Below are 72,089 nucleotides of genomic sequence, written 5' to 3'. Positions count from 1 at the left end.
CAATGCGGCCCCAACCCCAGCTCTCGCGACATAGCGAAACTAGTGCCTCGCATACATAACTACGCCCTTGAAATACCATGGGCACAGGGGAAGGGGCACAATAACGGCACACCCAAAATACGGCTTAAAATGTACTAGGGGTTGTCAGAGTTTTTTTTAATTTTTTCTTACTTTCAGGACTCCATACTTCGGATGACCTGTTCGGCAATTCGACTGCCGCACAAACGATGCAAGATCCAGGGAGGCAGACAAGCCATGCCGCATTATGGAACTCCCAGGTGGTCTCTGTTACGAGCGGTATACCTGTTTTGAATACAATTCCGCGGCCTGCCCCTGGTCAGGACATGTTAAATACTCCAATATCTTTTTGCTTATCGCACTATTTGTATCGTTCGGCTTTGATAAATAGCCTCTCTATAAACAATGCATAGCTTTTTGTCTATTTTTTGCATTATCCTCTTTTCACATATATGTTTATTAAATGACATGATTGCACCCGTACACCATGGTATGGCAAACACGCCAGGGGCCTCAGTACCCCTCATTATGGTGTGAGAAGTCCGTACACTTTCACAAGTGCGGCACCCCGAACTTATAGCACTATATGCATCGGCTCTGAATCATGATTTGGGTCAATAGTTGGGTTTGCCCGGCTCCTATGTTTTGGTGCCTTACGTTCCGCTATATCGGCTAATGTAGCACTAGGAGAACCACTGCGATTGTGCCCCGGTTCAGCTGGGTTAAGCACCTCAGTGGAGAAAGCCAAAACTGACTATCATGATGAGGCGAGAGACCGGTCGCTGTTCGAGAGGTTTTTCGAGTCCCTAAAGACTTATGCCGCTTAGAGCGAGGAGCCGGCTTTGTCCGGCCAAGGCGTGGATAGCGCCCCGAACTCGGTCTTTCGAACTAGGGGCTTCGCCGAAATTTAAAATTATAGAGTTCTATGGCTAAGTGAGAGTGTTCAAGAATTATAGTCCGATTGCCTGGTTCATTGTGCTGAGCGCCTCCCTCAAAGGACCCAACTATGGGAAAAAGAGCCCTCAGGTTTATCACGAACACCCCAGCACTAGTGGCATGGGGGCAGAAGCCGACAACTGGCCATCTCTCATTTTTTGATAAACGGCCACACAGAAAGTAATATTTTAAATTCAATAAGCATTGCTTAGCGCATATGAACAAGTTTTTAGCGCACAGGATAAAAACGAGCGAGTTCATTCAAAAATCACATCCTTGGAACATTCATCCGCCACAAGGCGGGCACCTGCAAGAACATCCTTGTAGTAGTTCTCGGGCTTGCGATGCTCCTTCCCCGGCGGCGGCCCGTCCTTCACAAGCTTCTCACCGTCCAGCTTACCCAAGTGCACCTTTGCACAGGCAAGGGCCCGACGGGCCCCTTCGATGCAGACGGAGCGCTTGATAACCTCGAGCCTCGGACAGGCCTCCACCAGCCGCCGCACCAGCCCGAAATAGCTCCCAGGCAGGGCCTCTCCGGGCCACAGCCGAACTATGAAGCCCTTCATGGCCTGTTCGGCCGCCTTGTGGAGCTCCACTAGCTGTTTCAGCTGGTCGCTCAAGGGCACAGGGTGTCTGGCCTCAGAATACTGAGACCAAAACACCTTCTCCGTCGAGCTGCCCTCTTTAGCTCAGTAGAATGCGGCGGCGCCGGATACGCTGCGGGGAAGATCTGCGAATGCCCCTGGAGAGCTCCAGATTCGGGTAAGTAACAAGTAGTTTACTTTTATATTTCTTCTTTGCATAAAGAATTCCTTACCCGCTGCTATCTTCCTCATCTCCTCCAACTCTTGGAGGGCCTTTTGGGCTTCGGCCTCGGTAGACTTGGCAGTCTCAAGGGCCGTCGCGAGCTCGGATGCTTGCGTCTTTGACTCAAGCTCCAAATTCTCATGTTTTTTCATGAGAGCCTGAAGCTCTTGCTGCACCTCGCCGACCTGAGCCCCAAGTCTGTCTCACTCGGTGCGCTCTGCGGCCGTTTTCTTTTCGGCCTCAGACAGCGCCTGCTTAAGGGTCGCCACCTCAGTCGTGGCCCCTACAATAAGGAGTACAATCTTGTTATCTTTTTGCAATCACGCCTTTTTATAGGCACTTTTTCTGTAAGGTATTTCTTACCTTCTTTCTCCTCGAGCCACCGCTTGGCAAGGCCGAGCTCTTGCTCAGTCCGCTCGAGGTCCTGCTTCAGGACACCCACCTCCACAGTCAGTGCGGCGGTGGATAGCAGCGAAGCCTGCATACGCATATTGACTCTTTTTTGTTAGACTCCTGCGATATTTAATAGATCCTCTATTTGGCTTTTCTTTCCGAACGCCAAATAGAGCATCGGGGGCTACTGTCTATGCGGTAATATTTTTACATATTTTTACTTACCTCGAAGCCTGTTAGAAGGCTAGCGCAAGCTTCAGTCAGTCCACTCTTGGCGGACTGAACCATCTGGATCACCGTACTCATAATAGTACGGTGCCCCTCGTCGATGGAGGTGGCGTCAAGCACCGCCAGCAGATTGTCTGGCACCTCCAGTTGGACGGAGGCCGCCGGCTTAGAAGGCTTGCTCCTCTTGGAAGGAGTTCGCCCACCGCGGGCCGGAACTGTGGAAGATTCCGGCGCGGAGTCCGGCACAAAGCCGGACTTGGAGCCCTGGGGGGCCTTATCCCCTTCACTCCTGGAGTCCGGGAGGTTGCCTTGCGGCTCCTCCGGGACCACCTCCTCCTACCCCGGAGCTTGTCGCGACGCCACTTCGGCGTCGTCTACAGTGCGGGGGGAGACAGCGGGCGGAACTGAGTTCACGTCCGATGAGTCCAGGGAGCCGCCCGACGATTCGTTGAATTCGGCCCAGGGCGGGCTGCATAATTACGTTCGACATTAGGGAAAGTTGTGCAACAAAGGAACATCATGAGTTACTCTGATATCCGAACTTACGATTTCGCCAGACGCTTGGCCCTGTCTGGCCACTCCTCTTCGCCCTCTTCGGCGTCTGGGAAGTAGTCCGGCGGAGGGGTCTTCCTTTTCCTGGAGCCCTTGGCCTCCCCCGTTGGGGCGGCCTTCCTCTTATCTCCTCCCTCCGCTGGGGGGGGGGAGAGTTTTCTTCTTCCTCCTCCTCGTTTTCACGGGAAGAGGGCGTCTCGGACTCGTCGGATGACGAGTCCGACACCACCACGTTACGGGCACTCTTTCGAGTCCCCGTGGTCTTCTTCTTCTTGGCCTTCTTCTCCGGCACCACATAAGGCGCCGGAACTAGCAGCTTCACTAGTAGAGCTGGGGCTGGGTCTTCGGGTAGCGGAGCCGGACAGTTAATCGGTCCGGATATCGCCCGGCAAGCCTGTCAAAGGTAAGGGAGTTTAGATCCCGCATAGAGTCAAACTATGAAAAAAGCTTAACATCATGTAAAAGGTGAAGATAGTTTACCTCGCTAGCGTGACGCCGCGAGCTGTATCTGCGGTCCTCGGAAGCGGATGTGGGAGCCTCGGCGCCCTTGAATAGCACCTTCCAGGCATCTTTGTACGTCGTGTCGAAGAGCCTGCTAAGTGTTTGGTGCTGCGCTGGGTCGAACTCCCACAGATTAAAATCCCGTTGCTGGCACGGGAGGATCCGGCGAACGAGCATAACCTAGATTACATTAACAAGCCGGATTGGCTTGTTCACCAGGGACTGGATGCATGTTTGCAATCCGGTCACCTCTTTTTCGTCGCCCCACAACAGCCTCGTCTCTTTCCAGGACATAAGCCGCGTGGGGGTCCGGATCGGAACTCGGGGGCTGCGATCCAGTTCGGATCGCGTGGCTCGGTGATGTAAAACCACCCGGATTGCCACCCCTTTAGGGTCTCCACAAAAGAGCCCTCGAACCATAGGACGTTGGCCATCTTGCCCACCATGGCGCCTCCGCACTCTGCCTGGTTACCGCGCACCACCTTGGGCTTGACGTTGAAGTTCTTGAGCCAGAGGCCGAAATGAGGGCAGACGCGGAGGAAAGCCTCGCACACGACGATAAACACCGAGATGTTGAGGATGAAGTTCGGGGCCAGATCGTGGAAATCCAGGCCGTAGTAGAACATGAGCCCCCGGACAAATGGGTGGAGTGGAAAACCCAGTCCGCGGAGGAAGTGGGGAATAAATACTACCCTCTCATGGGGCCTTGGGGTGGGGAGAAGCTGCCCCTTTTCGGGAAGCCGGTGCGCGATGTCCTTAGACAGGTATCCGGCCTTCCTTAGCTTCTTGACTTGGCCCTCCGTAGTGGAGGAGACCATCCACTTGCCTCCCGCTCCGGACATTGCTGGAGAAGGTTGAGGCGGGAAGTGCGGGCTTGGGCGCTGGAGCTCGAGCGTGCAGGAGATGGATAGGCAAAGGAGGAAGAAGGCGTAGGTAAAAAGGTGGATCCTTATCCCCTTATATGGGCGGATGCGGTTGTGCGTCCCCACCAGCCTAGTAAAACTCGCTTGCCTCCCCAGCGCCGTGATAGATGGCGCGGTTGGGTTACCCACGTCCGTATTGATTAGAATCCCGTAAAAGGGGTACACGATCTCTGCTTTGACAAGACGTGCCAAGGAAACCGCCTCGCAAAACGTGCTGAGGTGGAAAAGTAAAAACGATTCGAGTAAAGGACTTGGCCGTAGTGTGATGACGCACTGCGGAATACGTCAGCAGATTTGATTTGTGTTTATATTGTTCCCTCTATGGCAATATGTGGAAACTTATTTTGCAGAGCCGGACACTACTCTTGGTGTTTACAATCTTCTATGAAGGACTTGGAGGAGGAACCCGCCTTGCAATGCCGAAGACATTCTGCACGCCAGACTCGTCGTCATTGAAGCCTGGTTCAGGGGCTACTGAGGGAGTCCTGGATTAGGGGGTGTCCGGATGGCCGGACTATACCTTCAGCCGGACTCCTGGACTATGAAGATACAAGATTGAGGACTTCGTCCCGTGTCCGGATGGGACTTTCCTTGGCGTGGAAGGCAAGCTTGGCGATGCGGATATTCAAGATCTCCTACCATTGTAACCGACTCTGTGTAACCCTAACCCTATCCGGTGTCTATATAAAACGGAGGGTTGTAGTCCGTAGGACATCAACTCCATATAAAACAATCATACCATAGGCTAGCTTTAGGGTTTAGCCTCCTTGATCTCGTGGTAGATCTACTCTTGTACTACCCATATCATTAATATTAATCAAGAAGGAGTAGGGTATTACCTCCATCAAGAGGGCCCGAACCTGGGTAAAAACATCGTGTCCCTTGTCTCCTGTTACCATCCGGCCTTGACGCACAGTTCGGGATCCCCTACCCGAGATCCGCCGGTTTTGACACCGACACCAACCGTTCAAGAAGATCCTTTTACTGAAGAGCCCCCGCAGCCTAAGAGCACCACAGATCCGACTGAAGTCGAGGTCCCAGCAGTGGTCGACCTAATCATGGAGGTTCTGGTCATCACACCCGACTGGACAGTGTCGTACATTGCGTACATCCTCAGAAAAGAACTCCCAGAAGATGAAGAAGAGGCTCGGCAGATCGTCCGTCGATCCAAGGCCTTTACTGTGATAAGAGGACAATTGTTCAGGGAATGCGTGACTGGAATCGGTCAGAGATGCATAATGCCATAAGAAGGTCGAATGATCCTCAACGACATCCACTCAGGGACCTATGGCCACCATGCGTCCTCTCGGGCCATCGTGGCTAAAGCATACTGAGCCGGATTCTATTAGCCGCGAGCAAATGAAATGGCGAAAGATATAGTCAACATATGTGAAGGCTGCCAGTTTTACTCGGGCATGTCTCACAAGCTAGCGTCAGCCCTGAAGACCATTCCTCTCGTTTGGCCCTTTGCTGTTTGGGGTTTGGATATGGTTGGACCACTGAGAACTGGTAGGAGCGGCTTCACTCATGTGCTCGTGGCAGTCGACAAGTTTCCCAAAGGGATCGAAGCTAAACCTATCAAGAGTCTCAAAGCTAGCACCACTGTCAGTTTTATCAGAGAATTGACATTCAGATATGGAGTTCCACACAGCATCATCGCGGACAACGGGTCAAACTTCGATTCTGACGAGTTTAGAGCTTTCTGCGCTTCTCAAGGCACATGAGTCGACTATGCTTCAGTCGCTCACCCACAGTCAAATGGACAAGCAGAAAGACCCAATGGCCTAATTCTCAAAGGACTGAAACCCCGACTGATGCATGATCTCAAACACGCAGCAGGTGCTTGGGTCGATGAACTTCCGTCAGTTCTGTGGGGTTTAAGGACAACTCCCAATCGGTCGACTGGACGAACTCCTTTCTTCTTGGTCTATGGAGCCGAAGTTGTTCTGCCAAGTGACCTGCTCCACAACGCACCCCGAGTCGAGCTCTTCTCTGAAGAGGAAGCAGAGCAGGCCCGGCAAGATTCAGTCGATCTCTTAGAGGAGGAAAGAGAGATGGCCTTGATCCGGTCGACCATTTATCAGCAAGACTTGCGTCGATTCCACGCCAGAAATGTGAGGGGTTGAGCCTTTCAAGAGGGAGACCTGGTTCTTTGAGTGGATCAACAGAAACCGCACAAGCTCACCCCGGCTTGGGAAGGCCCCTTCATCATCACCAAAGTTCTCCACAATGGAGCATACCATCATTATAGTATTGAGCATCAGAAAGACGAGCCACGGGCTTGGAACGTGGAGCTGCTCCCCCCTTTTATACTTAAGCACGCATTCGAATAAAATGTAATAAGAAGTACCTTTGTAATTTGTTCGTCAAAGACAAGAGCTTTTCAGTCTTCTCGCATGATTGTTGTTGCTTTCATTTACCTCTAAAATCCCCCAGTGGATGGTCTTAGCTGCGAATCCGTTTCGCCTAAGTTCGAAAGAAAATCCTACCGAGTGATGGGTAAGCCTCTCACTCGGGAGGCTTAGCCACGAATCCGTTTCGCCTAAGTTTGTAAAATCCTACCGAGTGGTGAGCAATCCTCCCACTCGGGGGCTTAGCTGCAGTCCAGTACTCGCCTAAGTTCTCTCACTCGGAAACTTAGCTGCAGTCCGGTACTCGCCTAAGTTTGAAAAAATCCTACCGAGCGGAGAGCAACCCTCCCACTCGGGGGCTTAGCTGCAGTCCAGTACTCGCCTAAGGTCTCTCACTCAGAGGCTTAGCTGCAGTCCAGTACTCGCCTAAGTTTGAAAAAGTCCTACCGAGTGGAGAGCAACCCTCCCACTCGGGGGCTTAGCTGCAGTTCAGTACTCGCCTAAGTTCTCTCACTCGGAGGCTTAGCTGCAGTCCGGTACTCGCCTAAGTTTGAAAAAATCCTACCGGGTGGAGAGCAACCCTCCCACTCGGGGGCTCAGCTACAGTCCAGTACTCGCCTAAGTTTAAATAATCCTACCGAGTGGAGAGCAACCCTCCCACTCGGGGGCTTAGCTGCAGTCCAGTACTCGCCTAAGTTTAAAAAATCCTACCGAGTGGAGAGCAACCCTCCTACTCGGGGGCTTAGCTGCAGTCCAGTACTCACCTAAGTTTAAAAAATCCTACTGAGTGGAGAGCAACCCTCCCAGTCGGGGGCTTGGCTGCAGTCCAGTACTCGCCTAAGTTCTCTCACTCGGAGGCTTAGCTGCAGTCCGGTACTCGCCTAAGTTTGAAAAAATCCTACCGAGTGGAGAACAACCCTCCCAGTCGGGGGCTTAGCTGCAGTCCAGTACTCGCCTAAGTTCTCTCACTCGGAGGCTTAGGTGCAGTCCAGTACTCGCCTAAGTTTGAAAAAATCCTACCGAGTGGAGAGCAACCCTCCCACTCGGGGGCTTAGCTGCAGTCCAGTACTCGCCTAAGTTTAAAAAATCCTACCGAGTGGAGAGCAACCCTCCCACTCGGGGGCGTAGCTGTAGTCCAGTACTCGCCTAAGTTTAAAAAATCCTACCGAGTGGAGAGCAACCCTCCCACTCGGGGGCTTAGCTGCAGTCCAGTACTCTCCTAAGTTTAAAAAATCCTACCGAGTGGAGAGCAACCCTCCCACTCGGGGGCTTAGCTGCAGTCCAGCACTCGCCTAAGTTTAAAAAATCCTATCGAGTGGAGAGCAACCCTCCCACTCGGGGGCTTAGCTGCAGTCTAGTACTCGCCTAAGCTCTCCCACTCGGAGGCTTAGCTGCAGTCCAGTACTTGCTAAGTTTGTAAAATCCTACCGAGTGGACAGCAACCCTCCCACTCGGAAGTTCGGAGCTATGCCACAAGTACAACATGCGCTCCATCCCTATCCGCAAGGACGACGAGGTGCAGGTCGACTGCAACCTTCCCCTTCGGAGCTACGCCACAAGTACAACGTGCGCTCCATCCCTATCGACAAAGACGACGAGGTGCAAGTCGACTGCAACCTTCTCCTTCGGGACTACACCACAAATACAATGTGCGCTCCATCCCTATCCGCGAGGACGATGAAGCGCAGGTCGACTGGAGTCGCCACCTCAGAGCTGCATCTCCAGCGCAAAGATTATTCCGAGTGAAGAACAAAGTCCACTTGAAGGAAAAACACACGCATATTCAGATATGAACCAAATTCAGATAAATCCAAAAGTTCCATGCAGCGAATCAAAAATATTCGAGCATCAAGCCCAAAGGAGTTTAACGGTTACAGGAACCACTCGGCATTCCGAAGCAAATTTAAAGCAGATTCAAGTCTCATAAGTTTGTTCACTCGGCAGGTGGGGGGCTGGCAGGCTCGACGAATTCGTCCAGGTCAATCCCATCCGCGATCTGAGTGGCAGCAGCGATGAAAGTCTCCATGAAGGACCGGAAGTCATGCCTTTTAGTGTTAGCGACCTTGATCGCCGCTAGCTTTTCTTCACGAGCTTCCTTGCAGTGGAATCGCACCAAGGACAGTGCCACGTCAGCACCACACCGGGCGGAGGACTTCTTCCATTCCTACACTCGGTCAGGGATCTCATTGAGTCGAGCCATCAGGGATTCCAGGTCATTTTGAAGCATCACCCTTGGCTAGAGCAATGTGTCGACTCGTGAGACTGCCACCTTCAGGCGCGCGAGGTAGCTTGTGACGCTGGCGACAGGAGACTCCAGTCGGAGCACGTTCATTATAGTTTCATCGCAAACTGGGGAAGCGATAGGGTCCAGACCTGTCTCGACCTTTCCAGTTTCCTCGTCAAAGTCTTGACAGAATTCTACAGCCAAAAATTAGTGAGTCGAACGGACATGATCCGTTCGCAAGCATCAACACTGTCGGTTTAAAAGAAATACTTTCCAGCATAAGATAAAGCTTATTGGCGAAAGTTCTCAGATAAGCCTCCGTGTCATTCCTCTTGTGGACCGCAGACTCCACCTTTTCGTTCAGGGTAATTTTGTCCTTCTTCAGATGACTCACCTCTCGGTTAGACTCGTTGAGACAGGACTTCAGCTTGGTTACCTCCCCTTCCAGTGCTTCGACTGAAGCCAGCTTCTGGTCTGCGAGGGCAATTGTATCTTGGGCTTCCTTCTGTGCAGCGGCAAGGTCTGAGTCCTTCTTCTCCAGAGCCAACTTCATTTTCTCTGCAAAAGAAGCAATCGAATCAGACAAGAGCTCGAAGAAATGTTTTAAAAAGACAGTCGACAGGCAGTTACCTTCCATACCAGCAGCTTCGTCTTGAGCTTTCTTCAGATTCTGCTCGGCCAACTCCAAGACAAGGTTGAGTTGCCTCTGCTTCTCCTCAAGTTCAGTAAACTTGGAAATGAGAGTACAAGACTTCTGCAGAAGGCAAAAGACGTGTCAATCGACAAGATCAAAGGTTGTTCACTTCCGAGTGGATAAAACTTAAAGAAGTTCGCTTAGACCCCAGCCGACTACACACAGTCGACTACGGTCTTGGGGGCTACACCCAGCGGGTGCACTTGGTGTGCCCCCGCTGATTAAGACCCAACTCGACCGGTCCACCCGGGTCAAGTCAAAAAAACTATTCAGACCCCGGCCGACTGCCAGCAGTCGACCGTGGTCTCGGGGACTACACCCAGTGGGTGCACTTGACGTGCCCCCACTGGTTCAGATCCCATTCGACCGGTCCACCCGGGTCGAGTGGAAGAATAGAAAAGAAAAAGAAATCAGACCCCAGTTGACTGCCAGCAGTCGACTGCGGTCTCGGGGACTATGCCCAGTGGGTGCACTTAGCGTGCCCCCACCGGTTCCGATCCTACTCGCCCAGACCGAGTGGAAGTATGCAACAACCAAAGACAACAAAACACCCAGTGGGTGCATTGATTCGACGCAAACAACAGGAGATTGTATAGAAGAAAAAATTTCAGGTAGCATATCCTGATAGAGCAAGGTCGGTTGAAAGTCTACTTACCTGGACATTGGCCAAGAGAGCAGCGCTGGCGTCATAAGCAGACTGGCTATTCTCATGCACCATCTTCATCCGCTCCATCATCACGTTAGCCTGACGGATGGCTTTTGCAGCCGCTTCTGACTGGTTGTCCGGAACGGGGTAGCTGGTGAAAAAGAGAGCAAACGACCCATGTGTGGTAGTTTGGAGCTCCGTGGCGTGGAGTTGGACGACTGAAGGAATCACCGGTGCAGTCGACGGTGCGGGGTGCTCACTCGACAAGGGTGCAGCGAAGGTTACACAGGCCCTGCCCGCGTCTTCAGATTGATGGACGGGTGGTGTTGTTGTTGGCCCTTGCTGAGACATCTTTCCACCTGCTACCTTTGTGCTCTTCCTGGGCTTAAGAGCCACATCTTCATCGTCATCTGGAAGTTCGATGACGTTGGGTGGAGCAGCAAGACAGATAAGTCGACCCCAAGTGAACCACTAGAATGCAATCGACCAAGTAATTAAGAACAAGATCATAAGAGTTTCTACCTGGGTTGGAGGTAACCGCGTCTTCCATCTCCTCGTCTTGATACTGGAGGGAAGAGGTTCCCGATGTAGCAGCACTGCAAGTGTCCGTACTCAGTCGGTTATGTTCTGTTGCTCGAGTCGACAAAAAGAACAAGTCAGATGATTACCCGGAGATGGTAGGGACGGTCCCTTTGATCCTTGGCAAAGCCTTGGGCAGTTTGGAGGAGGTGGCCTTCCGTGCTTTTGGAGCTGGAGGCGGCACAACCTTGGGATGCTTTGGGGCTTTCTCAATCGGCGCTGGAGAAGATGTCCGGGGGCGCTTCGAAGACTGCCCAGTCGGCGCGGTCGCCAGGTCCGGGGTGCTCGCTGGGTGGTGTGTGTGCTTGGATCTCCTCTCTCTACGAGGAGGCGAGTCGACTTCTTCATCATCGCTCGAGTCATCGCTCTCCTCGTCCTCCTCTGCATCCGAGTGCCACTCGCCGCCCTCGCCCCCGCTCGCTCCCTCCTCGACGTCTTGCTCCTGCACTCCGTCGGGCATCGAGTACATGTCAATGAGAGCCTGAATGAACAACGAGCAAAAGGAGTATAGTCGACCATCAACAAGGTGTCACAAAGTGAATTGGAAAGATATTTGGTAAAACAGAATCATACCTGCTCCGGCTTGTGTGAGTGGTCGAATGGAATCACCCTCCTAGACCCCCGGGGTTGTCTTTGTTGCTGGTGATTCCCATCAGCCACTTCTCCAAGATGTCCTCGCTGACGTCCTCCGGGTGGATCCGAGTGGAGTCCTCGAGTCCAGAGTACGTCCACATCAGATGATCACGGGCCTGGAGCGGTTCGATGCGTCGACCGAGAAAGACCTCCAGCAAGTCCATCCCAGTCACCTCGTCGCGGATGAGTTGGACGACCCGCTCGACCAGCACCTTGACCTGCGCCTTCTCTTTGGGAACCACCTTCGAGGAGGAAGGATTCTCAACTCGAGCCAGGGAAAAGGAAGGAAGTCCAGTCGACTGACCCGGGGTCGGCTGGTCCATGTAGTAAAGCCAAGTCGACTGCTAGCCGCGGACTGAGTCGGGAAGGATCATCGTCGGGAAGGTGCTCTTGTTCCTCATCTGGATCCCCAGGCCCCGCACATCTGGATCACGTGCGTCCTCTCATCACTCGGATTGGCCTTTTTGACCGACTGGGAGCGGCAGGTGAAGATATGTTTGAAGAGGCCCCAGTGCGATCGACAGCCCAAGAAATTTTCACACATTGACACAAAAGCAGCCAGATAGACTATGGTGTTTGGAGTGAAGTGGTGGAGCTGAGCCCCAAAGAAGTTCAAAAATCCTCGAAAGAAAGGATGGGGAGGCAGAGAAAATCCACGATCGACATGGGTGGCGAGGAGAACGCACTCACCCTCCCTTGGCTGCGGCTCGGTCTTGTTCCCCGGGAGCCGCGCCAATTTGCGGGGGATCAGTCCCCCCTCCACCAGGTCGTCGAGGTAGTCCTGGCTGATCGTCGAGCGGATCCAATCGCCCTGGATCCAGCCCGGCGGCAGGCCGGATCTCGACGAGGATCCGCCCCGGCTGGTCCACTTGCCCTTCGCCTTCGCAGTCGCCTTCTTCGCACGCTCCAGCGCCACCGTCTTCTCTTTCCCATGGCGGCGGATCGTGTTCGAGCACGGGTTCGGCGATGAGAGCAGAAGCGAGCGTGGCGGAGAGGTTGGAGGAAGAAGAAAGGAGAATGGGAGCGCACGGTGCAGAGACCCTGTCCGGTGCCTTTTATAAGGTCATTCCCCGAGTGACTAACTGGTAGGCCCAGACGATCTAAACAAATCCTGCAACAGTCGCGCGTGCAGTACGTGGCGAAAAAGGTGGCGCGGAGATCGAGGAGACCTGCCTAATCCGTCTCGATTACCACGGCCTCGCCCGTCTGGCGTGCTTCCCGAAATTCGAATCCCGCGAAATCCGCAGAGAGCAGAGCAACTCGTCAGACTGAAAACATCCTCCACATTATCATTCGGAATTCTACCGTGAAAGTTCACTCGACAAAAGCTAAGAATGGACCAAGGCGATTGAAAAAGAAGTTGATGTTGTCTCCTCGGTTCATTGTTCCAGAACAAGTTATACTCATAGCACAAAGAATGAGTTGGAAGTGTTCCCAACTCCTTCCTCACTCAAACCCTGATCCATTCGGGGGGCTAATGATGAAGCTATGTACCTAGGGTAGGGTCATGGATCTGCCCAAGATACCCTCCCCAAAGATATCTCTAAAGGAACCAGAAGCGGTTGAAGCAAAATCATCATCCACTCGACCGTGAAGCTATGTTCCACTCGACAGTATAGAAGACACTCGACTATGCAACAACCACTTGATGATACAAGAAACCACTCGGAGTGTAGAAGGCCTAACGTCACTCAGGATGACAACGGTCGGTCATTCACTCTGTAACCTTAAAGATCATTTATATCTCTTTATTACTAGCGTTACCAGTAACGCCCTGCCTTAATGTACATTGAACCCTTTGTAACGTGGGCTGGCTGGGGTCCTGGCGCACTCTATATAAGCCACCCCCCTCCTCCGGGACAAGGGTTCGCACCCCCTGTAACTCACACCCATATATCCAGTCGACCGCCTCCGGGCTCCGAGACGTAGGGTTGTTACTTCCTCCGAGAAGGGCCTGAACTCGTAAAACTCGCGTGTACAACTCCTCCACAGCTAGGATCTTGCCTCTACATTCCTACCCCCCATTCTATTATCAGGCTTAGAACCACGACAATGCCCGCAATATCAATAAGAGAGGAGATGGCTGCTTGTTGTCTGTGCACGTGCGTGTGAGAGACGGGTCAGGAGGCATGCACGAATGATGAGGGGGACGATCTGGCTGTGGTAAGCAGACATAACTACATAGGAAGATCAATCGCTCTTTGTAAGAGAAAGGAGAGACATAACTTGTGAAGTACGTCGATCGATGGGGGGTAGTTAAAGTCGATCTAGGTATATGTTGGGAGATCGATCGGTATACATGCATGTGTGTGTTAGAAGCAAATGAGGGACGAGGAGAAGGATAGAGAGAGAGAGAGCGATGCATGTAGGAGGTGGTACGAGAGGCATACTATATCGAGGGGGAGGAGTGTGCGAGTATGAGAACGATGAAAAGAGTGGTGGGAGTGAGGCATGGACGGTGACAAGAGAAGAGGGGAAGCTTGTGTTTGTGCTAGGCGCACCTGGCTAGAGAGGCATATCGATCAATGTGTGTCGTAAAGAAGGAGATGGGGGGCCTACACACACCGTGGGTGAACGACCTAAAGTGAAAAGATGAATTTGCGTGATGGAGCTAGAGAATGCTGAGGGAGGGTGAGAGGGATGTGGGCGTGTGCATGCCCAAGAGAAAGTTAGCGCTAGCTGCAAAGATAAGAGGGTATTGTGGGTGTAAAAGACGAATAGAGATCATATATACTTCATTATAAAAAGCGAATTCGGATATGTGAAGAATTTATCGTAGTGTTTCAAACCGACGGATGTGTGAATATATATAACAGTGATACACATGGTGTGGTTATGAACATGGTATACTACATTTAATATATTTCATCTCTACTCTTATAAAAAACAGAGTTGTTGATGATGGTGTGCCTTCCATCCTGCATTATAGGCCATCTGATTTATATCTGGCGGATAGCAAGGAAACTATGATGGTTGAAGTTGGCAACAATCATGATTGTAGATTCTTATTGAAATAGAGAAACGAATTCAATTTAGTTCGAATTGCAGCGGTAGTATAGACATTTGGAATGCACTAAAATGTTGGTATGAGTAGGTTACATGCATTATACAACAAGCGAAAAAATTTAATCGGACATAACATGGATTCATACTCCCTCCTTCCATCTATATAGGGCGTAATGAGATTTTTGAGACCGCCTTTGGCTATTGACAAGCTTAACAGTACATGACATGCACAACGTGAAAATTATATCATTGAAAGAACCTTTCACAGACAAATTTAACAGTGTGCTTTGTGTAAGTTGCATGTCATATATCATTGCTCTAATATTTGGTCAAAGTTAGCATCGAAAAACGCATTAGGCCCTATATAGATGGAAGGAGGGAGTAGCTTTCAATAGCATTTGTATAGTAAAACGGGGCAAGACTCTCTCTTTGTATGGTGTGAATAGTTTTAGTTTTTTCGTTTTCTTTTTGGTTGAGGGAAGTGCGAATTGATTTGGTACGTACAAGTACAATATTACTACATGCTAGGCTTGTCCCTAAAATTCAACCCGCGTCTTGTTATATCCTGAAAATTCAGATATCGTGCTCCCAAAACTGGCGCCTTCACAATCCACGCCTTGCTATCCCGAAATTACAACGCGCGCGAAAACTCCCTCCAACTGCCAAATCCCGACACGTGAAATCCCCCTTCTAACCCTGAGCCGAAAGGGCCGCTAGTTCAAATCGGTGGGGGGTACTTTTGTAACACACCCTACATTTTGGACAAGTGCATTCCTAAGTCATGCTTCACCCCCTCCCATAGCCCCCTTTCCGCCATTCGAAATCCCAGGCCGCCATAACCTCTCCGTTCCAGCCGTGAAACCCCACCCTCCTCCGTCCGCCACGTCACCGCTGCCTAGCCGGAGCCTCTTCCCCGATGACGTCGTCTACCACAACAGCTCGACGTCCCTCGTCCACCTCCCCGGATGAGGATTCGTCGTCCATCTCGTCGTCTCGCCAGTTCAGCCGCCCCGTCCTCCACCTCCAAGGAGCTGCTCCGACGATCACTTCGTCTATCGCGGCTGCTCCATCCCCACTGCGCCGCCTTAACCTGCTTCAGCGGAACCGCAGCATCCTCACCGACTCCTCGGACGAAGCCGAGGCCTACTCGGCGCCACCAAAGAGGTTGTACACTCATCGCATCACACCTTCTCCTTAACTCGACCTCCCGGCGCCGACGGTGCAACATCCCGCATCCCCATGGAGCAGTTACCTTGAAGCCGGCGCCGCGGGTGACATCTCCACGGCGGCTCTCCCCCAGTGCGAGGCCCCTTCGGCGGTGGTGTCCATACCAGCCGGATCAACTGCTCCGGCTCTCGCTTGATCGCTCGCTCGCCCAGCTGCTGCTGCTACTCTCCCCCTCGCTCGTGCTGCTTCTCTGCTCCGATTAAGCCACACTTCAGTCGACTGAATCGACTTTTGGGTCAGTCGATTTTCAGGGGTTGGGGGGCTTGCCAGAGTTAAGGAAGAACCACCCGCAGCGGGGACGGGGGCTCACCGGAGAGGTACCCCACTATCTATCTTAGGGTTCAGGGTGGGGGCGGGGGGCCTAGAGGGCTTGCCGGGGCGGCGGTGGCGAGTTGTTTCGAGGCGGCGCTGGGGCCGGTGGTTCGGCCGGTGGTGGCTGGCGGCTCAGGGGGGTGCAGGTTGAAGAAGAACTGCAGGCCCTCCCTAAACTACATGTCAAGTGCCTCTCTTCTACCATTGCGTTCAGTTTCAACAGTAGCATTCAGATTCCACAGTAAATTTCAGTTTCGACAGTTAAGTTCAGAGTCAATAGTTTTTACCTCATCTGTTGTAGTCAGGTGGTTTTTGGTGATGTTAATTTTACATCCATTTTACATCATCTATTAGAATCCCACTTGAGATTGACGATGTCTCTCTTGTGCTGCTTCAGCCTTGACGTCTTACGGCTCACCGGAGCTGCTCCAACGACAGAACAATCCATCACAACAGAGCAGTGCCCAGGACACCGTCTACAGATTCCTCAGATCTTCCTCCACACCTCTGACAGCTACCTCTGCCTCAACTGCTTCAGAGACCAACCCAATGATGCTGAGGTCGACACGGCTACGACAAAGAGGTTGTACACTTGTTGCATCACTTATTACTATACATTCACATCGATCCATTAGGGATATTTTGGTTCAACGGAAAAACATCGATCCACTGGTTGTTACCATCACTCTAAATTTCTGCATGCTCTCATTACATAATCGCACCATATTTTTTTGTATGCATGTCAGATATTGTACACAGTCATGCTGAACATGTAGAGAAAAAGAGAAGAGTTTTGCGCGGCAATACAATGTCATGTAGACATCGCTCCATGGTGGGTTCAATGGCAAACCCTCCCCACCCCTCTCCAGATTGTATTCCAGAGGAAGATATCTGTTCTGAGGCGGATTTGGACGATGCTGACCACTCCTATTTACCCCTGAAGGTGTTTGCTCTACCTTGGCATGATGATGTTAGTCATATCATGCATATGTTGCCTTGCAGTGCCTACTTTTGACATCATATATGTCATCTACTTAGTTTAGACATGTTCTGTAATGCCACCTATTTAGTTTCTATATCATATATGGGAATTATGCAGTCTCATGTCTTTTAGCCAGCCATAATATATGTGAAATGTGTAATGGCATCCTGTTTAACCACACATCATATATTTGAATGATATCTTGCCCATCCTTTTCTTCATTACATTTCCATTTGTCGACAATGTTTGTACATTAAACTATTCTTCCTGTGAATCAGCCATTTGGGTGGGAGATGGAAAAATCTGGAGTGAAAACAAGGCCTTCAGAGCAGACAGTGCTACCAGTCGAAGCAAATCTCTTGTTGGGTCCCGATAGCTCCTGAGAGATGGATTCAGAGACAGATGACCAGTCCTATTCCCCCACTGGGGTGTATGCTCTAACTTGGCACGGTTATACTACTCATATCATGCATACGGTGTCTTGCATTGCATAGTTTAGACATCATATACACAATATTCAACACCATGTTCTTAGTTCAGACATCATATCAAATGCCCTCTATTTAGCATATAAATCACATATGTGAATTAAATGATGCGATCCTGATTACTTAGATAACATGTAGGTGAATTATGTCATGCGATCATGTTTAGTTGTTCATCATATCTTTGAATTATGTTATGCTATTCTATCCAGTTTAGATAGACATCATATATGTGAAATTATGTCATGCTATCCATTTTAATTAAACAATATACATGTCAACTATTTCATGCCCTCTTTTTTCCACACTATATATTGCATCTCTCTCTCATACAATGTCTGTACATTCAACTATGTTTCCTGTTTATCAGCCATTTGAATTGGAGCGGGTGATGCCAGTATCTAGCGGACTAAAAACACGGTCTTTACATAAAACAGTGCTACCTCTTGGTGGAGATAGCACCCCAGTTGTATATGCACAACAACCAGCCCTACCACACGTAACCCAAACTCTTGCAGATTGTACCCCTACTACGATGGACAGAGAACCAGCTTCACCCAATCTAACCCCAACCCCAGCCGATAGTAACCCAGTTCCTGTTGACACAGGACCATCTCCACCACAGAGCTCCCAAACAAGAGCAGTTAGTAAGGCAGCTCCAGTGCCCAAAGGGCCAGTACTATCACGGCGAACCCCAACTCCACCAGTTAGTACGCCTATTCCTGTGGAGGAAGCACAACCATCTAGTCGTAGTTTAGCATCTATCGCATTTGATGTTGTTGAATCGTATGTGCGTATATTCCCATCTTGGAAATATTATACTGAAGATGAAGTAAAATGCCAGTTGCAGGTGTTTGTCCAGGAGTTATGTGTAAGTAATGTTATTCATGGCAATTACTTTGCTTCGTCCCATACATCCTACCTCCATGATGGTTATAATACAGCAAATGTTCCCATTTTTCTCTATAGAGAAGGACCGATTTGGAATCTCAGGATGAGGTAACCTGTGCTAATACCTCTGCTATCTTCATGAATGCTTGGTGGCAGTATCGGAATTACCTGAAGAAAACGTACTTCACCGGCAAAGAAACTCATCAAGTTCCCTTACATTCTCCTAAGACACATTTACTGGACGATGACTGGGAACACCTTGTTCTGTACTGGTCCCGAACCAAGAATGTGGTAAGGTCTATGAGCTCATTTTCTATTTTTAAGTATTATATTATTGCGTCTTACTGTACTCTGTTCATGTAGAACAAGTGCCTAAACCTAAAGAACAACTGTCCTAATTTAATATTCCATTGCTACCATAGGACATAGATATATGTTTGTTTGATGCTTTTATTATGTACTAGTACTTGGCAATAGAAGACTTGGTAGTTTAATCCTGTCCACCTTACTAATGAACTGGTTCACCTAGTACATGCTAAACTTGTTATGTGTCTGCTTGTTTCTTCTTTTAGAATGCTGACAAAATATTGGGGAAGAGTGCCTTATTAAGCAACGGTAAAGGAAGTAATGCAGATAAGGTTCAGGATAGTGACACATCCTGTCTTGGTTTAGTGTTGGAGTTACTGGCCACTACCGCTTGCACAAGCTATTCAAACTCACTGTCTGAATCAGTTCGATTTCTTGAGTCTCAACTACAAGCTGAAAGACATCGATCAGCTGTGCTGCTACAAGAAGCGGAAAGACTGCGGAAGTCCCTGGAGCATTCAGATGCATACTTTCTGGTGCAACAGCAAGCGTTTGAGGATTTTAGCGCCAAACAGGACAAAGCTAATCAGCTTGCTAAGCTTATTGCCAGCATGGTGGATACCTAGGGTAATGTTTCTTGAGCTCTTCTGAAGTTGTTTCAGTTATGCTCTTGTTTTGCTGTCGCGTTTATTTGCACTGGTGGCAAATTTTGACGGCCAGTGTATATGATATGCTGCTTTGTTCCCTATATTTGCACTGGTGGCGAACTTTGATGCCCAGTGGATGTAATATGTGTAATAGCCGTGATAGCCTAGAGTTAGTTGCTTGCTTATTTATTTCCTTGTTGTCTTGTTTATTTGTTAGCTTGTAGTCATTGTAGTTCTTTTTCCGTGGTTAACTAGTGGTTGCAATAACCTATTTTTTAAAACTATGCCACAATAACCATGGGCTAATATTTATTGTAGTGACAGTGGGCCTCCTACGGGCCGTAGAAACAGTGGGCCTTCTATGGGCCGTAGAAACAGTAGGCCTTCTACGGGCCGTAGAAACAATGGGCCTTCTACGGGCCGTATCATCAATGGGCCTTATACGGGCCGTATGATCGATTGGCCAAACATGGGCCAATAACAGGCCGCATTATGGCCACAAATGGGCTAGAGTTGGAATCGTCCGTTCATGGGCCGACCGTAACGGGCCATCGTTAATAGGCCGTATTTGATGACGCTATGAAAACGGCCCAACGTATTAACGGACCAAAAACTGGCCGACTGTAACCACAGGCTGAATTTGGCCCACAAGCAGAAAATGACAGTAACGGGACGTAAGTAAAGGAATGCTGGTAATGAGCCCAAGAATAAATGGGCTCTGAGAAGGTCGAAAGATAACATGGGCTGGAAACGGCCCAACGGAATAACGAGCCGTTAATGGGTATAAAGTGATACACTGTTCATTACGGGCCAGTTTCACCAAGGGCCGTTAATGGGTGTAAAGTGATACACTGTTCATTACGGGCCAGTTTCACCACGGGCCGTTAATAGGCCAAGAGTTACATAGGGCCTCATATGGGCCGAAAGACGTCATGGGCCATACATGGGCCAGAAGTGAAAACGGGCTGGAATCATATTGGATGGCCAAGATGACGCTACTGGGCCTAATTCAGATAGGGCGTAACGGGCCTTGGGTTAGCAGGCTGTAAATGGGCTATATGCGAACAGGCCGTTAACAGGCTTTCCATGGGCCGGCCCGCCACCTTTTGACCAAGTCAAACGGGTCGGACTTTTCATAGGAATGGGCCTCTGTTGGGCCGTGCCACGTGTCGACGTATCATAGGCGCCTATCTGACCCACTGACGAGCTAACACGTGTTTCGTCCGGCCAATAAGAATTTTACACGTGGAAATTTCCCATTGGTCGGGGCTGTTAACGGGTTATCAGATCCAAATCATGACCCGATAGCTTAACGGCGTTCCATTATAGTGGATGCCACGAGTTGGTCACCCTTGACGGAAGCACTTCTGTGACGCGCGATTTATCGTCATGGAAGTGGACACTTCCGTGATGATAATTTTGGTAATGTCATGGACACTTCTACGACAGCACAGGTATGACTATCTTGATTCTGTCATAAATTTGTCATGGATGTACATGAATGATTAAAAAAACGTGACCTACTGTGACAAACACGTATCATCACGGAAGTGTATTTTTTTGTAGTGAAACATGTTTATTCATAATAGGCTGAATCAGGAACGATGAACTAATCATATTTACAAAAACAAGAGAGGTCGAGTTCGTACCAACTTTTTTATCTTAGTCAGTCCATCATATATCATCATAATTGCCTTTCACTTGCACGACCGAATAGTGTGAATAATAATAATAGTGCAGGTGCATTGCACTAAGATGGAATCTGCAAACATTCAATAAACAGGAGAAGACAAGGCAATATGGGCTCTTTTGTCAGATCAACAATAATGTATATAAGAGCCACTTCAACAATTTAATTATGGTCTTCTCCTATCGACCCCCAAAGAAAAGAAAAGAAATAAAACTATTTACATGGGAAAGCTCCCAACAAGCAAAAAGAAGAACATGAAATATTTTTGGTTTTTCTTTTTAATTACTACTACAAGCATGGAAATTAAAACTAGCTAAAAGCTACAACTAATTTTTTTGGTTTTTCTTAAGGTTTATTAAAAACACAAGAAGATAGCATAAAAAGGAAAATAAAGTAGCATGGATGATACAATGAAAAAGTATGAGCACCGACATCTAACAATGAGTGTGTGAACATAAATGTAATGTCGGTGGGAAATATGTACTCCCCCAAGCTTAGGCTTTTGGCCTAAGTTGGTCTATGGCCATGGCTGGCCTGGCGGATATCCATAATAGTAGCTAGGGTCGTACTGCGATGCAGCGGCTATCGCCTTCTGAGCTGCAGCGTGGCAACGAGTGGCCTCCGCTCTCCTCTCGTACTCATCTGCCTCCTCTCTGGTAATAGTATATCTTCCTTTTGCCTGATGTTCAAAGAAGGCAGGAGCAGGGAGAGTAATATGGACAGAACGGTGTCTGTCAAAGATTAGTCGGTACTGGGGAGGTGATTCATTCCTCTCAACAAACTGGTGGTTAACCATAGCATTAAAGTCTAGGTAAGCAGGGGTAATTCAATATCATCTTTGCGTATGGCTATACCAAGAAAATTAGCTATGCGGGTTGCATAAATTTCTCCAAAGAAATCTCCATTAAATCTATTAAGATGCAACCTACGTGCAACAATGGCTCCCAAATTATAAGATTTATCTCCTAACACAACACTCCTAAGAATACTGAGGTCAGGGACACACATGTGACATGCCTAATCTTTACCATTAATGAATCTACCTATGAAGAGAGCAAAATAATGTATAGCAGGAAAGTGAATGCTCCCTATGGTGGCTTGTGTTATATCTCTAGATTCTCCCGCAGTTATGCTAACAAGAAAATCTCTAAATTCAGATTTGCGAGGATCCCTTATACTACCCCATTGTGGAAGTTTGCAAGCTGTGGTAAATCTTCTAAGTCCATAGTATAAGAATTTTCATAGAGATCAAACAGGACAGTTGGAGAATTACGTAAAGATGAAAATTCAAACCTCCTCACAAAGGTACTAGTGAGATTTTGATATTGGCTGCACTTCCCTTCCTCGAAGCTCACAAGATCGGCGTTACGCAAATATGTGTTGAATTCTTCCTTAATTCCTGCTCGATCCATAAAATTTTCAAAAGGCCACTCACAAGGACGCACTGGAGCATCTCTTGGTGGCTCTTCATCAGTGTCACTCATTGCAAGCCTGGGTCCTTGCTTCCTTGAGGAACCACCTTGGAGCATTTTCCTAAGCATTTTTCTTCCTCTGAAAAATTCTGAAATTTTTAGAAACTTCAAAATAAAAGTAAACCAAACTCAATAATATTGATAGCAACTACTCCTACAAGTGCCTAGGGCCTATATCATGCATCAAAACTACTTTTGACCATATAAATTTGACATGCAAGCTCAAGAACAGGGTCACCTAAGCAGCAAAAATATGCAATGAATAAAGCACTAGAACAAAAACTAATTGGACCAATGGATGAGTCACATACCAAGGAACAATCTCCGCAAGCAGTTTTGTGAGAGGTGCTTTGAGCAAGGAGATCTAAAATGGCAGCAAAATGAGCTTGGACTCGGGTTTGAGCTGGATATTCGTGTTTGTGGGAGGAAGAAGAAGTGTGTGGGTGCAGGAATAAGTGGAGGCGGGCCACCATGGGCCCACGAGGGAGGGGGCGCGCCTAGGGGGTAGGGCGCGCCCTCCACCCTTGTGGGTAGGTGGTTGACCCCCCTGCTCTGTTCTCAGTGCCAAATATTCTCAAATATTCTAGAAAAAATCATATTTAAATTTCAAGGCATTTGGAGAACTTTTATTTTCGGGGTATTTTTATATTGCATGGATAATCAGATAACAGACATACAAATATTTATTTTTATTTTATTTAATATAAATAACGGAAAGTAAAAGTGGGGTACAGAAGGTTGTGCTTTCTAGTTTCATCCATCTCATGCTTATCAAAAGGAAATCACTAACAAGGTTGATCAAGTCTTGTTAAAGAACTCATTCTAAATAACATGGAACCGGACAAATTTCGAATAACACTATGTTACCTCAACGGGGATATGCACATCCCCAATAATAAGAATATCATATATCTTCTTGACAGTAGGAAGAGGAAATTCAAAACCTCCAAATATAATCGATGGAATTTTTCCAATAGAGTTGATACTGTGTACTTGAGGTTGTTTCCTCGGAAAGTGTACAGTATGCTCATTATTATTAACATGAAAAGTGACATTGCCTTTAGTGCAATCAATAACAGCCCATGCAGTATTCAAAAAGGGTCCTCCAAGAATAATAGACATACTATCATCCTCGGGAATATCAAGAATAAAAAAATCCGTTAAAATAGTAACGTTTGCAACTACAACGGGCACATCCTCACAAATACCAACAGGTATAGCAGTTGATTTATCAGCAATTTGCAAAGATATTTCAATAGGTGTCAACTTATTCAAATCAAGTCTACAATATAAATAAAGAGTCATAACACTAACACAGGCTCCAAGATCACATAAAGCAGTTTTAACATAGTTTCTTTTAATGGAGCATGGTATAGTGGGTACACCGGGATCTCCAAGTTTCTTTGGTATTCCACCCTTAAAAGTATAATTAGCAAGCATGGTGGAAATTTCAGCTTCCGGTATCTTTCTCTTATTTGTAACAATATCTTTCATATACTTAGCATAAGGATTCATTTTGAGCATATCAGTTAATCGCATACGCAAAAAGATAGGTCTAATCATTTCAGCAAAGTGCTCAATATCCTCATCATCCTTTTTCTTGGATGGTTTGGGAGGAAAAGGCATGGGTTTCTAAACCCATGGTTCTCTTTCTTTACCATGTTTCCTAGCAACAAAGTCTTTCTTATCATAATGTTGATTCTTTGATTGTGGGTTATCAAGATCAACAGCAGGTTCATTTTCTACATCATTATCATTGCTAGGTTCAGCATCATCATGAACATTATCATTAACATTATTACTAGTTTCAGGTTCATTACCAGATTGATTTTCAGCATCAGAAATAGAAATATCATTTGGATTCTCAGGTGTTTTAGTAACAGTTTCACTAGAAGCATGCAAAGTCATATCATTTTTCTTTTTCTTCCTTTTAGAAGGACTAGGTGCATCTATATTATTTCTCTGAGAATCTTGCTCAATTCTCTTAGGATGGCCTTCAGGATACAAAGGTTCCTGAGTAATTTTACCACCTCTTGTCATAACTCTAACAGCATTATCATTATCCTTACTATTCAATTCATTCAGCAAATCATTTTGAGCTTTGAGTACTTGTTCTACTTGAGTGGTAACCATAGAAGCATGTTTACTAATAAGTTTAAGTTCACCTTTGACATTAGCCGTATAATCATCCAAGTGTTCAAGCATATTTGAATTGTATTTCAATTGTATACCAAAATAAGCATTAAAATCTTCTTGCTTAGTCATAAATTTATCAAACTCATCTAAGCATGGGCTAGCAAGCTTAGTAAATGGGATTTCAGCTTTATCATATCTATAGAGGGAATTTACCTTTACTACCCGTGTCAGGTTATCAAGACCATGAGTTTCTTCAATAGGTAAAGGATTAAGATCATATGTTTCTTCAATAGGCGGTAAATTAAGACCATGTATTTCTTCAATAGGAGGTAAATTCTTAACATCTTCAGCTTTAATACCTTTTCTTTCATAGATTTCTTTGCCTCTTGCATATGTTCAGGACTGAGAAATAGAATACCCCTATTCTTCGGAGTTTGTTTGGGAATAGGCTCAGGAATTGGCTCCGGGGGTGTCCAATTATTTTCATTCGTCAACATATTATTCAATAGAATTTCAGCTTCATCCGGTGTTCTATGCCTGAAAATAGAACCAGCACAACTATCCAGGTAATCTCTGGAAGCAACGGTTAGTCCATTATAAAAGATATCAAGTATTTCATTTTTCTTAAGAGGATGATCAGGCAAAGCATTAAGTAATTGGAGAAGCCTCCCCCAAGCTTGTGGGAGACTCTCTTCTTTAATTTGCACAAAATTATATATATCCCTTAAAGCAGCTTGTTTCTTATGAGCAAGAAAATATTTAGCAGAGAAATAATAAATCATATCCTGGGGACTACGCACACAACCAGGATCAAGAGAATTAAACCATATCTTAGCATCACCCTTTAATGAGAACGGAAATATTTTAAGGATATAAAAGTAACGAGTTCTCTCATGAGTGGTGAACAAGGTGGCTATATCATTTAATTTAGTAAGATGTGCCACAACAGTTTCAGATTCATAGCCATGAAAAGGATCAGATTCAACCAAAGTAATTATATCAGGATCAATGGAGAATTCATAATCCTTATCAGTAACACAGATAGGTGAAGTAGCAAAAGCAGGGTCAAGTTTCATTCTAGCATTTAGATATTGCTTGTTCCCTTTAGCTAATAACCTCTTAAGTTTGTATCTATCTTTGCAAGCTAAAATAGTGAAAGAGGCTTCTTGATCATCACTTTCATCAGTATTATCAGATTCAATATTTTCAATCTCTCTAGCCCTAGCAAGTTGTTCATCAAGGAATTCACCAAGTGGCACAGTAGTATCAAGCATAGAAGTAGTTTCATCATAAGTATCATGTATAGCAGAAGTAGCATCATCACTAACATGCAACATATCAGAACAAATAGCAGAAGCAGTTTTTGGTGTCGCAAGCTTACTCAGAGCAGAATTATGCCGCATGCGGTTCATCATGTAACAGTCATAACCTAGGGTGACACAGAACTTGCTCCAGTTCATTGATATAATGTAGGTATGTATTCCGAACATAGTCATACGTGCTTATGGAAAAGAACTTGCATGACATCTTTTGTCCTACCCTCCAGTGGCAGCGGGGTCCTTACGGAAACTAAGGGATATTAAGGCCTCCTTTTAATGGAGTACCGGAACAAAGCATTAACACATAGTGAATACATGAACTCCTCAAACTACGGTCATCACCGGTAAGTATCCCGATTATTGTCACTTCGGGGTTAACAGATCATAACACATAATAGGTGACTATAGACTTGCAAGATAGGATCAAGAACACTCATATATTGATGAAAACATAATAGGTTCATATCTGAAATCATGGCACTCGAGCTCTAGTGACAAGCATTAAGCATAGCAAAATCATAGCAACATCAATCTTAGAACATAGTGGATACTAGGGATCAAACCCTAACAAAACTAACTCGATTACATGATAGATCCCATCCAACCCATCACCGTCCAGCAAGCCTATGATGGAATTACTCACGCACGATGGTGAGCATCATGAAATTGGTGATGGAGGATGGTTGATGATGACGATGGCGACGGATTCCCCTGTCCGGAGCCCCGAACGGACTCCAAATCAGACCTCCCGAGAGGTTTTAGGGCTTGGCGGTGGCTCCGTATCGTAAAACGCTCTCTATAAATTTTCTCCCCGAAACACAATATATAGAGTTGGAGTTGGAGTCGGAGAGGCACCAGGGGCCCACGAGGTAGGGGGCGTGCCTTAGTGGGGCAGGCGCGACCCCCTCCCTCATGGACAGGTGGTGGGCCCCCTGGCCTTCATCTTTTGCAGGTATTTTTTATATTTTCCAAAAAGTTGCTCCGTGAAGTTTCAGGTCATTCCGAGAACGTTTGTTTCTGCACATAAATAACACCATGGTAATTCTGCTGAAAACAGCATCAGTCCGGGTTAGTTCCAATCAAATCATGCAAGTTAGAGTCCAAAACAAGGGAAAAAGTGTTTGGAAAAGTAGATACGACGGAGATGTATCACCTGCCTCCGTTCTACGACGGCACCCCCGACCCCATGGAGTTCTTGCAGCTCTACGAGCTGAGCATCGAGGCAGCCAACGGAGACGAGAAGGTCATGGCGAACTGGTTTCCCATGGCGCTCAAGGATGGCGCGCGCTCGTGGCTCCTGAACTTGCCCGTAGGATCGATCTCCTCCTGGGGCGAGATGCACGAGCGTTTCGTCGCCAACTCCCAAGGCACTCGTGACCACCCGCCGGCCGCAGGCGACCTGCAGCGCATCAAGCATCAACTAGAGGAAACCCTGCAGAAGTACATCCAGCGCTTCAACAGCGTTCGCCACAAGATCCCCAAGGTGACAGACGAGGACATCATCTCTGCGTTCTCCGATGGCATCCGCGATGTCAAGATGAAGGAGGAGCTCGCCATCCACGAGGATCTATGCTCGGCCTTGGAGATGTTCAACATTGTAACCAAGTGCGCAAGGGCTGAGGAAGGGAGCCTTTCCCTCCTCGAGCTCCCAGCTGCTGACCATGAGGAAAAGAAGGCAAAGATCAAGGACGTGAAGCGCAAGGGGGATGTCGTGCTCACGGCGGAGCCAGAGATGAAACGCAGTCACGACCACCCCGAATCATCCAGGGCCAATCGCACGTTCTGCGCCTTCCACAATGTTCACAGCCACAACACCAGCGACTGTCAGGAGCTCAGGGCCATCCGAGATGCGCGCTTCAGTCGACGCCTCGAGCGCAACGACCGAGGGTACGACCAAGGAGGAGGACGAAGCAGAGGACGCTGGGATGACTACGGCCCCCACCAAGAGTGGCATGACCAGCCTCACGAGGACCACTAGCAGGACCAGCCCTACAAGGGCCCCTAGAGGGACCAGTCTCGTGAGGACTGCCCTCAGGGCAACGCTGGCCTCCCTCCACTACCGCTACCACCAAGGAGAAACGACGACCACCATCAGGACGAGGGGGCAGGGGGCTTCCAGGAGCCACGCACCATCGCCTCCATCTTGGGTGGTGCTCAAGCCCCAACCTCTCAGCGTGTCTTCAAGCAGTTTGCTCGCGAGGTGAACGTGGCCCTTCCCAGGCTCGAGGCCACACGCCCGCTCAGATGGTCCAAGTACGCTTTCACCTTCAGCTCGACGGTGTTCGAAATATGCCCTAGAGGCAATAATAAAATGGTTATTATTATATTTCCTAGTTCATGATAATTGTCTATTGTTCATGCTATAATTGTGTTATCCGGAAATCGCAATACATGTGTGAATATATAGACCACAACATGTCCCTAGTGAGCCTCTAGTTGACTAGCTCGTTGATCAATAGATGGTTACGGTTTCCCGACCATGGACATTGGATGTCGTTGATAACGGGATCACATCATTAGGAGAATGATGTGATGGACAACACCCAATCCTAAGCCTAGCAAAGATTGTGTAGTTCGTATGCTAAAGCTTTTCTAATGTCAAGTATCTTTTCCTTAGACCATGAGATTGTGCAACTCCTAGATACCGTAGGAATGCTTTGGGTGTGCCAAACATCAGAACGTAACTGGGTGGCTATAAAGGTGCACTACGGGTATCTCCGAAAGTATCTGTTGGGTTGGCACGAATCGACACTGGGATTTGTCACTCCGTATGACAGAGAGGTATCTTTGGGCCCACTCGGTAAGACATCATCGTAATGAGCTCAATGTGACTAAGGGGTTGGTCATGGGATGATGTGTTACGAAACGAGTAAAGAGACTTGCCGTAACGAGATTGAACAAGGTATCGGTATACCGACGAACGAATCTCGGGCGCAAGTGCTATACCGGTAGACAAAGGGAATCGTATACGGGATTGATTGAATCCTTGACATCGTGGTTCATCCGATGAGATCGTCATGGAACATGTGGGAGCCAACATGTGTATCCAGATCCCGCTGTTGGTTATTGGCTGGAGAGATGTCTCGGTCATGTCTGCATAGTTCCCGAACCCGTAGGGTCTACACACTTAAGGTGCGATGATGCAAGGGTTATAGGGAATAGATGTATGTGGTAACCGAATGTTGTTCGGAGTCCTGGATGAGATCCTGGATGTCACGAGGAGTTCCGGAATGGTCCGGAGGTAGGGATTTATATATGGGAAGTCCAGTTTCAGTCACCGGAAAGGTTTTGGGGTTTATCGGTATTGTACCGGAACCACCGAAGGGGTTCCGGGGGTCCACCTGGAGGGTCCACCTGCCCCGAAGGACCTAATGGGCTGTATTTGGGTGGGAACCAGCCCCATAGTGGGCTGGTGCGCCCCCCAAGGGCCCAAGACGCCTAGGGTTGGAAACCCTAGGTGGCCATTGCCCTCCCCGGGGCGGGTGCCCCTAGTTGGAAATCCTAAGGGGGGCGCTGCCCCCCCCCGCCCCCCCCCTAGATGGATCTAGGAGGCCGGCAACCCCTCCCATTCCCCTATATATAGTGGGGGTTTTGGGGCTGCCAGAGACACGAGTCTTCCTCTCTCTTGGCGCAGCCCTACCCCTCTCCCTCCTCGTCTCTCGCAGTGCTTGGCGAAGCCCTGCTGGAGTGCCACGCTCCTCCACCACCACCACGCAGTGTTTGGGGATGCGATGCTTATGTCAAGAAACTTCAACCTGAAAAGCTCGAACCCAATCGAAAAAATGCGTCTTCATAGGATACCCTAAGGAAACTATTGGGCATACCTTCTACCTCAGATCCGGAGGCAAGATCTTTGTTGCCAAGAATGGATCCTTTCTAGAGAAATAGTTTCTCTCGAAAGAAGTAAGTGGGAGGAAAGTAGAACTTGATGAAGTATTGCCTCTTGAACCGGAGAGTAGCGCAGCTCAAGAAAATGTTTCTGTGGTGACTGCACCGACTAGAGAGGAAGTTAATGATGATGATCATGAAACTTCAGATCAAGTTGCTACTGAACTTCGTAGGTCCACAAGGACACGTTCCACACCAGAGTGGTACGGCAACCTTGTCCTGGAAATCATGTTATTAGACAATGGTGAACCTTCGAACTATGAAGAAGCGATGGCGGGCCCGGATTCCGACAAATGGCTTGAAGCCATGAAATCCGAGATAGGATCCATGTATGAAAACGAAGTATGGACTTTGACTGACTTGCCCGATGATTGGCGAGCCATAGAAAATAAATGGATCATTAAGAAGAAGACATACGCGGATGGTAATGTAACCATCTATAAGGCTCGGCTTGTCACTAAGGGTTATCGACAAGTTCAAGGGGTTGACTGCGATGAGACCTTCTCACCCGTTGTGAAGCTGAAGTCTGTCCGAATCATGTTAGCAATTGCCGCATTCTATGATTATGAGATGTGGCAAATGGACGTCAAAACGGCATTCCTTAATGGTTTCCTTAAGGAAGAATTGTATATGATGCAGCCGGAAGGTTTTGTCGATCCTAAGAACGCTGACAAGGTATGCAAGCTCCAATGCTCGATCTATGGGCTAGTGCAAGCATCTCGGAGTTGGAACATTCGTTTTGATGAGATGATCAAAGCGTTTGGGTTTACGCAGATTTATGGAGAAGCCTGTGTTTACAAGAAAGTGAGTGGGAGCTCTGTAGCATTTCTCATATTATATGTGGATGACATACTATTGATGGGAAATGATATAGAACTCTTGGAAAGCATAAAGGCCTACTTGAATAAGTGTTTTTCAATGAAGGACCTTGGAGAAGCTGCTTACATATTAGGCATCAAGATCTATAGAGATAGATAAAGACACCTCATTGGTCTTTCACAAAGCACGTACCTTGACAAGATATTGAAGAAATTCAATATGGATTAGTCCAAGAAGGGGTTCTTGCCTATATTGCAAGGTGTGAGATTGAGCACGGCTCAATGCTCGACAACGGCAGAAGATAGAGAAAAGATGAGTGTCATCCCCTATGCCTCGGCCATAGGGTCTATTATGTATGCCATGCTGTGTACCAGACCTGATGTAAACCTTGCCGTAAGTTTGGTAGGAAGGTACCAAAGTAATCCCGGCATGGAACACTGGATAGCGGTCAATAATATCCTGAAGTACCTAAAAAGGACTAAGGATATGTTTCTCGTTTATGGAGGTGATGAAGAGCTCGTCGTAAAGGGTTACGTCGATGCTAGTTTCGACACAGATCTGGATGACTCCAAGTCACAAACCGGATACGTGTATATTTTGAATGTTGGGGCAGTCAGCTGGTGCAGTTGCAAACAAAGCATCGTGGCGGTATCTACATGTGAGCCAGAGTACATGGCAGCCTCGGAGGCAGCACATGAAGCAATCTGGATGAAGGAGTTCATTACCAACCTAGGAGTTATTCCTGATGCGTCGGGCCCGATGACTCTCTTCTGTGACAACACTGGAGATATTGCCCTTGCCAAGGAGCCCAGGTTTCACAAGAAGACCAGGCATATCAAGCGTCAGTTCAACTCCATTCGTGAAAATGTTCAAGATGGAGACATAGAAATTTGTAAAGTGCATACGGACCTGAATGTCGCAGATCCGTTGACTAAACCAATTCCACGAGCAAAACATGATCAACACCAGAACTCTATGGGTGTTCGATTCATCACAATGTAACTAGAATATTGACTCTAGTGTAAGTGGGAGACTATTGGAAATATGCCCTAGAGGCAATAATAAAATGGTTATTATTATATTTCCTTGTTCATGATAATTATCTATTGTTCACGCTATAACTGCGTTATCTGGAAATCATAATACATGTGTGAATACATAGACCACAACATGTCCCTAGTGAGCCTCTAGTTGACTATCTCGTTGATCAATAGATGGTTACGGTTTCTGGACCATGGACATTGGATGTCGTTGATAACGGGATCACATCATTAGGAGAATCATGTGATGGACAAGACCCAATCCTAAGCCTACCACAAGATCGTGTAGTTCGTATGCCAGAGCTTTTCTAATGTCAAGTATCTTTTCCTTAGACCATGATATTGTGCAACTCCCAGATACCGTAGGAATGCTTGGGGTGTGCCAAATGTCACAACGTAACTGGGTGGCTATAAAGGTGCACTACGGGTATCTCCGAAAGTATCTGTTGGGTTGGCACGAATCGAGACTCGGATTTGTCACTCTGTGTGACAGAGAGGTATCTCTGGGCCCACTCAGTAAGACATCATCATAATGAGTTCAATTTGACTAAGGGGTTGGTCACGGGATGATGTGTTACGGAACGAGTAAAGAGACTTGCCATAACGATATTGAACAAGGTATCAGTATACTGATGATCAAATCTCGGGCGCAAGTGCTATACCGGTAGACAAAGGGAATCGTATACGGGATTGATTGAATCCTTGACATCATGGTTCATCCGATGAGATCGTCATGGAACATGTGGGAGCCAACATGGGTATCCAGATCCCGCTGTTGGTTATTGGCCGGAGAGATGTCTCGGTCATGTCTGCATAGTTCCCGAACCCGTAGGGTCTACACACTTAAGGTTCGATGACGCTAGGGTTATAGGGAATAGATGTACGTGGTTACCGAATGTTGTTCGGAGTCCCAGATGATATCCTGGACGTCACGAGGAGTTCCGGAACAGTCTAGAGGTAAAGATTTATATATGGGAAGTCCAGTTTCAGTCACCGGAAAGGTTTCGGGGTTTATCGGTATTGTACCGGAACCACCGAAGGGGTTCCGGCGGTCCACCGGGAGGGTCCACCTGCCCCGAAGGACCTAATGGGCTGTAGTTGGGTGGGAACCAGCCCCTTAGTGGGCTGGTGCGCCCCCAAGGGCCCAATTCACCTAGGGTTGGAAACCCTGGGGGGCCGCTGCCCCCCCCCCGTGGGGGGGGGGGGGGCGGGGGGGCGCCCCCTAGTTGGAAACCCTAAGAGGGTCGCTGCCCCCCGAGGGGCCGTCGCCCCCCCCCCCCCCTCTAGATGGATCTAGGGGGCTGACGCCCCATCCCCTTCCCTATATATAATGGGGGTTTTGGGGCTACCGGAGACACGAGTCTTCCTCTCTCTTCGCGCAGCCCTACCCCTCTCCCTCCTCGTCTCTCGCAGTGCTTGGCGAAGCCCTGCTGGAGTGCCACGCTCTTCCACCACCACCACGCCGTCGTGCTGCTGCTGGACGGAGTCTTCCCAAACCTCTCCCTCTCTCCTTGCTGGATCAAGGCGCGGGAGACGTCACCGGGCTGCACGTGTGTTGAACGCGGAGGCACCGTTGTTCGGTGCTTAGATCGGATTCGGTCGCGATTTGAATCGCTTCGTGTATGACTCCACCAACCGCATTCTTGCAACGCTTCCGCATCGCGATCTTCAAAGGTATGAAGATGCACTCCCCTCTCGTTGCTAGTAAGCTCCATAGATTGATCTTGGTGATGCGTAGAAATTTTTTAATTTCTGCGATGATCCCCAACAGACGGACCAGCTCAAGTGCGCGGCGACTGTCGGCGCCCTCTCGATGCTCTGCTCACCTGTCATCAGCAATGTTCAAGTCACCAAGATCCTCATCGATGGCGGCGCAGGGCTCAATGTCCTGTCCGTCGGGACATTCGACAGCCTTCAGGTGCCATACGATCAGCTACAGCCTACCAAGCCATTCTCAGGAGTGACCGACGGCTCCACCACCCCGATAGGGAAGGTCCGCATCCCTGTCACCTTCTTCCAGCGTCACAACTACCACACCGAGCTCATCGACTTCAACGTCGCCCACATCCGCCTGCCGTACAATGCCATCCTTGGGTACCAGCCTTGGCCAAGTTTATGGCAGTTACTCACCATGGCTACAACGTCCTCAAGATGATAGGGAGTGGCGGCGTCATCTCGGCTACCTGCGAGGAAAGAGATGCGGTGTGCTCCCTCGAGCGCGCTTACCAAGCTGCAGCGGCCAACGACCCCGACAACGAAGGCATCCTGAACCCTCCTGAGGCCAACCCCAAGAATAAGAAGCAGCTCCTCCGTCAAGGGCCTCAGGAGGGCGGTGTCTCTAGCGGCACCACCTCAGGACCTGCGCCTGCTGATGGGGCGCCTCCTTCCTTCACATAGGAAGGCGCGCTCGGCGCCCTCCTCGGGCTGGGCTCGGGGGCTCTCTTCTGGAGGGCCTCAGACCTAGCCATCGTCACGAGGGAGGCGCCCAGACACCATGTGGAGGCATGCTTCACCGCACGTTTCCCTCAAGAGGGCACAAGGCATGGAACACCTTGTGCTCAGGAGTTCATCACCAAGGCGATCTAGGAGTTTCAAGAGGTGAGGACCATACGCGGCGACCGTCGCTCACAACCCATCGCAGCTCCCCACCCTGGCGAGGGCAGCGGGCTGCGCGTCTGCGTCTACATTCCAGGGCTCAATAGGGCCGCATCTCAAGGATGTTTCTGGCCTTCACACGTTGGGCGGTGCTAGGGTCATCCTCACAGCTACATTCACATGCCTATCGACCTGGCAAACGCGGCTGTCACCTTCCAGCGCCTCCTACGGAGCATCTTGGCGGCTCATCAGGCTAGGCATCATGTTGTCCTGGCGGAGATCACGATAGTTCCTTTGGAGCCACCTGGGCATGCGGAGCCTCTTGAGGCTCAGGATCCTGGCGGCTCATGGGGAGCAACTTCTCCGGCGCGCATCTTAAGCTACCCCGACACCACTCCAGCTACGGTATCAGGGGACTCTTTCCAGTTTATTCAGCTAGGGGCGCCCTTCGGGCAGCATTATCCCCAAGTCGCATGGGCCTGTCCCTGCAGCGTGTATCCTTTTGCATCTTTAGCTTACTCTGTTGGGAGCGCCTCACGGGCTGCATCATCCCCAGGCCGCTCGGGTCCATCCCAGTGGCATGTATCGTTCTAGCATCTATTTGAACTAATTTTCCTCCTCGCATGAATTTCTCTATAATCACTACTCACCCAGTGCTTTGCTCATCATGGCCTCCCGCACTGCTGATCGGTCACTTGCTTATCCCGCAACGAGAGACTCACATGTTGGCATGGTGCTTGTGCTCGGGTCCGTCCCTGCAACACTGATAAACCTGTGTGATCGAGCTCTGGCTCGCGGCCTGCTCCGTGTACGCCACCTCAACAGATCCTCGGTGCCTTCATCTTCTCGCGGAAGGAGCAATGGCAGGCTGGCAAGCGCAGCGATGGTCTACTCTCTCTCACACTAACCCGCAGGAACCTTTGGAGCCTAGCTATAGGAGGTCCCACCAGCTGCTCCCTTTCATGCTTCTCGCTTGGGCATTAAAGGGAGGGCTCTTGAGCATCGCGCCTCCTGAGCTCTTGCTGGCTCTCCAGCCCTCACCCCCTGGCCTTGACCACAGCATCGCGACCTGGCATACCAGCGGTGGCTGAGCTCGCTCGAGGGCAGGGACCCAAGGACGGAGAGCACTCAAGGGAGTATGAAGGGTGGGAGCTAGCATGGACACATCCTGGAAGCATTGCCATCAGCGGCCCATGAACCGGGCGCCACACAAGGAAATGATCCATGATCGCTAAGATAAGTCACGTACCCAAGGCAGCCCAGCTCGCGACTTAGGATTTTCGGCTCTAGTAGCCTTGCTCTGGCAATGTCACCTTCCTTTTCTACCTTTAGGGAGCTGCTTGCACGCTAAGGGGGACCTCTTGAGCATCGCGCCTCAGGAGCTCTTACCGGACCTCGGGCCGCTCACCTACTGGCCTTGACCACGGCATCGCGACCTGGCATACCAGCGACGGCTGAAGCCTGACTAGGGACTTGGACCCATTGGCATAGTGCACTAAGCTACCGCGAGGACGAAAATGGGACAATGTCAGAGCAAGACATGCAATCACGAACTCCGCAATGAAAATGATATTGATGCGAAAGCGTTATAGAATCCTTACACACCCCCATGGGGTTCATCTCGATTCCTCGCAGGGAACAGAAGAAGGAAGTTTCGAGGAGCCCTATCTACAAGTATCGCCTTCGGCGCCGTCATCAACAATGGGACACGAGGGGCCGGTGCCAACCCCATCCAGATCAGTGGCGACGATGAGCGGACGCCGCTGCTGCGCTCCGGGCATGGCATGAGCTCGGGAGCACGTAGATGTCGTCGCTCATCTTCGGAGTCTCGTCAGGCTCGGGAGAGTCGCTGGACTCCCAGGCACCATCACTGCTGCTGGAGGAGTCGGCAGGACCATGGGTGGGCCCGGCACCTGCCCTTGCGCTGTCCTGGCGATCCCCTTCAGGAAAACACTCCAGGCGACGGCATTCCTCATCGAAGACTTTGAATAACATCGTGGAGTGCAGGCTATTCTTCTCCATAAGTGCCTGATTATACAATGATCCTTAAATCAGTTGTATCAACTGCTTTAAGTCTCAGGGGCTACTGGTATATGATTATTAAATCTACACTTACGTGCATATCTTTTAGATGCTAGTCCGTCGCTCTGGCAAGTCCATCCTGAGCAGCTCGGATGTACGCATCGGCCGAGCTGAAGGCATCGAATGCCTCCTTTGAAAAGCCGGGGTCACAGGGAGCGGCCCTCCGACGATGATGATTCATGGCGCTCTCCACTTCAGAGTTCGTGAAGGACATATCGTCTGAATCCTCTGCCAAAGGACAGTCCGGTGCCACTCCTGTGTCAGCCCTCGTCCTTAGGGAAGCGTCTGGAACCTGACTAGTGGAGGCACGACCGGAAGGATCCCCGGACATAGTCCGGCGGACACATTTCTTGATAGAATGCGGCGGATGACATCACGATTTGATGTGGCAACCAGGAGGCATATTTTTAAAAGAAAGCCTTACCTCTTTGATGAAGGTTCTGCCGTATTATCATTTGCCTTTCTCTTCAAAGATCTGCTCGGCGCGGGCACCGCTCTCCTCGGAGATGCTTCTGGTGCGCGTTGCAGCGTCGAGCGCCTCCGCTTTGGAGCACGAAATAGTGCGATGGGTGAGGCATAATAAGGAAGCTCTTTCAAAGAAGGTGTCTCTTAAAATTACTTACATGCGAAGCAGGAAGGAGGTCGGGATAATCGGCAATCATGGGCACTACCGAACCATCATAGCTCGTCTGGTAGAATACTCCATTATCAAGCTCCACAAATATGTCCGGATCTTCTTCCAATCCGGGGTCAAGGTCCTGGTTGTGACCCTCCAGTTGGGGGCAGCGCTATAGATCCCCTCAGTAGCCTTCCACCATTCCTGTTGCGAGTGGATAGGTTAATATCCATTAGAAATTATTCAGGGAGAGGATTCAGTAAAATGGTGGGATTGGAACTTACCCAGCTAGGAGGATTATACATGGAAAGTCCATCTGAACATTGGAGATGAGTTAATTCCTCCTTCTCCCCTTTGTACAGTTCGGCCAATATTTTGGCCAAAGCGGCGGGGGTTTTCGGACCCTTTCGATCGCGGCGTGAGGCGTCATCTTCCCCATTAGAGTGCCACAGGGGAAGCCCTCTGTATTGGAGTGGTTGGACCCCCCGCACTATAGAAATCGCCATTACCTTAATTATTGATAATCCGGACTGGGCAAGCATCTTAATCTTGCCCATCAACTGACTGACTTCCGTGCTATCCTCCTCCTCGAGGCTCCGAGGGCGCCAACTGTGATGTTTATTGAACAGAGCGCTTGAAAATTTGGGGAGACCCATTTGGACTGGGTCAACAAGAGCGACTTCATCAATATAGAACCATTCGGAAGGCCACTCTTCGGATGCCTTCTTCGGCATGCCGGACAGGTATCCGGTCCCGGCGATGCGCCATACCTCGGCTCCTCCCACTTCGAATATTGATCCCCCTTGGTTACATGGGACGAGGCCGAACAGTTTCCTCCATAATTCAAAATGGGCCTCACAGCCCAGGAATAGCTCACAAATAGCAACGTAACCCCACAATGTGCAGGATGGAGGCAGGAGTAAATTTGTGCAGTTGGACGCCATAATACTCCAGAAGTCCACGGAGGAATGCGTGGATTGGAAATCAGACACCTCTTAGTAAGTAGGGAATGAATCACACTCGTTCCCCCCTGGATGGATTGGCGAAATTCTCCGCATGAACCTCGCCGTTGAAGGACGTCGATCCTGCTCGGACAGGGACTAGATCCGCGGGGGAAGAAAGCCCTATTTTTGCAACTTCGTCAGCTGACCGTGAGATACGGAACATCTCTCCCAATCACCTTTCCAGAGCCGTGGGGACGAGAGGAAGAGCTGGGAGCGCTAGCCATGTTGGAGTGGTTCCTCCTAGCGAGCTCTGAGGATTTTTTTGCAGGGCGTGGAATGGATCTGAGATCTAATCTCTTTATATAGGTGCCTTTCTTGTATGGTCGGGGAGATATGTGCAAAAATACCCCGACCTCTCATATTTGCTCGACACGTGGAAGCTGAAGTCAAGAAGGCGTGGAAGCCGATGGGTGCAACATTAAATGGAAAGCCGAATACTGCTCTTTAAGTCAGGGACTTTAAAGTAATCGGAAGGGGAACCCACCTTGCAATGCCGAAGACAGTCTATACATCGGATACCTCATCATTGAAGCCTGGTTCGGCGGCTACTGAGGGAGTCCTGGACTAAGGGGTCCTCGGGCGTCCGACCTATTGGGCATGGGCCGGACTGATGGGCTATCAAGAAACAAGACCGAAGACTCTCACCCGTGTCCGGATGGGGCTCTCCTTGGCGTGGATGGCAAGCTTAGCGTTTGGATATGAAGATTCCTTTCTCTGTAACCAACTTTGTATAACCCTAGTCACCTCCGGTTTCTATATAAACCGGAGGGGTTAGTCCGTAGGGACAATGATAATCATATAGGCTGGACTTCTAGGGTTTTAGCCATTACGATCTCGAGGTAGATCAACTCTTGTAATACTCATATTCATCAAGATCAATCAAGCAGGAAGTAGGGTATTACCTCCATAGAGAGGGCCGAACCTGGGTAAACATTGTGTCCCCTGTCTCTTGTTACCATCAACCTCAGACGCACGGTTCGGGACCCCCTACCGGAGATCCGCGGGTTTCGACACCAACAGCGCCGTCATACTCAAAATGGATGGTCAGGGCCCCTCCGCACGGCAGACGCGAGCAACCTCGCCCCATCTGCGAGTCATGAAGATCTTGCCCTGGGAGACGGCCTCAACCACTAGTCCCGTCGCCGGGGTGCCACACTCAGTGTGCTGCAGCCACAGGTCGAGTGGCCCCCTTGGCGGCATCTCTTCGGCGAAGAATGGCAGGAATCGGATCCACGTGCGCGGTGGCATCGCCGCCCACACCACGAGTTCACATGAGGAGCCCACGGTGTGGGTTCGTGGGGCGGCGGGGCAGGCCACCATGGCACTACTACCGCGACCTTGGCGCGGGCGGCGCCCGTTGCTGCCTCCTCATCCAGAGCCTTCTGCCCGGGCATACAAGGGTAACGGGTAGCCGGGGGAGGCCGCTTCTACCAAGGCCTCGTCACCTCTGGCCTCACTACGATGCCGCAGGAGCGGACCAGCCTCTTCTTCGAGGGGAGTTTCCCAAGCTCTTCGTGGGGGATTTTCCCTTTCTCAGTGGCAGAGAACCTTCGTATCGGCGCCATGGGTGCCACGGTAAAGCAAAGAGGAAGAAGAGGAAGCAAGTGGGACAGAGGACGAGATGAGCAACGGGGGCCCCGCCCCTCTCCTCATTTATAGCCAGAGGGAGGCCAACCGCCAGCCTCCATGATCTAAGGTAATGATGATTTTCTTCTGCATGCAGCAGGGTCTCGTCAAGTCAGGCGGTTGTCGAGGCAGCATGGGGAAGTGGACATGCCCACGACCTGTCTATCGCCATGTGCCAATCGAGGCCGCAGGCAGTTGGGGACTGCAGTGCTCCGCACTTGCCCTTTGGCTTCGCCTCGAAGCCATGTCCGAGCGCGCCTTGGGCGCGTGGGCTACTGACGGTGTCCTGGGAATGGGGGTACCTAGACTTACCTTCCTGCGGCCTAGGGCGTCGCTCCACCAGCGTCCTGGTACGGCCCATCTTCATCAGCAACCACTCAAGACCCTCGCGAGGGGCCATTCCTCGCGAGGCGGACAACATCAAGACCTCCTCTAGGGCGGCCTCGCTAGGCGGGATCCCGAGGACCAGAGATATCTATGCAAGGGGCACCTCGCGAGGTCCGCGTGACGTGAGCCATGACGACCAAGGCCAAGTGGGCGTCAGCAGGCGCAGGAGTGCCAGTTTCCTATTTGGTGCTAAGGAGGCAGGCGCGGGTGAGGAGTCCCGAGGCATCAGGCAAAGGTTTCCATATCGATGCAATAAGACCAAGACCAGTAGGACGGCAGGAAGGAGGTCACCGCGGAGCCCATGGAGGCGTCCCCACCAGAGCCTTTGGCAGGCGAAGACACTACAAAAAAATACACTTCCGTGATGATACGTGTTTGTCACCGTAGGTCACGTTTTCTGTCATGCATGTACATCCATGACAAATTTATGACAGAATCAAGATAGTCATACCTGTGCTGTCGTAGAAGTGTTCCATGACATTACTAAAATTATCATCACGGAAGTGTCCACTTCCATGACGATAAATCGCGTGTCACAGAAGTGCTTTCATCAAGGGTGACCGACACATGGCATCCACCATAACGGAACACCGTTAAGCTATCAGGTCCGGTTTTGGATCAGATAACCCGTTAACAGCCCCGACTAATGGGGCTTTTCCACGTGTAAAATCATCATTGGCTAGAGGAAACACGTGTTGGCTCACCGTTGGGACAGATGTCATCCACTCATTGGACCCAAAGCGCCTATGATACGTCAACACGTGGCACGGCCCAACAGAGGCCCATTCCTGTGAAAAGGTCGGCCTTTTTGACTTGGTCAAAAGGTGGCGGGCCGGCCCATGACAAGCCTGTTAACGGCCTATTCACTTATGGCCCATTTACAGCTCGCTATCCCAGGTCCCGTTCACGGCCTATCCGAATTAGGCCCAGTAGCGTCATCTGGGCCGTCCAATATAATTCCAGCCCGTTTTAACTTCCGGCCCATGTATGGCCCATGATGCCGTTTGGCCCATATGAGGCCCTTAGTAACCCTTGGCCCCTAAACGGCCCGTGGTAAAACTGGCCCGTAATGAACAGTGTATCACTTTATATTGATTAACAACCCATTATTCCGTTGGGCCGTTTCCAGCCCATGTTATCTTTCGGCCTTCTTAGGGCCCATTTATTCTTGGGCTCATTTCTAGCATTTGGTTACTTACGGCCCGTTACTGTCATTTTCTTCTTGTCGGCCAAATTCAGCCCGTGGTTACAGTCGGCCTGTTTTTGGCCCGTTAATACATTGGGCCGTTTTCATGTCAAAAAAAACCCCGTTGGGCTATTTTCATAGAGTTATCAAATAGGGCCCGTTATTGTCCATGAATAGTATGGCCCATGATTGGCGAAATGATGATACGCCCCGTAGAAGGCCCATGGATCCTACGGCCCGTAAAAGGCCCATGGATCGTACGGCCCATAGACACTACAAGAATACCCCTTATAAAGCAATGCACATTCTACAACATTTTAGCTATACGTTGTAAAATTCATAATAGATAGCATATTAAAGGTTGCAGATATGCATTGCAGATTTACATCTCTTGACCCTATCGCGGGACATATACCCAAAAAACAGGGAAGGAGAGAGAGATGCGCCAAAAACAGATCCCCCGATGCTCCTCCTCTCTCCCAAGTCGCCGCCACCAACCGCCTCATCAACCTCCTCTCCCCCTCGCCGCCGGCCCTCCCCTGCCCTCCTCCCACCTCGCAGCTCTGGGGGCTACCGGATCCGCCGCATCACCCACCCACCCACCCACTTATCCCTCTCACATCTCATCTCTCTCTCTCTTGATGTGACTCTTCATTGTGCCACCTGCGGCGGCTAATTCAGGCGACGCCCGGCCGGTGAATCCCGCCATCGCGAAGCACAACCTGACGTCCAATCACACCGTGGCGCCCTTCCATGCGGCTAGATCTGGCGGTAGCGGCCACCAAAGCCCACCCGTGACCTTTCCCCGATGGCTAGGGCTTCGGGCGTCGGCTCAGGCGCCGGTTGCCATGTCGTCCTCTCTTCCGGTGAGTGAATCCCCTCCCCCGGCTTTGGCCTCTCTCTCTTCCCCTTTCTCTAACTTTGTTCTTCTCTTCTCCTATAGATGTCTAGGTATACACCCCTGATTCTATTGCTGCTAATCCCTGTCAAAAAAGTTTGGCCCTTGTGCAATTCACTGAAAAACACTGATTGGCCTATAGACTGACTTCTGATCTCCGTTGATTTACATTTATGCACTGATTGCTACTCTATTAAATTAGAAATTATTAGATATCAATGGAGCATCAAATTTTTTAAAATTCTTATGCGCAGCTAAGTGCTAACTAATCCATCCTTGATAGATGAGTCGTTAATCCTTTCTATTTTTAATATGTAGAGAAGCACTACTTCATATGTGCGGACCGCATGTTAAATAGTCTATTACAAGAGTTACAATATTTAAGGAGGGATCCAGTCTTAATAGATCTCTGTATTGCAGTTGTGATGAGTTACTAATCAAAGTTTTTGTTTCAATTTCACACTTTTTGGGAGTCTGGTGGTCAGGTTATTTAGGCGGAGGTAGTAGCTTGCTAATGGTGGCTTCCACGACCAGTGCAAATACTAGTGGACGTGGACCTGTTGGGGAAAGCATGTACATCTTTGTGTTTAGTGAGCAGGTGAATTAATAATCCACATTGTTTCTTCTATGATTTTGCTTTGATACTGTTGATATGATTCAGAACACTGATAAATAAGATAGTACACATTTTCTTTGTCATTTGGTTATGTGATTGTCCTCTCATACACTAGAGGAGGGTAGTGGAGGCAAAACTGGGCCACGACCCCCCTTCCAAAATTACAAAAAGAATTTTATACCAAGTTTATTCACTAATTTAGCACCACCCAGGAGATAATGCCCAGGAGCAGTCTAGGAACAGCGTCCATCCCCGATTCTCCATGGCTCCGATAGACTGTTACTGCAGGGCTAGATCACTACCAGGCCACAGCTATTGTGAACCATCGTCCGCTGACATGATTTGAGCGACCGACCATTGTGAACTCGTCCGTTCGTCTGATGACCTCCTTGGCTCCTCCTCTTTATCAACTTGTCTATCGCCTTCTTATCGGTCGGAGGCTTGGAGCTGCATGCCACTGACGCCGGCAAGCCACCACGTTGGACGATGGACACACCAGCACTTGTGCGCACTAGACCTTAATCCTCTTGCTGGGTTATGGTGCCTTGTTGATTGAAACCAAACGCCTTGGACACTGCTGGTTGGTGCTTCGTGCTTGCCTAGCTAATTGCTTGGTTAGTTTACTACAGAAAGTGTATGTCCTATTTTTTGATTGGAATGGAGAGAGTAACTGAGAAGTGAGGTGTGATGATAATTTATTCATATAGATGTCCACTGCATCGGTTAAATGCTGGAAAATTTGATGCATTATAAGTTCCTGATTTAGATATATAGCAACAATGGAAATGACATATTATTTAGTCATATAATTATGGGATCCCTACAAATTATCGCTTACACATGTTCTATGATGAGTAGCTTTTTCATGCATATTGTGTGTTTTAGATGGATTTGGCCCCCTGTTGTGTTTTGGTCACGCTCCGCCACTGCTCTCATAGCATGCAGTTATTATATATGCACTTGGTTCAAGTCAATGCAAAGGATTCATCTATACCAACTACTTATCTACTAATCTAAAAAAGATACTTATCTACTACCGATGTACATCATAGTGCAAAAAAACTGAATCCTAATACCCCACTTAGATGCAACCTACACCTGAGCTTTATGCATGTTCATGTGCAAACATTCATATACTAAAGCTTGCAACAAGCACACGCACATATACACCGGCAGCAGCTCACTGTTAATCATCATATTAGTCATTCGTTAAATAGAGGCTCACTGTTTGTTTGTGCGCAGGTTTCCGAAGAAAGAAATACTCAATGCCATTCGGTGGTTTTCAATGTGCCAGGCTCTACATTCATAGTACATCATTGAGTTTTACCTTCAAATAAGACTATTTCCGTTGAGGTGATTATTTATTTATTCCTTTATTGCTTAGATTAGCTCTAACCATTTTTCAGCCTTTTTTCTGCTTTTATTCAACTATTTATGTACTCCTATCTCGCAAATTGTGTACCTATTGTTGTGTGTAATTTAATGTGAGGCACCGCACTCATCCGTTCCGGCACTGCCGAGATGGAGGCGACATCATGGACGGCTGGAGCTGCAAGTAGATTTGTCCAAGATACAGCAGTGTCCATAGTAATGGTTCTGGTAACTGTCCGCGATCTCCATATGTTAACTGTTTGCGAAGATGGAAATGCAAGTAATCTTCTTCTTAGATACTCTTGCCTTTTTGATTTGTACATTGCTAAAGTGACCACTGAGCTCATACCACTTTGATTCATAAATTGCTGAATTACCCTCATGAACTCTTACTGTCATGGTTTGTAAATTGCTGAATTTCCCATTATGTCGCTTGCACTGTTCCATACAAGCAGTGTCTATTATGCTTTTAATCCGTCAACTAAGTAGTTACTATGTTATTAGTGGCTTGCTTTTTGGCCACAACCAAATCTGTTTATTTTTCTCCGAGTCCGTTTATGTTTGTTTTGTGACCTGAAGTAGTATATTGAGTTGTAAGGGAATACTTTCAGGTCGCAACTTTTCTTTGTAATCATTGTAATCTAGGCGGGCAACCAATGTTTCGAAAGTAATGACCCACTGTAAGAAGTAATGTTTCCTATTTGCATTGTGTATTAACAGTTCATTTTGTTATTTTATTTGTAGATTCAAAAGATATACGGATGATTACATGGGTGCGTGGCAATTATACTGCAATGATGATGATGATGTTCCTGGTTCACGATGAAGACGATGATGGATGTTCTCAGTTTTAGTTTAGTTGTAGGGATGCTTTTCCTGTTGGATGATGTTCCTCGGTTAAGTTTTAGTTTAAGTTGTAGGGATGTTGATGGATGATTTTAGTTTAAGTTTTGCTGTCAGGAGAATATTCAGGTTATGCATCACATCTGGATGTTATTCCTCCTTTAATATCAACTATTGTAATCCTACAGTTTTTTTCAATATATGATTTCTTCCTGTCATGCGTATATTTTTTATTCCGACTTGATATACATACTTATCACCATTATGTGGAGCATTAATTTAATTACTGGCAATATATAAAATATTATTCACATTTTATATGTAAAACACCTGCAGCATTGAAAATTCTTTGTGGCCAAGTAATAGGATTTGAAATCCTGTAGATGAGATTTGAATTCCTGGACATTAACCACCAACGTATATGAGTGTTGTAAAAGTCAGTTTTATGTGTTGTACTCTTGCAACGGTTCCTTTTACCAACGGAAGTATAACCGTTGCATTATGCGCTAGCAACACTGGATAAGGCTACGCATCCAAAACCATTGGTAAAGACTCTAGCAACGCATATATGGACATTTAGATACAAAAAAATGCGTTGCTATATGAGGAGTCCTGTTGTAGTGAGAAGGCCAACGGATCCTACGACCCGTATAGAAGGCCAATGGATCCTACGGCCCGTAGAAGGCCCATGGATCATACGGCCTGCAGGAGGCCCATGGTTACAACAGTCTGTGTGTTGCCATGATTATTTTGGCCTAGTTTCCAAAAATAGGTTATTGGGGCCACTAGAAAAACACAGAAAAAGAACTGCAGTGACTACAAGCAAACAACTAAACAAGACAACAAGGAAATAAATAAGCAAGCAATTAACGCTAGACTATTACCGCTATTACACATATTACATCCACTGGGCATCAAAGTTCGCCACCAGTGCAAATATAGGGAACAAAGCAGCATATTACATACACTGGCCGTCAAAATTGGCCACCAGTGCAAATAAACGCGGCCGTATACGGGCCTTATACGGGCCGTATGATCGATTGGCCAAACATGGGCCAATAATAGGCCGCATTATGGTCGTAAACGGGCTAGAGTTGGAATCGTCCGTTCATGGGCCGACCGTAACGGGCCATCGTTAATAGGCCGTATTTGATGACGCTATAAAAACGGCCCAACGTATTAACGGACCACAAACGGGCCGACTGTAACCACAGGCTGAATTTGGCCCACAAGCAGAAAATGACAGTAACGGGCCGTAAGTAAACGAATGCTGGAAATGAGCCCAAGAATAAATGGGCTCTGAGAAGGCCGAAAGATAACATGGGCTGGAAACGGCCCAACGGAATAACGAGACGTTAATGGGTATAAAGTGATACATTGTTCATTACGGGCCAGTTTCACCAAGGGCCGTTAATGGGTGTAAAGTGATACATTGTTCATTACGGGCCAGTTTCACCACGGGCCGTTAATAGGCCAGGAGTTACGTAGGGCCTCATATGGGCCAAAAGACGTCATGGGCCATACATGGGCTAGAAGTGAAAACGGGCTGGAATCATATTGGATGGCCAAGATGATGCTACTGGGCCTAATTCAGATAGGGCATAACGGGCCTTGGGTTAGCGGGCTGTAAATGGGCTATATGCGAACAGGCCATTAACAGGCTTTCCATGGGCCGGCCCGCCACCTTTTGACCAAGTCAGACGGGCCGGACTTTTCATAGGAATGGGCCTCTGTTGGGCCGTGCCACGTGTCGACGTATCATAGGTGCCTATCTGACCCACTGACGAGCTGACATGTGTTTCGTCCGGCCAATAAGAATTTTACACGTGGAAATTTCCCATTGGTCGGGGCTGTTAATGGGTTATCAGATCCAAAACCAGACCTGATAGCTTAACGGCATTCCGTTATAGTTGATGCCATGTGTCGGTCACCCTTGACGGAAGCACTTCTGTGATGCGTGATTTATCGTCATGGAAGTGGACACTTCCGTGATGATAATTTTGGTAATGTCATGGACACTTCTACGACAGCACATGTATGACTATCTTGATTCTGTCATAAATTTGTCATGGATGTACATGCATGATAAAAAAACGTGACCTACTGTGACAAACATGTATCATCATGGAAGTGTATTTTTTTGTAGTGAAACATGTTTATTCATAATAGGCTGAATCAGGAACGATGAACTAATCATATTTACAAAAACAAGAGAGGTCGAGTTCATACCAGCTTTTTTATCTTAGTCAGTCCATCATATATCGTCATAATTGCCTTTCACTTGCACGACCGAATAGTGTGAATAATAATAATAGTGCAGGTGCATTGGACTAAGATGGAATCTGCAAACCTTCAATAAACAGGAGAAGACAAGGCAATATGGGCTCTTTTGTCAGATCAACAATAATGTATATAAGAGCCACTTCAACAATTTAATTATGGTCTTCTCCTATCGACCCCCAAAGAAAAGAAAAGAAATAAAACTATTTACACGGGAAAGCTCCCAACAAGCAAAAAGAAGAACATGAAATATTTTTGGTTTTTCTTTTTAATTACTACTACAATCATGGAAATTAAAACTAGCTAAAAGCTACAACTAATTTTTTTTGGTTTTTCTTAAGGTTTATTAAACACACAAGAAGATAGCATAAAAAGGAAAATAAAGTAGCATGGATGATACAATGAAAAAGTATGAGCACCGACATCTAACAATGAGTGTGTGAACATAAATGTAATGTCGGTGGGAAATACGTACTCCCCCAAGCTTAGGCTTTTGGCCTAAGTTGGTCTATGGCCATGGCTGGCCTGGCGGATATCCATAATAGTAGCTGGGGTCGTACTGCGATGCAGCGGCTATCGCCTGCTGAGCTGCAGCGTGGCAACGAGCGGCCTCCGCTCTCCTCTCGTACTCATCTGCCTCCTCTCTGGTAATAGTATATCTTCCTTTTGCCTGATGATCAAAGAAGGCAGGAGCAGGGAGAGTAATATGGACAGAACGGCGTCTGTCAAAGATTAGTCGGTACTGGGGAGGTGATTCATTCCTCTCGACAAACTGGTGGTTAACCATAGCATTAAAGTCTAGGTAAGCAGGGGTAATTCAATATCATCTTCGCGTATGGCTATACCAAGAAAATTAGCTATGCGGGTTGCATAAATTCTGCCAAAGAAATCTCCATTAAATCTATTAAGATGCAACCTACGTGCAACAATGGCTCCCAAATTATAAGATTTATCTCCTAACACAGCACTCCTAAGAATACTGAGGTCAGGGACACACATGTGACATGCCTCATCTTTACCATTAATACATCTACCTATGAAGAGAGCAAAATAATGTATAGCAGGAAAGTGAATGCTCCCTATGGTGGCTTGTGTTATATCTCTAGATTCTCCCACAGTTATGCTAGCAAGAAAATCTCTAAATTCAGATTTGCGAGGATCCCTTATACTACCCCATTGTGGAAGTTTGCAAGCAGTGGTAAATCTTCTAAGTCCATAGTATAAGAATTTTCATAGAGATCAAACAGGACAGTTGGAGAATTACGTAAAGATGAAAATTCAAACCTCCTCACAAAGGTACTAGTGAGATTGTGATACTTGCTGCACTTCCCTTCCTCGAAGCTCACAAGATCGGCGTTATGCAAATATGTGTTGAATTCTTCCTTAATTCCTGCTCGATCCATAAAATTTTCAGAAGGCCACTCACAAGGAAGCACTGGAGCGTCTCTTGGTGGCTCTTCATCAGTGTCACTCATTGCAAGCCTGGGTCCTTGCTTCCTTGAGGAACCACCTTGGAGCATTTTCCTAAGCATTTTTCTTCCTCTGAAAAATTCTGAAATTTTTAGTAACTTCAAAATAAATGTAAACCAAACTCAATAATATTGATAGCAACTACTCCTACAAGTGCCTAGGGCCTATATCATGCATCAAAACTACTTTTGACCATATAAATTTGACATGCAAGCTCAAGAACAGGGTCACCTAAGCAGCAAAAATATGCAATGAATAAAGCACTAGAACAAAAACTAATTGGACCAATGGAGGAGTCACATACCAAGGAACAATCTCCGCAAGCAGTTTTGTGAGAGGTGCTTTCAGCAAGGAGATCAAAAATGGCAGCAAAATGAGCTTGGACTCGGGTTTGAGCTGGATATTCGTGTTTGTGGGAGGAAGAAGAAGTGTGTGGGTGCAGGAATAAGTGGAGGCGGGCCACCATGGGTCCATGAGGGATGGGGCGCGCCTAGGGGGTAGGGCGCACCCTCCACCCTTGTGGGCAGGTGGTTGACCCCCCTGCTCTGTTCTCAGTGCCAAATATTCTCAAATATTCTAGAAAAAATCATATTTAAATTTCAAGGCATTTGGAGAACTTTTATTTTCGGGGTATTTTTATATTGCATGGATAATCAGAGAACAGACAGAGAAATATTTATTTTTATTTTATTTAATATAAATAACAGAAAGTAAAAGTGGGGTACAGAAGGTTGTTCTTTCTAGTTTCATCCATCTCATGCTTATCAAAAGAAAATCACTAACAAGGTTGATCAAGTCTTGTTAAAGAACTCATTCTGAATAACATGGAGCCGGAGAAATTTCGAATAACACTATGTTACCTCAACGGGGATTTGCACATCCCCAATAATAAGAATATCATATTTCTTCTTGACAGTAGGAAGAGGAAATTCAAAACCTCCAAATATAATCGATGGAATTTTTCCAATAGAGTTGATACTGTGTACTTGAGGTTGTTTCCTCGGAACGTGTAAAGTATGCTCATTATCATTAACATGAAAAGTGACATTGCCTTTAGTGCAATCAATAACAGCCCATGCAGTATTCAAAAAGGGTCTTCCAAGAATAATAGACATACTATCGTCCTCGGGAATATCAAGAATAAAAAAAATCCATTAAAATAGTAACATTTGCAACTACAACGGGCACATCCTCACAAATACCGACAGGTATAGCAGTTGATTTATCAGCAATTTGCAAAGATATTTCAATAGGTGTCAACTTATTCAAATCAAGTCTACAATATAAAGAAAGAGGCATAACACTAACACTGGCTCCAAGATCACATAAAGCAGTTTTAACATAGTTTCTTTTAATGGAGCATGGTATAGTGGGTACACCGGGATCTCCTAGTTTCCTTGGTATTCCACCCTTAAAAGTATAATTAGCAAGCATGGTGGAAATTTCAGCTTCCGGTATCTTTCTCTTATTTGTAACAATATCTTTCATATACTTAGCATAAGGATTCATTTTGAGCATATCAGTTAATCACATACGCAAAAAGATAGGTCTAATCATTTCAACAAAGTGCTCAATATCCTCATCATCCTTTTTCTTGGATGGTTTGGGAGGAAAAGGCATGGGTTTCTGAACCCATGGTTCTCTTTCTTTACCATGTTTCCTAGCAACAAAGTCTTTCTTATCATAATGTTGATTCTTTGATTGTGGGTTATCAAGATCAACAGCAGGTTCAATTTCTACATCATTATCATTGCTAGGTTCAGCATCATCATGAACATTATCATTAACATTATTACTAGTTTCAGGTTCATTACCAGATTGAGTTTCAGCATCAGAAATAGAAATATCATTTGGATTCTTAGGTGTTTTAGTAACAGTTTCACTAGAAGCATGCAAAGACATATCATTTTTCTTTTTCTTCCTTTTAGAAGGACTAGGTGCATCTATATTATTTCTCTGAGAATCTTGCTCAATTCTCTTAGGATGGCCTTCAGGATACAAAGGTTCCTGAGTCATTTTACCACCTCTAGTCATAACTCTAACAGCATTATCATTATCCTTACTATTCAATTCATTCTGTAAATCATTTTGAGCTTTGAGTACTTGTTCTACTTGAGGGGTAACCATAGAAGCATGTTTACTAATAAGTTTAAGTTCACCTTTGACATTAGCCGTATAATCACCCAAGTGTTCAAGCATACATTCAATTGTCTACCAAAATAAGCATTAAAATCTTTTGCTTAGCCATAAATTTATCAAACTCATCTAAGCATGGGCTAGCAAACTTAGTAAATGGGATTTCAGCTTTATCATATCTATAGAGAGAATTTACCTTTACTACCTGTGTCAGGTTATCAAGACCATGAGTTTCTTCAATAGGTAAAGGATTAAGATCATATGTTTCTTCAACAGGCGGTAAATTAAGACCATGTATTTCTTCAATAGGAGGTAAATTCTTAACATCTTCAGCTTTAATACCTTTTCTTTCATAGATTTCTTTGCCTCTTGCATATGTTCAGGACTGAGAAATAGAATGCCCCTATTCTTCGGAGTTTGTTTGGGAATAGGCTCAGGAATTGGCTCCGGAGGTGTCCAATTATTTTCATTCGTCAACATATTATTCAATAGAATTTCAGCTTCATCCGGTGTTCTATCCCTGAATATAGAAGTAGCACAACTATCCAGGTAATCTCTTGAAGCAACGGTTAGTACATTATAAAAGATATCAAGTATTTCATTTTTCTTAAGAGGATGATCAGGCAAAGCATTAAGTAATTGGAGAAGCCTCCCCCAAGCTTGTGGGAGACTCTCTTCTTTAATTTGCACAAAATTATATATATCCCTTAAAGTAGCTTATTTCTTATGAGCAAGAAAATATTTAGCAGAGAAATAATAAATCATATCCTGGGGACTATGCACACAACCAAGATCAAGAGAATTAAACCATATCTTAGCATCACCCTTTAATGAGAATGGAAATATTTTAAGGATAAAAAAGTAACGAGTTCTCTCATCAGTAGTGAACAAGGTGGCTATATCATTTAATTTAGTAAGATGTGCCACAACAGTTTCAGATTCATAGCCATGAAAAGGATCAGATTCAACCAAAGTAATTATATCAGGATCAACGGAGAATTCATAATCCTTATCAGTAACACAGATAGGTGAAGTAGCAAAAGCAGGGTCAAGTTTCATTCTAGCATTTAGATATTGCTTGTTCCGTTTAGCTAATAACCTCTTAAGTTTGTATCTATCTTTGCAAGCTAAAATAGTGAAAGAGGCTTCTTGATCATCACTTTCATCAATATTATCAGATTCAATATTTTCAATCTCTCTAGCCCTAGCAAGTTGTTCATCAAGGAATTCACCAAGTGGCACAGTAGTATCAAGCATAGAAGTAGTTTCATCATAAGTATCATGTATAGCAGAAGTAGCATCATCACTAACATGCAACATATCAGAACAAATAGCAGAAGCAGTTTTTGGTGTCGCAAGCTTACTCAGAACAGAAGGTGAATCAAGTGCAGAGCTAGATGACAGTTCCTTACCTCCCCTCGTAGTTGAGGGATAAATCTTGGTTTTTGGATCTCTCAAGTTCTTCATAATGATATGTAGATATAAATCCCAAGTGGCTCAAAGAATAGAGCTATGCTCCCCGGCAACTGTGCCAGAAAATAGTCTTGATAACCCACAAGTATAGGGGATCGCAATAGTTTTCGAGTGTAAAGTATTCAACCCAAATTTATTAATTCGACACAAGGGGAGCCAAAGAATACTCTCAAGTATTAGACACTGAGTTGTCAATTCAACCACACCTGCAAACCTAATATCTGCAGCCAAGTATTTAGTAGCAAAGTAATATGATAGTAGTGGTAATGGTAGCAAAAGGTAACGATAGTAAAAGTAATGTTTTTGGTATTTTGTGGTGATGATAGCAATAGCAACGGGAAAGTAAATAAGCAAAGAACAATGTATGGAAAGCTCGTAGGCAATGGATCAGTGATGGCGAATTATGCCGCATGCGGTTCATCATGTAACAGTCATAACCTAGGGTGACACAGAATTTGCTCCAGTTCATGGATATAATGTAGGCATGTATTCCGAACATAGTCATACGTGCTTATGGAAAAGAACTTGCATGACATCTTTTGTCCTACCCTCCAGTGGCAGCGGGGTCCTTACGGAAACTAAGGGATATTAAGGCCTCCTTTTAATGGAGTACCGAAACAAAGCATTAACACATAGTGAATACATGAACTCCTCAAACTACGGTCATCACCGGTAAGTATCCCGATTATTGTCACTTCGGGGTTAACAGATCATAACACATAATAGGTGACTATAGACTTGCAAGATAGGATCAAGAACACTCATATATTGATGAAAACATAATAGGTTCATATCTGAAATCATGGCACTCGAGCTCTAGTGACAAGCATTAAGCATAGAAAAGTCATAGCAACATCAATCTTAGAACATAGTGGATACTAGGGTTCAAACCCTAACAAAACTAACTCGATTACATGATAGATCCCATCCAACCCATCACCGTCCAGCAAGCCTACGATGGAATTACTCACGCACGGCGGTGAGCATCATGAAATTGGTGATGGAGGATGGTTGATGATGACGATGGCGACGGATTCCCCTCTCCGGAACCCCGAACGGACTCCAAATCAGCCCTCCCGAGAGGTTTTAGGGCTTGGCGGTGGCTCCGTATCGTAAAACGCGATGAATTCTTCTCTCTGAATTTTTTCCCTGAAACACAATATATAAAGTTGGAGTTGGAGTTGGAGAGGCACCAGGGGGCCCACGAGGTAGGGGGCGCGCCCTAGGGGGGCAGGCGCGACCCCCTCCCTCGTGGACAGGTGGTGGGCCCCCTGGCCTTCATCTTTTGCAGGTATTTTTTATATTTTCCAAAAAGTTGCTCCGTGAAGTTTCAGGTCATTCCGAGAACGTTTGTTTCTGCACATAAATAAAACCATGGTAATTCTGCTGAAAACAGCGTCAGTCCGGGTTAGTTCCAATCAAATCATGCAAGTTAGAGTCCAAAACAAGGGCAAAAGTGTTTGGAAAAGTAGATACGACGGAGACGTATCACCTGCCTCCGTTCTACGACGGCACCCCCGACCCCATGGAGTTCTTGTAGCTCTACGAGCTGAGCATCGAGGCAGTCAACGGAGACGAGAAGGTCATGGCGAACTGGTTTCCCATGGCCCTCAAGGATGGCGCGCGCTCGTGGCTCCTGAACTTGCCCGCAGGATCGATCTCCTCCTGGGGCGAGATGCGCGAGCGTTTCGTCGCCAACTTCCAAGGCATTCATGACCACCCGCCAGCCGCAGGCGACCTACAGCGCATCAAGCATCAACTAGAGGAAACCCTGCAGAAGTACATCCAGCTCTTCAACAGCGTTCGCCACAAGATCCCCAAGGTGACAGACGAGGACATCATCTCTGCGTTCTCCGATGGCGTCCGCGATGTCAAGATGAAGTAGGAGCTCGCCATCCACGAGGATCTATGCTCGGCCCTGGAGAAGTTCAACATGGTAACCAAGTGCGGAAGGGCTGAGGAAGGGAGCCTTTCCCTCCTCGAGCTCCCAGCTGCTGACCACGAGGACAAGAAGGCAAAGATCAAGGACGTGAAGCGCAAGGGGGATGCCGTGCTCACGGCGAAGCCAGAGATGAAGCGCAGTCACGACCACCCCGAATCATCCAGGGCCAATCGCACGTTCTGCGCCTTCCACAATGTTCACAGGAACAACACCAGCAACTGCCAGGAGCTCAGGGCCATCCAAGATGTGCGCTCCAGTCGACGCCCCGAGCGCAACGACCGAGGCTACGACCGAGGAGGAGGAAGAAGCAGAGGACGCTGGGACGACCGCGGCCCCCGCCAAGAGTGGCATGACCAGCCTCGCGAGGACCACTAGTAGGACCAGCCCTACAAGGGCCCCTAGAGGGACCAGTCTCGTGAGGACTGCCCTCAGGACAACGCTGGCCTCCCTTCGCTATCGCCACCACCAAGGAGAAACGACGACCACCATCAGGACGAGGGGGCAGGGGGCTTCCAGGAGCCACGCACCATCGCCTCCATCTTGGGTGGTGCTCAAGCCCCAACCTCTCAGCGTGTCTTCAAGCAGTTTGCTCGCGAGGTGAACGTGGCCCTTCCCAGGCTCGAGGCCACACGTCCGCTCAGATGGTCCGAGTGCGCTTTCACCTTCTGCTCGACGGTGTTGGAAATATGCCCTAGAGGCAATAATAAAATGGTTATTATTATATTTCCTTGTTCATGATAATTTTCTATTGTTCATGCTATAATTCTGTTATCCGGAAATCGCAATACATGTGTGAATATATAGACCACAACATGTCCCTAGTGAGCCTCTACTTGACTAGCTCGTTGATCAATAGATGGCTACGGTTTCCCGACCATGGACATTGGATGTCGTTGATAACGGGATCACATCATTAGGAGAATGATGTGATGGACAACACCCAATCCTAAGCCTAGCACAAGATTGTGTAGTTCGTATGCTAAAGCTTTTCTAATGTCAAGTATCTTTTCCTTAGACCATGAGATTGTGCAACTCCTAGATACCGTAGGAATGCATTGGGTGTGCCAAACATCACAACGTAACTGGGTGGCTATAAAGGTGCACTACGGGTATCTCCGAAACTATATGTTGGGTTGGCACGAATCGACACTGGGATTTGTCACTCCGTATGACGGAGAGGTATCTTTGGGCCCACTCGGTAAGACATCATCGTAATGAGCTCAATGTGACTAAGGGGTTGGTCATGGGATGATGTGTTACGGAACGAGTAAAGAGACTTGCCGTAACGAGATTGAACAAGGTATCGGTATACCGACGAACGAATCTTGGGCGCAAGTGCTATACCAGTAGACAAAGGGAATTGTATACGGGATTGATTGAATCCTTGACATCGTGGTTCATCCGATGAGATCGTCATGGAACATGTGGGAGCCAACATGGGTATCCAGATCCCGCTGTTGGTTATTGGCCGGAGAGATGTCTCGGTCATGTCTGCATAGTTCCCGAACCCGTAGGGTCTACACACTTAAGGTTCGATGATGCAAGGGTTATAGGGAATAGATGTATGTGGTAATCGAATGTTGTTCGGAGTCCTGGATGAGATCCTGGATGTCACGAGGAGTTCCGGAATGGTCCGTAGGTAGGGATTTATATATGCGAAGTCCAGTTTCAGTCACCGGAAAGGTTTCGGGGTTTATCGGTATTGTACCGGAACCACCGAAGGGGTTCCGGGGGTCCACCTAGAGGGTCCACCTGCCCCGAAGGACCTAATGGGCTGTAGTTGGGTGGGAACCAGCCCCATAGTGGGCTGGTGCGCCCCCCAAGGGCCCAAGGCGCCTAGGGTTGGAAACCCTAGGTGGCCGCTGCCCTCCCCGGGGCGGGCGCCCCTAGTTGGAAACCCTAAGGGGGGCGCCGCCCCCCCCCCCCCGCCCCCCCCCCTAGATGGATCTAGGAGGCCGGCAACCCCTCCCATTCCCCTATATATAGTGGGGGTTTTGGGGCTGCCAGAGACACGAGTCTTCCTCTCTCTTGGCGCAGCCCTACCCCTCTCCCTCCTCGTCTCTCGCAGTGCTTGGCGAAGCCCTGCTGGAGTGCCACGCTCCTCCACCACCACCACGCTGTCGTGCTGCTGCTGGACGGAGTCTTCCCCAACCTCTCCCTCTCTCCTTGCTGGATCAACGCGCGGGAGACGTCACCGGGCTGCACGTGTGTTGAACGAGGAGGCACCGTTGTTCGGTGCTTGTATCGGATTCGGCCGTGATCTGAATCGCTTCGTGTACAACTCCACGGACCGCGTTCTTGCAACGCTTCCGCAACGCTATCTTCAAAGGTATGAAGATGCACTCCCCTCTCGTTGCTAGTAAGCTCCATAGATTGATCTTGGTGATGCATAGAAAAAAATTTAATTTCTGCAACGATCCCCAACAGTGGCATCATGAGCTAGGTCTATTTGTAGTTTCTATGCACGAGTAGAACACAAATTGTTGCGGGCATCGATTTTTCCAATTTACTTGCTGTTACTAGTCTTATCTTGATTCGGCGGCATTGTGGGATGAAGCGGCCCGGACCGACCTTACACGTACGCTTACGTGAGACAGGTTCCACCAACTGACATGCACTAGTTGCATAAGGTGGCTAGCGGGTGTCTGTCTCTCCCACTTTAGTCGGATCGGATTCGATGAAAAGGGTCCTTTTGAAGGGTAAATAGAAATTGGCATATCACGTTGTGGTTTTGGTGTAGGTAAGAAACGTTCTTGCTAGAAACCTATAGCAGCCACGTAAAAATTTGCAACAACAATTAGAGGACGTTTAACTTGTTCTTGCAGCATATGCTGTGTGATCTGATATGGCCAAAAGGATGTGATGAATGATATATGTGATGTATGAGATTGATCATGTTCTTGTAATAGGAATCACGACTTGCATGTCGATGAGCATGACAACTGGCAGGAGCCATGGGAGTTGTCTTAATTTATTGTATGACCTGCGTGTCAATGAAAACGCCATGTAATTACTTCACTTTATTGCTAACCGTTGAATAAGACAACTTCATGAAGACACGATGATGGAGATCATGGTGTCATGCTGGTGACGATGATGATCATGGCGCCCCGAAGCTGGAGATCAAAAGGAGCAAAATGACATTGGCCATATCATGTCACTATTTGATTGCATGTGATGGTTATCATGTTTTACATCTTATTTGCTTAGAACGACGGTAGCTTAAATAAGATGATCCCTCGCAATAATTTCAAGAAAGTGTTCCCCCTAACTGTGCACCGTTGCGAAGGTTTGTTGTTTCGAAGCACCACGTGATGGTCGGGCGTGATAGATTCTAACGTTCGAATACAACGGGTGTAAGCCAGATTTACACATGCAATACACTTAGGTTGACTTGACGAGCCTAGCATGTACAGACATGGCCTCGAAACACGGAAGACCAAAAGGTCGAACATGAGTCGTATAGAAGATACGATCAACATGAAGATGTTCACCGATGATGACTAGTCCGTCTCACGTGATGATCGGACACGGCCTAGTTGACTCGGATCATGTATCACTTAGATGACTAGAGGGATGTCTATCTGAGTGGGAGTTCATTAAATAATTTGATTAGATGAACTTAATTATCATGAAAATAGTCTAAAAACTATGCAATATGTCTTGTAGATCAAATGGCCCACGCTAATGTTGCCCTCAACTACAACGCGTTCCTAGAGAAAACCAAGCTGAAAGACAACGGTAGCAACTACACGGACTGGGTCCGTAAACTGAGGATTATCCTCATAGCTGCCAAGAAAGCATATGTCCTTGAAGCACCGCTAGGTGATGCACCTGTTTTCCCCGCAACTCAAGACGTTATGAACGCCTGGCAGTCGCGTAGTGATGATTACTCCCTGGTTCAGTGCGGCATGCTTTACATCTTAGAACCGGGGCTCCAAAAGCATTTTGAGCAGCACGGAGGATATGAGATGTTCCAAGAGCTAAAAATGGTTTTCCAAGCTCATGCCCGGGTCGAGAGATATGAAGTCTCCGACAAGTTCTACAGTTGTAAGATGGAGCAGAATAGTTCCATCAGCGAGCACATAGTCAAAATGTCTAGGTTGCACAACCGGTTATCTTAGCTGGGAGTTAATCTCCCGGATGATGCGGTCATTGACAGAATACTTCAGTTGCTCCCACCTAGCTACAAGAGCTTTGTGATGAACTTCAACATGAAAAGGATGGAAAAGACCATTCCTGAGGTATATTCAATGCTGAAATCAGCGGAGGTGGAGATCAAAAAGGAACATCAAGTGTTGATGGTGAATAAAACCACTAAGTTCAAGAAAGGCAAGGGTAAGAAGAACTTCAAGAAGGGCGGCAAGGCAGTTGCCGCGCCCGGTAAGCCAGTTGCCGGGAAGAAGCCAAAGCATGGACCCAAGCCTGAGACTGAGTGCTTTTATTGCAAGGGAAATGGTCACTGGAAGCGGAACTCCCCCAAGTACTTAGCGGATAAGAAGGCCGGCAATACCAAAGGTATATGTGATATACATGTTATTGATGTGTACCTAACGAACGCTCGTAGTAGCTCCTGGGTATTTGATACCGGTGCAGTTGCTCATATTTATAAATCAAAACAGGAGCTGCGGAATAAGCTGAGACTGGCGAAGGATGAGGTGACGATGCGCGTCGAGAATGGTTCCAAGGTCGATGTGATCGCCGTCGGCACGCTACCTCTACATTTACCTACGGGATTAGTTTTAAACCTCAATAATTGTTATTTAGTACCAGCTTTGAGCATGAACATTGTATCCGGATCTCGTTTAATGCGAGATGGTTATTCATTTAAATCTGAGAATAATGGTTGTTCTATTTATATGAGAGACATGTTTTATGGTCATGCCCCACTGGTCAATGGTTTATTCTTATTTAATCTCGAACGTGATGTTACACATGTTCAGAGTGTGAATGCCAAAAGATGTAAGTTTGATAATGATAGTCCAACATACTTGTGGCACTGCCAGCTTGGTCACATTGGTGTCAAACGCATGAAAAAACTCCATGCAGATGGACTTTTGGAGTCTCTTGATTATGAATCATTTGACACGTGCGAACCATGCCTCATGGGCAAAATTACCAAGAGTCCGTTCTCCGGAACAATGGAGCGAGCAACCAACTTATTGGAAATTATACATACTGATGTGTGTGGTCCAATGAGTGTTGAGGCTCGTGGTGGTTATCGTTATGTCCTCACCCTCACTGATGACTTAAGTAGATATGGGTATGTCTACTTGATGAAACACAAGTTTGAGACCTTTGAAAAGTTCAAGGAATTTCAGAGTGAGGTTGAGAATCAACGTGACAGGAAAATAAAGTTCTTACGATCAGATCATGGAGGGGAATATTTGAGTCATGAATTTGGCACGCAATTAAGGAAATGTGGAATTGTTTCACAACTCACGCCGCCTGGAACACCTCAGCGTAATGGTGTGTCCGAACGTCGTAATCGCACTCTATTGGATATGGTGCAATCTATGATGTCTCTTACCGATCTACCGCTATCATTTTGGGGTTATGCTATAGAGACTGCCGCATTCACTTTAAATAGGGCTTCATCAAAATCCGTTGAGACGACTCCATATGAATTGTGGTTTGCGAAGAAACCTAAGCTGTCGTTTCTGAAAGTTTGGGGATGCGATGCTTATGTCAAGAAACTTCAACCTGAAAAGCTCGAACCCAATAAAAAAATGCGTCTTCATAGGATACCCTAAGGAAACTATTGGGCATACCTTCTACCTCAGATCCGAAGGCAAGATCTTTGTTGCCAAGAATGGATCCTTTCTAGAGAAATAGTTTCTCTCGAAAGAAGTAAGTGGGAGGAAAGTAGAACTTGATGAAGTATTGCCTCTTGAACTGGAGAGTAGCGCAGCTCAAGAAAATGTTCCCGTGGTGCCTGGACCGACTAGAGAGGAAGTTAATGATGATGATCATGAAACTTCAGATCAAGTTGCTACTGAACTTCGTAGGTCCATAAGGACACGTTCCACACCAGAGTGGTACGGCAACCTTGTCCTGGAAATCATGTTATTAGACAATGGTGAACCTTCGAACTATGAAGAAGCGATGGCGGGCCCGGATTCTGACAAATGGCTTGAAGCCGAATCCGAGATAGGATCCATGTATGAAAACGAAGTATGGACTTTGACTGATTTGCCTGATGATTGGCGAGCCATAGAAAATAAATGGATCATTAAGAAGAAAACAGACGCGGATGGTAATGTAACCATCTATAAGGCTCGGCTTGTCGCTAAGGGTTATCGACAAGTTCAAGGGGTTGACTGCGATGAGACCTTCTCACCCGTAGCGAAGTTGAAGTCTGTCCGAATCATTTTAGCAATTGCCGCATTCTATGACTATGAGATATGGCAAATGGACATCAAAACGGCATTCCTTAATGGTTTCCTTAAGGAAGAATTGTATATGATGCAGCCGGAAGGTTTTGTCGATCCTAAGAACGCTGACAAGGTATGCAAGCTCCAATGCTCGATCTATGGGCTGGTGCAAGCATCTTGGAGTTGGAACATTCATTTTGATGAGATGATCAAAGCGTTTGGGTTTACATAGATTTATGGAGAAGCCTGTGTTTACAAGAAAGTGAGTGGGAGCTTTGTAGCATTTCTCATATTATATGTGGATGACATACTATTGATGGGAAATGATATAAAACTCTTGGAAAGCATAAAGGCCTACTTGAATAAGTGTTTTTCAATGAAGGACCTTGGAGAAGCTGCTTACATATTAGGCATCAAGATCTATAGAGATAGATAAAGACACCTCATTGGTCTTTCACAAAGCACGTACCTTGACAAGATATTGAAGAAATTCAATATGGATCAGTCCAAGAAGGGGTTCTTGCCTGTATTGCAAGGTGTGAGATTGAGCACGGCTCAATGCCCGACAACGGCAGAAGATAGAGAAAAGATGAGTGTCATCCCCTATGCCTCGGCCATAGGGTCTATTATGTATGCCATGTTGTGTACCAGACCTGATGTAAACCTTGCCGTAAGTTTGGTAGGAAGGTATCAAAGTAATCCCGGCATGGAACACTGGACAGCGGTCAATAATATCCTGAAGTACCTGAAAAGGACTAAGGATATGTTTCTCGTTTATGGAGGTGATGAAGAGCTCGTCGTAAAGGGTTACGTCGATGCTAGTTTCGACACAGATCTGGATGACTCCAAGTCACAAACCGGATACGTGTATATTTTTGAATGTTGGGGCAGTCAGCTGGTGCAGTTGCAAACAAAGCATCGTTGTGGGATCTACATGTGAGCCGGGGTACATCGCAGCCTCGGAGGCAGCACATGAAGCAATCTGGATGAAGGAGTTCATTACCGACCTAGGAGTTATTCCTGATGCGTCGGGCCCGATGACTCTCTTCTGTGACAACACTGGAGATATTGCCCTTGCCAAGGAGCCCAGGTTTCACAAGAAGACCAGGCATATCAAGCGTCGCTTCAACTCCATTCGTGAAAATGTTCAAGATGGAGACATAGAAATTTGTAAAGTGCATATGGACCTGAATGTCGCAGATCCGTTGACTAAACCACTTCCACGAGCAAAACATGATCAACACCAGAACTCTATGGGTGTTCGATTCATCACAATGTAACTAGAATATTGACTCTAGTGCAAGTGGGAGACTGTTGGAAATATGCCCTAGAGGAAATAATAAAATGGTTATTATTATATTTCCTTGTTCATGAAATTATCTATTGTTCATGCTATAACTGTGTTATCCGGAAATCATGATACATGTGTGAATACATAGACCACAACATGTCCCTAGTGAGCCTCTAGTTGACTATCTCGTTGATCAATAGATGGTTATGGTTTCTGGACCATGGACATTGGATGTCGTTGATAACGGGATCACATCATTAGGAGAATGATGTGATGGAAAGACCCAATCCTAAGCCTAACACAAGATCGTGTAGTTCGTATGCCAGAGCTTTTCTAATGTCAAGTATCTTTTCCTTAGACCATGAGATTGTGCAACTCCCGGATACCGTAGGAATGCTTTGGGTGTGCCAAACGTCACAACGTAACTGGGTGGCTATAAAGGTGCACTACGGGTATCTCCGAAAGTATTTGTTGGGTTGGCACGAATCGAGACTCGGATTTGTCACTCTGTATGACAGAGAGGTATCTCTGGGCCCACTCAGTAAGACATCATCGTAATGAGCTCAATTTGACTAAGGGGTTGGTCACGGGATGATGTGTTACGGAACAAGTAAAGAGACTTGTCGTAACGAGATTGAACAAGGTATCGGTATACCGATGATCGAATCTCGGGCGCAAGTGCTATACCAGTAGACAAAGGGAATCGTATACGGGATTGATTGAATCCTTGACATCATGGTTCATCCGATGAGATCGTCATGGAACATGTGGGAGCCAACATGGGTATCTAGATCCCGCTGTTGGTTATTGGCCGGAGAGATGTCTCAGTCATGTCTGCATAGTTCCCGAACCCGTAGGGTCTACACACTTAAGGTTCGATGATGCAAGGGTTATAGGGAATAGATGTATGTGGTAATCGAATGTTGTTCGGAGTCCTGGATGAGATCATGGATGTCACGAGGAGTTCCGGAATGGTCCGGAGGTAGGGATTTATATATGGGAAGTCCAGTTTCAGTCACCGGAAAGGTTTCGGGGTTTATCGGTATTGTACCGGAACCACCGAAGGGGTTCCGGGGGTCCACCGGGAGGGTCCACCTGCCCCGAAGGACCTAATGGGCTGTAGTTGGGTGGGAACTAGCCCCTTAGTGGGCTGGTGCGCCCCCAAGGGCCCAATTCACCTAGGGTTGGAAACCCTAGGGGGGCGACCCCTAGTTGGAAACCCTAAGAGGGTCGCTGCCCCCCGAGGGGCCGCCGCCCCTCCCCCCCCCTCTAGATGGATCTAGGGGGCCGACGCCCCGTCCCCTTCCCCTATATATAATGGGGGTTTTGTGGCTACCGGAGACACGAGTCTTCCTCTCTCTTGGCGCAGCCCTACCCCTCTCCCTCCTCGTCTCTCGCAGTGCTTGGCGAAGCCCTGCTGGAGTGCCACGCTCCTCCACCACCACCACGCCGTCGTGCTGCTGCTGGACGGAGTCTTCCCCAACCTCTCCCTCTCTCCTTGCTGGATCAAGGTGCGGGAGACGTCACCGGTATGCACGTGTGTTGAACGTGGAGGCACCGTTGTTCGGTGCTTAGATCGGATTCGGCCGCGATTTGAATTGCTTCATGTACGACTCCACCGACCGCGTTCTTGCAACACTTCCGCATCGCGATCTTCAAAGGTATGAAGATGCACTCCCCTCTCGTTGCTAGTAAGCTCCATAGATTGATCTTGGTGATGCGTAGAAATTTTTTAATTTCTGTGACGATCCCCAACAGACGGACCAGCTCAAGTGCGCGGCGACTGTCGGCGCCCTCTCGATGCCTTGCTCACCTGTCATCAGCAACGTTCAAGTCACCAAGATCCTCATAAATGGCGGCACAGGGCTCAATGTCCTATCCGTCGAGACATTCGACAGCCTTCAGGTGCCATACGATCAGCTACAGCCTACCAAGCCATTCTCAGGAGTGACCGATGGCTCCACCACCCCAATTGGGAAGGTCCGCCTCCCTGTCACCTTCTTCCAGCGTGACAACTACCGCACCGAGCTCATCGACTTTGACGTTGCCCACATCCGCCTGCCGTACAATGCCATCCTTGGGTACCAGCCTTGGCCAAGTTTATGGCAGTCACTCACCATGGCTACAACGTCCTCAAGATGATAGGGAGTGGCGGCGTCATCTCGGCCGCCTGCGAGGAAAGAGATGCGGTGTGCTCCCTCGAGTGTGCTTACCAAGCTGCAGCGGCCAAAGACCCTGACAACGAAGGCATCCTGAACCCTCCTGAGGCCAACCCCAAGAATAAGAAGCAGCTCCTCCGTCAAGGGCCTCAGGAGGGCGGCGTCTCTAGAGGCACCACCTCAGGACCTGCGCCCGCTGATGGGGCGCCTCCTTCCCTCACATAGGAAGGCGCGCTCGGCGCCCTCCTCGGGCTGGGCTCGGGGGCTCTCTTCTGGAGGGCCTCAGACCTAGCCATCGTCACGAGGGAGGCGCCCGGACACCATGTGGAGGCATGCTTCACCGCACGTTTCCCTCAAGAGGGCACAAGGCATGGAACACCTTGTGCTCAGGAGTTCATCACCAAGGCGATCTAGGAGTTTCAAGAGGCGAGGACCATACGCGGCGACCGTCGCTCACCACCCAGCGCAGCTCCCCACCCTGGCGAGGGCAGCGGGCTGCGCGTCTATGTCAACATTCCAGGGCTCAACAGGGCCGCATCTCAAGAATGTTTCTGGCCTTCACGCGTTGGGCGGTGCTAGGGTCATCCTCACAGCTACATTCGCATGCCTCTCGACCTGGCGAACGCGGCTGTCGCCTTCCAGCGCCTCCTGCGGAGCATCCTGGCGGCTCGTCAGGCCAGGCATCATGTTGTCCCGGCGGAGATCACGATAGTTCCTCAGGAGCCACCTGGGCATGCGGAGCCTCTTGAGGCTCAGGATCCTGGCGGCTCATGGGGAGCAACTTCTCCGGCGCGCATCTTCAGCTACCCCGACACCACTCCGGCTACGGTATCAGGTGACTCTTTCCAGTTTATTCAGCTAGGGGCGCCCTTCGGGCAGCATTATCCCCAAGTCGCATGGGCCTGTCCCTGCAGCATGTATCCTTTTGCATCTTTAGCTTACTCTGTTGGGAGCGCCTCACGGGCTGCATCTTCCCCAGGCCGCTCGGGTCCATCCCAGTGGCATCTATCATTCTAGCATCTATCTGAACTAATTTTCCTCCTCGCATGAATTTCTCTATAATCACTACTCACCCGGTGCTTTGCTCATCACGGCCTCCCGCGCTGCTAATCGGTCACTTGCTTATCCCGCAATGGGAAACTCACATGTTGGCATGGTGCTTGTGCTCGGATCCGTCCCTGCAACACTGATAAACCTGTGTGATCGAGCTCTGGCTCGCGGCCTGCTCTGTGTACGCCACCTCAACAGATTCTCAGTGCCTTCATCTTCTCGCGGAAAGAGCAATGGCAGGCTGGCAAGCGCAGCGATGGTCTACTCTCTCTCACACTAACCCGCAGGAACCTTTGGAGCCTAGCTATAGGAGGTCCCACCAGCTGCTCCCTTTCATGCTTTTCGCTTGGGCATTAAAGGGAGGGCTCTTGAGCATCGCGCCTCCTGAGCTCTTGCTGGCTCTCCAGCCCTCACCCCCTGGCCTTGACCACAACATCGCGACCTGGCATACCAGCGGTGGCTGAGCTCGCTCGAGGGCAGGGACCCAAGGACACAGAGCACTCAAGGGAGTATGAAGGGTGGGAGCTAGCATGGACACATCCTGGAAGCATTGCCATCAGCGGCCCATGAACCGGGCGCCACACAAGGAAACGATCCATGATCGCTAAGATAAGTCACGTACCCAAGGCAGCCCAGCTCGCGACTTAGGATTTTCGGCTCTAGTAGTCTTGCTCCGGCAATGTCGCCTTCCTTTTCTACCTATAGGGAGCTGCTTGCACGCTAAGGGGGACCTCTTGAGCATCGCACCTCAGGAGCTCTTACCGGACCTCGGGCCGCTCACCTACTGGCCTTGACCACGGCATCGTGACCAGGCATACCAGCGACGGCTAAAGCCTGACTGGGGACTTGGACCCATCGGCATAGCGCACTAAGCTACCGCGAGGACGAAAATGGGACAATGTCAGAGCAAGATGTGCAGTCACGAACTCCACAATGAAAATGATATTGATGCGAAAGCGTTATAGAATCCTTACACACCCCCATGGGGTTCATCTCAATTCCTCGCAGGGAACAGAAGAAGGAAGTTTCTAGGAGTCCTATCTACAAGTATCGCCTTCTGCGCCATCATCAACAATGGGCCATGAGCGGACGCCACTGCTGCGCTCCGGGCATGGCATGAGCTCGGGAGCACATAGATGTCGTCGCTCATCTTCGGAGTCTTGTCAGGCTCGGGAGAGTCGCTGGACTCCCAGGCACCATCACTGCTGCTGGAGGAGTCAGCAGGACCATGGGTGGGCCCGGCGCCTGCCCTTGCGCTGTCCTGGCGATCCCCTTCAGGACAGCAGTCCAGGCGGTGGCATTCCTCATCGAAGACTTTGAATAACATCGTGGAGTGCAGGCTATTCTTCTCCATAAGTGCCTGATTATACAATGATCCTTAAATCAGTTGTATCAACTGCTTTAAGTCTCAGGGGCTACTAGTATATGATTATTAAATCTACACTTACGTGCATATCTTTTAGATGCTAGTCCGTGGCTATGGCAAGTCCATCCTGAGCAGCTCGGATGTACGCATCGGCCGAGCTGAAGGCATCGAATGCCTCCTTTGAAAAGCCGAGGTCACGGAGAGCGGCCCTCCGACGATGATGATTCATGGCGCTCTCCACTTCAGAGTTCATGAGGGACATATCGTCTGAATCCTCTGCCAAAGGACAGTCCAGTGCCACTCCTGTGTCAGCCCTCGTCCTTAGGGAAGGGTCTGGAACCTGACTAGTGGAGGCACGACCGGCAGGATCCCTGGACATAGTCCGGCGGACACATTTCCTAATAGAATGCGGCGGATGACATCACGATTTGATGTGGCAACCAGGAGGCATATTTTTAAAAGAAAGCCTTACCTCTTTGATGAAGGTTCTGCCGTATTATCGTTTGCCTTTCTCTTCAAAGATGTGCTCGGCGCGGGCACCGCTCTCCTCGGAGATGCTTCTGGTGCGCGTTGCAGCGTCGAGCGCCTCCCCTTTGGAGCATGAAATAGTGCGATGGGTGAGGCATAATAAGGAAGCTCTTTCAAAGAAGGTGTCTCTTAAAATTACTTACATGCGAAGCAGGAAGGAGGTCGGGATAATCGGCAATCATGGGCACTTCCGTACCATCATAGCTCGTCTGGTAGAATACTCCATTATCAAGCTCCACAAATATGTCCGGATCTTCTTCGAATCCGGGGTCAAGGTCCTGGTTGTGACCCTCCAGTTGGGGGCAGCGCTATAGATCCCCTCGGTAGCCTTCCACCATTCCTGTTGCGAGTGGATAGGTTACTATCCATTAGAAATTATTCAGGGAGAGGATTGAGTAAAATGGTGGGATTGGAACTTACCCAGCTAGGAGGATTACACATGGAAAATCCATCTGAACATTGGAGACGAGTGAATTCCTCCTTCTCCCCTTTGTACAGTTCGGCCAATATTTTGGCCAAAGCAGCGGGGGTTTTCGGACCCTTCCGATCGCAGCGTGAGGCGTCATCTTCCCCATTAGAGTGCCACAAGGGAAGCCCTCTCTATTGGAGTGGTTGGACTCCCCCGCACTATAGAAATCGCCATTACCTCAATTATTGATAATCCGGACTGGGCGAGCATCTTAATCTTGCCCATCAACTGACTGACTTCCGTGCTATCCTCCTCCTCGAGGCTCCGAGGGCGCCAACTGTGACGTTTCTTGAACAGAGTGCTTGAAAATTCGGGGAGACCCATTCGGACTGGGTCAGGAAGAGCGACTTCATCAATATAGAACCATTCGGAAGGCCACTCTTCGGATGCCTTCTTCGGCATGCCGGACAGGTATCCGGTCCCGGCGATGCGCCATACCTCGGCTCCTCCCACTTCGAATATTGATCCCCCTTGGTTACAAGGGACGAGGCCGAACAGTTCCCTCCATAATTCAAAATGGGCCTCACAGCCCAGGAATAGCTCACAAACAGCAACGTAACCCGCAATGTGCAGGATGGAGGCAGGAGTAAATTTGTGCAGTTGGACGCCATAATACTCCAGAAGTCCCCGGAGGAATGGGTGGATTGGAAATCAGACGCCTCTTAGTAAGTAGGGAACGAATCACACTCGTTCCCCCCTGGATGGATTGGGGAAATTCTCCGCATGAACCCCTCCTTTGAAGGAGGTCGATCCTGCTCGGACAGGGACTAGATCCGCGGGGGGAAGAAAGCCCTATTTTTGCAACTTCGTCAGCTGACCGTGAGATACGGAACATCTCTCCCAATCACCTTTCCAGAGCCATGGGGACGAGAGGAAGAGCTGGGAGCGCTAGCCATGTTGGAGTGGTTCCTCCTAGCGAGCTCTGAGGATTATTTCGCAGGGCGTGGAATGGATCTGAGATCTAATCTCTTTATATAGGCGCCTTTCTTGTATGGTCGGGGTGATATGTGCAAAAATACCCCGACCTCTCATATTTGCTCGACACGTGGAAGCTGAAGTCAAGAAGGCATGGAAGCCGATGGGTGCAACATTAAATGGAAATCCGAATACTGCTCTTTAAGTCAGGGACTTTAAAGTAATCGGAAGGGGAACCCACCTTGCAATGCCGAAGACAGTCTATGCATCGGATACCTCGTCATTGAAGCCTGGTTCGGCGGCTACTGAGGGAGTCCTGGACTAAGGGGTCCTCGGGCGTCCGACCTATTGGGCATGGGCCGGACTGATGGGCTATGAAGAAACAAGACCGAAGACTCTCACCCGTGTCCGGATGGGGCTCTCCTTGGCGTGGATGGCAAGCTTAGCATTTGGATATGAAGATTCCTTTCTCTGTAACCAACTTTGTATAACCCTAGTCACCTCCGGTTTCTATATAAACCGGAGGGGTTAGTCCGTAGGGACAATGATAATCATATAGGCTGGACTTCTAGGGTTTTAGCCATTATGATCTCAAGGTACATCAACTCTTGTAATAATCATATTCATCAAGATCAATCAAGCAGGAAGTAGGGTATTACCTCCATAGAGAGGGCCGAACCTGGGTAAACATTGTGTCCCCTGTCTCCTGTTTCCATCAACCTCTGATGCATGGTTCGGGACCCCCTACCCGAGATCCGCCGGTTTTGACACCAACAGCGCCGTCATACTCAAAATGGATGGTGAGGGCCCCTCCGCACGGCAGACGCGAGCAACCTCGCCCCATCAGCGAGTCATGAAGATCTTGCCCTGGGAGACGGCCTCAACCACTAGTCCCGTCGCCGGGGTGCCACACTCAGTGTGCTGCAGCCACAGGTCGAGTGGCCCCCGTGGCGGCATCTCTTCGGCGAAGAATGGCAGGAATCGGATCCACGTGCACGGTGGCATCGCCGCCCACACCACGAGTTCACACGAGGAGCCCACGGTGTGGGTTCGTGGGGCGGCGGGGCGGGCCACCATGGCACTACTACCGCGACCTTGGCGCGGGCGGCGCCCGTTGCTGCCTCCTCATCCAGAGCCTTCTGCCCGGGCATACAAGGGTAACGGGTAGCCGGGGGAGGCCGCTTGTACCAAGGCCTCGTCACCTCTGGCCTCACGACGATGCCGCGGGAGCGGACCAGCCTCTTCTTCGGGGGGAGTTTCCCAAGCTCTTCGTGGGGGATTTTCCCTTTCTCAGTGGCAGAGAACCTCCGTATCTGCGCCATGGGTGCCACGGTAAAGGAAAGAGGAAGAAGAGGAAGCAAGTGGGACAGAGGACGAGATGAGCAACGGGGGCCCTGCCCCTCTGCCTCCATGATCTAAGGTAATGATGATTTTCTTCTGCATGCAGCAGGGTCTCATCAAGTCAGGCGGTTGCCAAGGCAGCATGGGGAAGTGGACATTCCCAGGACCTGTCTATTGCCATGTGCCAATCAAGGCCGCAGGCAGTTGGGGACTGTGGCGCTCCGCACTTGCCCTTTGGCTTCACCACGAAGCCATGTCCGAGCGCGCCTTGGGCACGTGGGCTACTGTCGGTGTCCTGGGAATGGGGGTACCCAGACTTACCTTCCTGTGGCCTAGGGCGTCGCTCCACCAGCGTCCTGGTACGGCCCATCTTCATCAGCAACCACTCAAGACCCTCGCGAGGGGCCATCCCTCACGAGGCGGACAACATCAAGACCTCCTCTAGGGTGGCCACGCTAGGCGGGCTCCCGAGGACCGGAGATATCTATGCAAGGGGCACCTCGCGTGGTCCGCGTGACGTGAGCCATGACGACCAAGGCCAAGCGGGCGTGAGCAGGCGCAGGAGTGCCAGTTTCCTATTTGGTGCTAAGGAGGCAGGCGTGGGCGAGGAGTCCTGAGGCATCAGGCAAAGGTTTCCATATCGATGCAATAAGACGAAGACCAGCAGGACGGCAGGACGGAGGTCACCGTGGAGCCCACGGCGGCGTCCCCACCAGAGCCTTTGGCAGGCGAAGACACTACAAAAAAATACACTTCCGTGATGATACGTGTTTTTCACCGTAGGTCATGTTTTCTGTCATGCATGTACATCCATGACAAATTTATGACAGAATCAAGATAGTCATACCTGTGCTGTCGAAGAAGTGTTCCATGACATTACCAAAATTATCATCACGGAAGTGTCCACTTCCATGACGATAAATCGCATGTCACAGAAGTGCTTTCGTCAAGGGTGACCGACACGTGGCATCCACCATAACAGAACACCATTAAGCTATCAGGTCCGGTTTTGGATCAGAAAACCCGTTAACAGCCCTGACTAATGGGGATTTTCCACATGTAAAATCATCATTGGCTAGAGGAATCATGTGTCGGCTCACCGTTGGGACAGATGTCATCCACTCATTGGACCCAAAGCGCCTATGATACGTCAACATGTGGCATGGCCCAACAGAGGCCCATTCCTGTGAAAAGGCCGGCCTTTTTGACTTGGTCAAAAGGTGGCGGGCCGGCCCACGACAAGCCTGTTAACGACCTATTCAGTTATGGCCCATTTACAGCACGCTATCCCAGGTCCCGTTCACGGCCTATCCGAATTAGACCCAGTAGCGTCATCTGGGCCGTCCAATATAATTCCAGCCCGTTTTAACTTCCGGCCCATGTATGGCCCATGATGTCTTTTGGCCCATATGAGGCCCTTAGTAACCCTTGGCCCCTTAACGGCCGGTGGTAAAACTGGCCCATAATGAACAGTGTATCACTTTATATCCATTAACAGCCCATTATTCCGTTGGGCCGTTTCCAGCCCATGTTATCTTTCGGCCTTCTCAGGGCCCATTTATTCTTGGGCTCATTTCTAGCATTTGGTTACTTACGGCCCGTTACTGTCATTTTCTGCTTGTCGGCCAAATTCAGCCCGTGGTTACAGTCAGCCTGTTTTTGGCCCGTTAATACGTTGGGCCGTTTTCATGTCAAAAAAACCCCGTTGGGCTGTTTTCATAGAGTTATCAAATACGGTCTATTAACGGCCCGTTATTGTCCATGAATAGTATGGCCCATGATTGGCAAAATGATGATACGCCCCGTAGAAGGCCCATGGATCCTACGGCCCGTAGACACTACAAGAATACCCCTTATAAAGCAATGCACATTCTACAACATTTTAGCTATACGTTGTAAAATTCATAATAGATACGCATATTAAAGGTTGCAGATATGCGTTGCAGATTTACATCTCTTGACCCTATCGTGGGACATATACCCAAAAACAGGGAAGGAGAGAGAGATGCGCCAGAAACAGATCCCCCGATGCCCCTCCTCTCTCCCAAGTCGCCGCCACCAACCGCCTCATCAACGTCCTCTCCCCCTCGCCGCCGGCCCTCCCCTGCCCTCCTCCCACCTCGCAGCTCCAGAGGCTACCGGATCCGCCGCATCACCCACCCACCCACTTATCCCTCTCACATCTCATCTCTCTCTCTCTCTTGATGCGACTCTTCGTTGCGCCACCTGCGGCGGCTGATTCAGGCGACGTCCGGCCGGGGAATCCCGCCATCGCGAAGCATAGCCTGACGTCCAATCACACCGTGGCACCCTTCCATGCGGCTAGATCCGGCGGTAGCGGCCACCAATGCCCACCCGCGACCTTT

This window comes from Triticum urartu, chromosome 2A (assembly GCF_056163025.1).
Source record: "Triticum urartu cultivar PI428250 chromosome 2A, HENAU_Tu73, whole genome shotgun sequence".
In the NCBI taxonomy this organism is placed as follows: Eukaryota; Viridiplantae; Streptophyta; class Magnoliopsida; order Poales; family Poaceae; genus Triticum; species Triticum urartu.
The sequence above is the reverse complement of the archived record's forward strand: the minus strand, read 5'-3'. Positions refer to the sequence as shown.